Source organism: Microcaecilia unicolor, chromosome 14 (genome assembly GCF_901765095.1).
Source record: "Microcaecilia unicolor chromosome 14, aMicUni1.1, whole genome shotgun sequence".
NCBI lineage: Eukaryota > Metazoa > Chordata > Amphibia > Gymnophiona > Siphonopidae > Microcaecilia > Microcaecilia unicolor.
Genome location: NC_044044.1, coordinates 7,287,899 through 7,359,987, shown reverse-complemented (window position 1 = coordinate 7,359,987; position 72,089 = coordinate 7,287,899). Strand labels below are relative to the sequence as shown.

General features: G+C 43.6%; 2 protein-coding genes and 1 long non-coding RNA gene across 4 annotated transcripts; all 3 read right to left on the bottom strand.

The window, feature by feature from the left end:
- Nucleotides 1–19,029: 19,029 nt before the first annotated feature.
- Nucleotides 19,030–23,483, bottom strand: LOC115457883 (olfactory receptor 5V1-like). The gene is given in 3 exon segments (XM_030187555.1): nt 19,030–20,217; nt 20,220–20,539; nt 23,073–23,483. Coding segments are annotated over 2 exon segments (966 nt in total). The 5' UTR covers nt 20,494–20,539; nt 23,073–23,483; the 3' UTR covers nt 19,030–19,525.
- A 3,318-nt stretch (nt 23,484–26,801) lies between these two features.
- Nucleotides 26,802–31,155, bottom strand: LOC115457562 (killer cell lectin-like receptor subfamily B member 1B allele C). 2 transcript variants are annotated; one of them, XM_030187017.1, is made up of 6 exons: nt 30,809–31,155; nt 29,773–29,898; nt 29,411–29,479; nt 28,463–28,656; nt 27,586–27,695; nt 26,802–27,236 (listed from the first exon to the last, which is right to left on the bottom strand). In XM_030187017.1, exons 1-6 carry the CDS (start codon nt 30,852–30,854, stop codon nt 27,113–27,115), a joined length of 669 nt encoding a protein of 222 aa, XP_030042877.1. In that variant the 5' UTR covers nt 30,855–31,155; the 3' UTR covers nt 26,802–27,112. The 2 variants fall into 2 exon arrangements, with proteins under 2 accessions (XP_030042877.1, XP_030042878.1); XM_030187018.1 differs by having other exon boundaries at nt 28,463–28,614.
- A 2,030-nt stretch (nt 31,156–33,185) lies between these two features.
- On the bottom strand, nt 33,186–46,954 carry LOC115457572. The gene is made up of 4 exons (XR_003939975.1): nt 46,943–46,954; nt 45,093–45,095; nt 44,643–44,651; nt 33,186–33,746 (listed from the first exon to the last, which is right to left on the bottom strand). It is a non-coding gene; the product is annotated as an uncharacterized LOC115457572 (long non-coding RNA).
- Between the last annotated feature and the right edge of the window lie 25,135 nt (nt 46,955–72,089).

The window sequence follows — 72,089 nt, the reverse complement described above, 5'->3', positions numbered from 1 at the left end:
TGTTGTCCCCCTTCTCACCCACTGCTAACTCCCGGCTCCGTTCCTTCTATCTCGCTGCTCCCTATGCCTGGAAAAGACTCCCTGAGCCAGTACGTCAGGCTCAGTCTCTGGCTGTCTTCAAGTCTAGGCTTAAAGCCCACCTCTTTGCTACTGCTTTCGACTCCTAACCATGACTCTCTTACTCAACACCCTCACTTATCACCCCTACCGCTGCAATTTCCCCACCCCTAGCTGTCTGTTCGCCTGTCCAATTTAGATTGTAAGCTCTGTTGAGCAGGGACTGTCTTTTCGTGTTAATTTGTACAGCGCTGCGTAAGTCTAGTAGCGCTATAGAAATGTTTAATAGTAGTAGTAGTAGTATATAATTTTGCCTTATCTTTGTTTAGAATTGTAATATTTTTGCTTTTAGCGGAAAGTTATTGTAAAAAAAAAATGCCACACCAAATCCTCACCTTCAAGATAATCAGCACTTCACCTCTCTCATTCCAGTAGCAAAGAGCGATGATTCTTCGTGGGCATCAGCCCTCGCCCAGTCAGATCTGCAAAAGTTCCAACCTCAGCAGGAATAAGTAGTTATACTCATCGTTTGTGCCTTTGGGACAGGATCCCTCGGGCTTGAAAATGTCCAATCTTAGAGTGCATGATGAAAAGTCTGATGAAAATATGCAATCTCACTCAGCTCGCCTCATTTTCTCCTTCCCTTCCCCTGGCCTGGAGAACTTGCATCAGAAAATATCAAATGCGGACTTAACTCCAGCTTGGATAAATATTGGTCACACACTTTTTATTATTTTAATTAATTAATTTTAAAAATTTTGTACCCAGCCTAAAATGTTAAGCGACTTACAAAAAGAACACACATAAACTTTTAAACACTTAACAACAAACCAACATAAAAAAAACAAATGACTGTCAAACCCCACAGAATCATAAAATAAAAAAAAAACGCATCAGTTAAATCCCTGAGAAAGTTTTCAAAAATGTGAGGTTTTTTTTTTAATTATTATTTATTTATCAAATTTTCACATTTTGATCAAGCAGAACACTTGTACAGAAAAGTAAGACCGGCTTAACAATATAATTTTAACAAAAGAAAAAAACTCTTAAAAGAATCAGCATTTCTGCCAGTTATTACTCAAGTCCACTATTGTAGATCCAAGATCTTAAACAATGGAGATACAATATTAAGATACAATAAAGGGTTTTGCTACGTCTGAGAGACCTAAAGAGATATCAGAAAAATAATAATGAAGAGAGGTATTTATTGGATCACTTTAGTAATCCTTTTAGATGTTAAAAAAGCTGTAAATTTGGGAGGATAAAAAAAAACATATTTAGTTGATTGGTATTTAATGACACATTTATACGGGAATCTAAGAAAAAAAAGTGGCACCCAATTGAAGAACAGCTGGCCTCATCAATAAAAATTGTTGACGTCTCTTTTGGGATTCCTTAGAGACATCTGGGAAGATTTGAATTCGGTGTCCCAAAAAAGTTTTATCTTTATTTTTAAATAAAAATTTCATTATCCAATCTTTGTCGGGCTTCAAAGCAATAGTGGCAATCAAAGTTGAAGCCACCACCATGTCGTTATCTGAAAGTTCCAATAATGGAGAAACATCCAATTCTTGATTATTTTGATCTTGTTGGTTCATCGTTGATTTAGTAGGCCAATAGTAAACTTGTGAAAATGCTGGAATAATTCCTTCATCTACTCCCAGTATTTCTTTAATATATTTTCTCAGCGTTTCTCGTGGGTCAATTGTGGGTTGTTTAGGAAAATTGAGAAATTGTAAGTTATTACTCCTTGTAAAGTTCTCAAGAGATTCAGTTTTTCTGCTCAAATAAGTCAAGTCTTTAATAAAGTTATCTTGATAAGACCTTATCTGCTGAATTTCTTTTTCATGTACATTGCTTTGTTAAGTTAGTTCCTGGAGGAAAAGTGCATAGTCTGCTATTGAAATAGACATGGGGAAGCCACTGCTTGGGAGCATGGAATGTTGTTACTCTTTAGGATTCTGCATGGAATCTTGCTACTCTTTGGGATTCCAGAATTTTGTTACTCTTTGGGATTCCGGAAGCTTGCTACTATTTGGATTCCACATGGAATCTTGTTACTCTTTGATACTCTGGAATCTTGTTACTCTTTGGGATTCCACAATCTTGCTACTATTTGGGATTCTGGAGTCTGTTACTCTTTGGTATTCCGGAATCTTGCTACTATTTGGCCTCCCACTTAGTCACCTCTCCCCTCTCCAGTCGGTTCAAAACCCTGCTGCCCGTCTCATCTTCCGCCAGGGTCGCTTTACTCATACTACCCCTCTCCTCAAGACCCTTCACTGGCTCCCTATCCGTTTTCGCATCCTGTTCAAACTTCTTCTACTAACCTTTAAATGTACTCACTCTGCTGCTCCCCAGTATCTCTCCACACTCGTCCTTCCCTACACCCCTTCCCGTGCACTCCGCTCCATGGATAAATCCTTCTTATCTGTTCCCTTCTCCACTACTGCCAACTCCAAACTTCGCGCCTTCTGTCTCGCTGCACCCTAAGCCTAGAATAAACTTCCTGAGCCCCTACGTCTTGCCCCATCCTTGGCCACCTTTAAATCTAGACTGAAAGCCCACCTCTTTGACATTGCTTTTGACTCGTAACCACTTGTAACCACTCGCCTCCACCTACCCTCCTCTCCTCCTTCCTATACACATTAATTGATTTGATTTGCTTACTTTATTTATTTTTTGTCTATTAGATTGTAAGCTCTTTGAGCAGGGACTGTCTTTCTTCTATGTTTGTGCAGCGCTGCATACGCCTTGTAGCGCTATAGAAATGCTAAATAGTAGTAGTAGGAATCTTGTTACTCTTTGATACTCTGGAATCTTGCTACTCTGTGGGATTCTGGAATCTTGTTACCCTTTGGGATTCCACAATCTTGCTACTATTTGGGATTCTGGAGTCTGTTACTCTTTGGTATTCTGGAATCTTGCTACTATTTGGGTTCCACATAGAATCTTGTTACTCTTTGATACTCTGGAATCTTGCTACTCTGTGGGATTTTCAAATCTTGTTACTATTTGGGATTCTGGAATCTTGTTACTCTTTGAGATTCTGGAATTGTGTTACTCTTTGGGATCCCAGAATCTTGTTATTCTTTGGGATTCTGGAATCTTGTTACTTTGGGATTCTGGAATCTTGTTACTATTTGGGTTTCTGCCAGGTACTTGTGACCTGGATTGGCCACTGTTGGAAACAGGATACTGGGTTAAACAGATTATTGGTCTGACCCAGTATGGCTATTCTTATGTTTAAATATGTGATTAAATATGCTTGTCTGCTGACTCGATGATGCCAACTTGCATGCACAATGTGCATTGACCTTTGCAGTGGTGCAATCTGGGTAAAGTGGTGCAGAGTGAAGACGGAGACCTTATTATAAAATAGGCAGGTACATGCAGAGAATACATGCGACATGTGCACCCACTTTGGAGCAGATGTAAAGCTTTGTGTCTGCATTTCTATGCTTTGGGGGCTGTTTCTGGATGTCTGTTTCCTTTTCATCCACATTTCTGTGCAAGAAGTTGCTCAAAGTGAAATAGAACAATGAATGACCCAATTTACCCATGAGAAAAGCAAGGATTCCCCTCGCCCCCCACCTACCAGACAGGTCCAATATCATGGACAGATACTCGGTGGCAATGAGATATTTGCTTAGTCTTCCCTGCACACTGTCCAATGATTTACCCCTTTCCCACTGTTTCCTGACTTTTATCTTTTTATTGGGAATCATAAAAACACCAAGGAACAGACACTGACACAATTAGACAATTTCTGCTCGGAGAAAGAATAGTACAACACAATCTTTGCATGTTACAGAGTGGATTACATACAGTGATGTGAAAAAGATTTTCTCCCCCTCCTGACTTCCCCTATCAATGCAAATATGTCACACTGAAATGATTTCTGATCTTTAAACAAAAAGCTATATTAGAGAAAGGAAAGAGAACCTGAGTAAATACATTAAACAGTTTTTAAATAATAACTTCATTTATTTAAGGAATTTATGCAACATCCATATGACCCATGTGAAAAGGTAACTGCTCCTTACACTTAATAACGAGTCGACAATCAAAGCGATTTATCCAGGCAGGAGAGACTCCTGGCCAGTTACATTTCTTGTATGGGACTGTCCACAGTGGCACTTAACCAGCTGGATATCGGCACTAAGCCCTGAAGCGATAGTCGGCCATTTTGTGGGCGGTCTGGGGGCGGAGTCAGCACAACCACCTAAGTTAATTAGACAAATTAAATTGTATAAAACTCAGTCCTATCCTTATCTGGTTTCACTTAGGCGATTAAGTGCTGAATTTCACACTTACCATCCCAGCTGCACAAACCCGGAAATTCAATGCCATGGACCACACTGAATATCGGGACATAAAGCCAGATGAATGGCTTCAATCACTATTATGCTACTTTCTGTCCTGGTTGATTCACCTTAATAAAAATAAAACGCGTATCACAGTGCACATGGGGACATGAGCATTACAAGTCATTAGGGTCTTGAGCTTTAAATGTTCTTAGTAACTACCCTATAATATATTGTTGGCAACAGCAATCTCTCACTTAGCAAAGTGATGTCCTGTTAATGCCAGTCTATGTTATTTATTTATTTATTACATTTGTACCCCGCGCTTTCCCACACAATGCAGGCTCAATGCGGCTTACATAGTAATTTGCTATACAAAGTTATAGAATAGAAATTTCAAAAACAGTAGTGAAACAATGTAAAGTTGGGCTTGGTAGTGTATGATAAGTTGAGCTTGATAATATATGACTAGGAAAAGAGAGGTTAGACAAGATAGGATAGTATGATTTGGGAGAAAAGGGGTAAGGAGGGATAAAAGTAAGGAGAGATGGAGAAGAGAAGGATGGGGAGGTTGGTATTTAAGTCAGAACAGAATGGGGAGTGGAGGTTGGCGAGATTAGGTTGGGGCATTAGGGTAGGCTTGCTTAAAGAGATGAGCTTTCAGCATTTTTCTAAAGGGTAAGTAGTCGTTTATTAATCGGATTGGTCTGGGTAGAGCGTTCCAAAGCTGGCTACCCAAAAAGGAGAAACTGGATGCGTAGTAGGTCTTGTATTTAATTCCTCTACAATTGGGAAGGTGTAGGTTAAGATAAGTTCGTGAAGAAATAGATCTGTTTCTGGCAGGGAGGTCGATCAAATCATTCATGTAACCAGGGGATTCATCGTGGATGATTTTGTGGGTCATTGTGTTGATCTTGAAATGTATTCTTTCTTTGATGGGGAGCCAGTGAAGCTTTGCTCGAAGAGGTGAAGCATTTTCAAACTTTGATTTGCCAAAAATAAGTCTGGCTGCCGTGTTTTGGGAAGTTTGGAGTCTCTTCAGTATTTGGGTTTTGCATCCTAAAAAGACACTGTTGCAGTAGTCAGCGTGGGTAATAAGAGTAGACTGTATTAGGTTCCGGAAAGTGTTCCTCTTAGCCCTCAGTCAATCATGAGGTTTTACAGTCTCAGAGACAGAAAACATTCTTCTGAATTCTAGAAAGTAATTTTTGTGGTAACTACTTTTCTTAGGGCCTTTTTGACCTCTTGATTTTTTAAGCTATAAATCATAGAGTTGAGCATAGGGATTAAGCCATTGAAAAACACTGCGGAGACTTTGTTTTCACTGAGTGACTGTGTGGATGTTGGTCTCTTATATGTACAGAGTCCCATAGAAGAGAATAACGACTGTGAGGTGAGAGGACAGGTAGAGAAGGCTTTGCATCTCCCCTCTGCAGATCGGATCCTTAGGATGGCAGAGATGATGTTGACATAAGACAGAAGGGTTGAGACGAGACACGTCAGCATTACAAAAACTCCAGCAACGTATGTAAAACTTTCAACAGTGGACGTGCTGCTGCAGGAGATCTTTAGCAGAGCTGAGAGATCACAAAAGAAATGGTTAATCTCATTAGATTCACAATAAAATAAACCTAATACAAAGTTAGTGTGTGTCATTGGTATCGGAAACCCAATGATGAAAGTCCCCGCTTCCATCAATACACAGTCTTGGATTCATGATCACAGAATAGCACAAAGGGTGGCATATTACAACATAGTGATCATAAGCCAGCAGTTTGGGGAGGGTGACTGAAGTGTAAGAGACAGAAAGGAACTTGGGAAGATGTTTACATGATCAAAGAAGGGACAGGAGAAAGATCATTACAGTGAACCAGCAGTGCAAGTTTGAAGGCGCCAGTCTTGAAAACCTTTGACCAGCAAAAGATTTATTTATTTATTGCATTTGTACCCCACATTTCCCACATATTTGCAGGCTCAATGTGGCTTACTTAGTACCGTCAAAGGCGTTTGCCCAGTCGGTGGATAACAAATACAAAGTTGTATAGTGATCATATGAGGTATAGGTGGAGGTTCGAAATTGATGAAGATTGCGTGTTGTCCTGTGCGATCATAGTCATGCTGTGTTGGTAGGTGAAGAGGGTTACATGGAGTCATTGGGGTAGGCTTTTTTGAAGAGGTTGGTTTTTAGTGATTTCCTGAAGTTCAAGTGGTCGTGGATTGTTTTCACAGCTTTTGGGAGCCCATTCCAATTAATATTCTTGGATTCGAAGATTGAGATCTGAGGGTTGGAATAATGGATGGAAGATGTATGTTTGTTACTAAGGGGCCCTTTAACTAAACTTATCACGAGCTAAATGCTAAGAAGCCCTTCTCAGATGAGTAGGTTGACAACAGAATATATCATATACCACAATGATCATACACCACTGCTCAGAACTCAAACACATCATAAACCACAGAGCAATCTAAATAGGTGAGGGCTCAACTTTCTGTGAAACTCCAGAATATCTGTCATGGTCCGAAGATCATCGGCAAGGTATTCCGTAATTGTGATGTCCCAAATGGAAAAACTCTCCAGCGAGTGTTGCAGTAGGTCCAGCTGAGAAACGATTAATCTCACACCACAGTCCTAAATAAATTTTGTTCTAGGAAAAGTCACAATCCCTGAACCAATCATAGTTTAACAACATGGACAAAACACAATGCAAGCTTTAAATCTGAAAAACATTTGATTCTTTCTACATGAACTAAACATTGGGGGGAGTCCTTTTACAAAGGTACGGTAGCATTTTTAGCCCATGCTAAAAATTAGCATTTGCTAACCATGTAGATAACGCATAGGAATATTATGGTCATCTACATGGTTAGAGTACACTAATTTTTGGCACACCTTTTGTAAAACACACCCTAAATGACTCACCCATATCATAAAATGTTCCGCTTTATTAAGGGGAACCTCTCAGAAGTGGATCTCCTATTCCACAGGTCGATTCACTTGGATAATGTCTCCAAACAGATTTGTTTTGCACTGTACTATATGCTGTACCTATGCATGATGTATTCTGCAATATGTCTATACGGAGGTGGTGGAGATGAAAACGGTAACAGAATTCAAAAATGCATGGGATAAACATAAAGGAATCCCGTTCAGAAGGAAGGGATCCTCAGAAGTTTAGCGGAGATTGGGTGGCGGGGCTGGTGGTTGGGAGGCAGGGCTAGTGCTGGGCAGACTTCTACGGTCTGTGCCGTGAGGATGGCAGATACTAATCAAGGTCAGGTATACGTATAAAGCAGCACATATGAGCTTATCTTGTTGGGCAGACTGGATGGACCGTGCAAGGTCTTTCTCTGTCGTCATTACTATGATTCAGCATGGATTGTTCATGCTCTCAATCTCTCAGATTGATTACTAATGCTGTCTATCATTCTGAACCAACAGGTTTGTCAGCAAATGAAGCATATAACTCATAGCCTGTCCACTAAACTATCTTTCCTACTTCTGTGTTCCACCGTCCTACCCTGAGACTTCACACCTGTCTGACCTTCTTTCATTTTGCCTCCTCTCTGCTCCCCACTTTTGCATCTCCCTCTGCTTCATTCTTCATGAGACCCCTCACTCTCTATCTCCAGTATATACCCTCATGTCCATCTTCTTTGAATCTATCACACAGTTGCCCAACATGGCACTGTCTTATCCTTCTTATATGCTGCCTCTGTCACTAGTACCTTCCATTATACTGTGAAATATTTGGGGAATGGACTGGCAACCTTCACCTATTTCTTCATTTTTGTACAGTCCTAATATATGTTGTTAATATATGGCCTGGCTTTAAGGCTACCACTGGAATAGTGATGGCCAAAGCTATGCAGCCTACAACAACTGAAAAAGTACTGACTAGGCCAAACAACAAGTAAATGATTTAATATTTGACAATCTGCAAAAAGCAGGTCTGAACAATGAGTCCTGACACAAACTGGTACAACTTTTAATTTAAATCAGCATCTGTAATGAAAGAATGATGGATCAGATGAATAAAATGGAGCTTAGTAGTTTTGTATAAAATGATACAGAGGTCATACAGAGTTCATAAGATGGTGTGAAAAGTATTGCAATAGGGAGATGTGAAACTGTTATCTCAACGCTTCCCAAAACATGCTGATAAGACCGCGTGGGAAAGTATGATCTCAGAAAGTGAGAAAGATTAGGAGCAAGGTTTCTCACCATTTACTTCTATGGAGAGGTTTGTGTATAAAAGAGGGGAGATTTTGCCTTAGTTTTGGTCTCCTCCCCAACGCTTCTCTCAGACGGCAGGGCGCTGTGCAGATTAACCCAGAATCTGTCTGATGTCTGTATTTGTATCAACTTGAAGACTTGTGTTTGGGTAAGAAATAAAATGTAACTATCTATCTAAACCTATCTCTGTCTCTATTTGTATTGATTCTATCTTCTCATTACCTAACATTTAGCCTACAAGGTAGATCACATACAAGTGACACTCAGTGTTGGACAGAAAGCAGTAGTTATGGGAATTAGTTTTCAATTACAGCTCCTAATGCCACCCCCTTATGATTGGGTGACAATGGAGGTTAGAGAAACTATACAGAACCCGATATATGAAATAAGTACCTTTAGTCCCCCGTGGGAAAGAGTCAGAAAGAGGTCTATAAGAGGGGGGAAATAAAAACAATGTCCACTTCTTTTCTCTGGTAGAACAGGAACTGAAGAATCTTTAATAGGAAAACAAACCTTTCAGGTGCTAACAACAAACATCCCACACACAGTCTTTAACTTCTGGGTTTTCAGAACCTCATTTCCATCATTCCAATTACCCTTCAAATACTAATAACAAGCATCCCACACTCAGTCCTCACCATCTGGGTCATCAGAACCTCATCTCCATCATTCCAACTACCCTTCAATTACTAATATCAAACATCTCACATACAGTCCTTACCTTCATCTCATCCGGGATGAGCAATAGCTTCTCCAGTGGCAACCTGGACACCATTTGGATCTCATCAGACCCACAGATGTCATCTCCATCATTCCAAACTTAGATCAACAATGACCCTTTGTATGTAGGAGCCCTCGCATGGTTAGTAAGCAAGAGATGTGCAACAGCCCTTACCCTCAGCAGCTAGAAATAGTTACTCTCATGGTACCTCCCTTTCGGAAAGGTCCCTCAGGCTGAAAATGTAAAATTATTAACACCTGTGGGAGAGATGCAGCAGAGGAGCCCTGCTCTGTGTACTAGGCTTTAATATACAAAACAAAGAAAAGAAAAGAAGATGATACCTTTTTCATGAGCTTTGAAGGTAACCCTTCTTCTTCCGATCAGAAATGAGAACATAATGACATATATCAGAATATATCTGTGAAACATAAGAGCATTCCAATGACAGTCTCATGGGGAAGGTAGGAGTGGGTGGGGAAGGGGATGAGAAACAGGAAGAGATGGATGGGTGATCAGAGGTTGAGAAAGCAGTATAATTTTATGGCTCATAATGTGATAGGAAACCCAGATCTTTGTTAAGTCCTGTCTGGTGGGTGCCAAAATATTTTATTATTTTAACTTCAAATGTTTTAAGTTCTTGGATGTTTTTTTGGAATTTCCTTTTAGTATTCTCACTATAAAGTCATTAGTGTAGTGCTCTGGTCTGGCAAAATGCTGTCATACACCCTGGTTAGCACTATAGTTTCTGATATGTTGTCTGTGTAGATTAAATCTCGGCTCAAGCATTTGGCCCATCTCTCCAACATAGCATCCTTCTCCATATTTTTGTATTGAATAATATACACTACGTTTGAAGAACAGCATGAATAGGATCCCCGTATTCTGAACATTTTTCCCATGTGAATGACTGTGGGGTCCTATGATCTATGTTTCAGATTTGGTGGTTTCACTCAGAAGAGCTGCTTCAGGGAACAGTAAATAATATATACCGTAAAAGCATCATATTCTGTAAATATGAATAGATCTAAAATAACCAGGCAAAATAATGTGCTACAAAATTCATCACAAGAATAAATCAAAGAAGAGATCAATGTTTTGCCACATAGAGCATCAGAAACTAGGTTAGTGCTGGGTGAGAGTGTTGTCATCTGTCAGGTTGAACTGCTTTCTCTATATGCCTTGGGAGTCAGGTGTTCTATAATTTAGAACTAGGAGCTAGTGTGTGTTTTCCTTGCCCTGCCTTGACAAATAAGTACATAAGTAATGCCACACTGGGAAAAGACCAAGGGTCCATTGAGCCCAGCATCCTGTCCATGACAGTGGCCAATCCAGGCCAAAGGCACCTGGCAAACTTCCCAAACGTACAAACATTCTATACATGTTATTCCCGGAATTGTGGATTTTCCCCAAGTCCATTTAGTAGCGGTTTATGGACTTGTCCTTTAGGAAACTGTCCAACCCTTTTTAAACTCTGCCAAGCTAACCGCCTTCACCACGTTCTCCGGCAACTAATTCCAGAGTTTAATTATGCGTTGGGTGAAGAAACATTTTCTCCGATTTGTTTTAAATTTACTACACTGTAGTTTCATCGCATGCCCCCTAGTCCTAGTATTTTTGGAAAGCGTGAACAGATGCTTCACATCCACCTGTTCCACTCCACTCATGATGTTCTACCATCATTTTGGGTCATTCCGCATAAGTGCAGTTTCTCTGATTTGCATTGTTATTATTGCTGCCAGTACAATTAATAAACAGCTTTTCTATTTTTATAATAACATCTGAACCTTGTGTCCTTTCATGTCAGTATTTCTTTGGGCTAGGGTGAGCTTGGTTATCACTGTCTAGAGGGACGTATAATTTCACTTATCATTCCAGAGTGCTATTGTTTATAATTTGTTACTTGTGTCTACATTCTCCTCTTTACCTGTCTCTACGAGAGGCATGGTAATACATGTTTTAGCCCCACATATTTGGAGGTTCCACCGAGATCCCATTCCAGGCAGTCTGGAATGGGAGGAGGGGGGGAGTACTCCAAATAAATATTTGGCTTGTTCTTCCAAATTTGTGTCTGTGTTAAACTCTATATCATTTTGTTCCATGTGAACTAATACCATCCCAATACAATTGGCTGGTTCATCTAGGGGTCCTTTTACTAAGGTGCGCTGAAAAATGGCCTGCGGTAATGTAGGCATGTGTTTTAGGCGAGCGCAGAATCACTTTTCAGCGCACCTGCAAAAAAATGCCTTCTTAAAATTTTTGCCAAAAATGGATGTGCGGCAAAATAGGTCCGATAGGTTTCTGAGGGATTCTCTTCCAATATTAAGTACACTAAAGCGGATTAGCCACGTACCAGTGTCATTTTTTGTTTTGTTTAGTAAAAAGGCCCCCTTAGTCTTGTTTTTATTAGGGAATGCAACGGGGAAATCGGAACTAAAAATCCCTACATGCAATGGGGTAAACCCAGGACTGGATCCAACCCTGTCCTGCGAATCTGGATCCGGTTGGCAGCCTTAGGCATAAGCAACGTATAAAACAAGTCTGGAAAAGAGCCCCCTCCCCCGGCTTCTTCGCATGACTCCACTTATCCATTTAGGGGTAAAAGTTCAGCCGGCGGCAGTCAGTAATCTTTTCAGTGCCACCGGCTTTTTACGTGAACATTCAACGCCGGACCATGTCTGGGCACTGGTATTGAGTACCCAGGTATGTGCAGTCAGCTGGCACTGTTCTAGATAAGAGCTGATATTCAGCCCCTTGTCCAGATATGTTCAACTGGACAAAAATGGGATTCTGTTTTATGCAGTCCTAGCTGACTGGTTAACTTATTATTACTACTACTAATCATTTCTGTAGCACTACTAGATGTACGCTGCACTGTCCACATTATATGCAGGTACTTTCTCTGTCCCTAGAGGGCTCAAAATCTAAGCTTTTGTACCTGGGCCAATGGAACAGTGGCGTAGCCACAGATGGGCCTGGGTGGGCCAGGGCCCACCCACTTTGGACTCAGGCCCACCCAAAATTGTGACATTCTTGCTGTGGCTGGTGGGGGATGCCCAAACCTTGCCAGCTGAAGATTTTTTTCTCCTTGGGCAGCCCTCGCTCTTCCAAATGTCAGCTAACGGCACTTGCCTTGAGCTGAGGCTGAGACCGGCCCCTCTGCACATGCTCAGTTTTTGCACATACAAAAGCACTGAGCATGCACGGCCTGCTGGAAGCAGCATCAGTTTGAGGCACGTGCTGCTGGCTGCCGTTTGGAAGAGTGCTGGCTCCTCAAGAAGAAGCAGGAAATCTTCAGCTGGCAGGGTTTGGGGATCCCCCACCAGTTCAAGTATTTAATATTTGGGGTTTGTGGGCAGGGAGGGGTAGAGAGCGGAGCAAACCAGAGGGGGATGGGGGGTGAATTCTATGTCCACCCACCTTGGGCTCAGGCTCACCCAAAATTGTCCATCTGGCTACGCCCCTGCAATGGAGGGTTAAGAGGCTTTGCCCAAGGTCACAAGGACCTGCAGTGGGAATGGAACCCAGGTTGCAAGGATTAAAGCCCGCTGCACTAACCCTTAGGCCACTCCTCCCTATCACACAATCACAATACAATTACATAAATATACACAATGGTATAAAAACCAGACAAAACATAGCTCCAGACAAACCACGCCAACAACAAAAAAAACAATCCTACACCCAAACAAATTGTATGTGTGGGTCACATCAAGAAGAAACTGAACAGCTGTTGCACCTACTTTTCATAAAATTTCCTTTAAAACTCTGCATAGGAAGTTTTATCTCCTGAAAAGCTGCTTGATTTACGACACATTTAAATCAAGGCCATCCTGAAACAAAAGTGTATCCAGTTTACATCTGAACTGCAGCTGTCTTCCAAAACACAACCTGTTTCAGAGTCTTGGAGAACATAATTACTGGAGACTCAAAGCCCGGAAAACTGATATAACTGTCTAGTTTCCCAAGTAATAAAGGAGAGAAAAATCACTCCACTGCAATCATGCCTCAGCGTCTCCACAGTAAAGATAAAATCAAGCTTATTTCCCATGAATTCCACACCAGCACTACCCACACTCCAATCCTCTCCCCATTCTTTCTACTTTCTTTAACTTGAACATTTCTTGATACTTTGTATCATACTTTGTGTATCTATGTGATACTTTGTACCATACCTTGGACCATACTTTGTGTTATCTCTGTGATACTTTGTACCATCGCTTGTCAGCTGCACTGAGCCTGCTATCAAGCGGGAAAGAGTGGGGTATAAATGCTATAAATAAATAAAATGAATACATCATAAATCCGATACCACTTTTTACTAACTGAATCCAGGTAAGAGTGGAATGTCAGCTCTTACCCAGGTAAATATGAATTCCACCCCCAAGCGGATTCAGCTGAGATAGAAGGGGGGGGGGGGAGATATTCAGTGTCAGTATCCAAGTAACTACCACTGAGCACCGGATTCAGTAAACAGCCCCAAAAGTTGGGCACTGAAAAAACAGCGTTTACACGCCAACCTCGCCACTTTGGGTTTTTCAGGATTTTCCCAATGAATATGCATGAGATCTATTTGCATGTTCATTGACTACTTCCAGTAACTTGTCCGAATAGTTTTAACTGTGTACCCATTTATTGTGCCAATGGTTGATGAGTGAAGCAGGGAGGATAAGGGAGATTTTATTGTTTCGTTAATTTAAGATGGCGCAATACATAAATAAATGGGTACACAGTTAAAACTATTTGGACAAGTTACTGGAAGGAGTCAAAATATACTGTAGCTTTTTTGAAGAAAATACTCACAAGGGTAGAACTAATGCATATTCATTGGGGAAATCCTGAAAACCCGACTGGATTGTTGCTCTCGAGGGCCGAGGTTGGACACCCCTGATTTACAGCAAAGGAAACCAGGTGTAAATTCCAGCGTGCAAGTTGGGCGTGAACCCTCGAATTCTATAACAGAGGATGCATCTCAAGAGAATGACTCTGCCCATGTCCCTCCCACCGTTACGCCCCCCCCCCCCCCTTTGCAGATATGCACAGGAACAGGATATATTTAATAAGAGGGCGTCTGTTCACGCTTCCCAAAAATACTAGGACTAGGGGGCATGCGATGAAGCTACAATGTAGTAAATTTAAAACGAATCGGAGAAAATGTTTCTTCACTCAACGTGTAATTAAACAGCTGACTGCCATTTAACTGTTTCCTACCTGCAGTGCATTTTTTCTAGCAAAAAAGGTGCCAGAACTCAAATGATAGGCCACCCTTCAGGGGTGGGGCGATCACTGAGGGACCCACCCCACAATAGCCAGGCCCCCTGCAACCAGTCACAGAATCCATAGCAAGGCAGAACTGGTGTGTAGGGCCTGAGCTCTTTCATTAAAACTTGGAGTCCATGGGTCAATTTTAGCAGACTATGGAAAAGGTCCGGGTACTCAGGGCCAGATGCACTAAACTTAATGAGCCATTAACGAGCAAGTAGTAAACCCTGGCATGCACTAAATGCTTCTCCGAGCCATTTTCCGATCACGGTAGCAGCTAACAAAAAACGGAATGCAGATGAGCAAATTAGTACCCCAATGTGTATAAATCATATTGTAATGAGATGCACTACCATTTTCCGATTGCCTAACTGTGGCAATCTGTGGCAATCTGTACCTCTCGTTGGGGCTGCGCAGCCTCTAAAAACCTCTATAAATATAACAAAAAAAAATCGGGAAAAAAACCGTCCAAGTGCTTGTCAGGGCCATCCTTCTAAAGCGCCTAACATGGACGTCCTTCACTGAAACAAAAAAAAAAAAAAGGACGGCCCTGACGAGGAATTGGACGTTTTTCCCCAGATTTTTTTTGTGATGGGTGTTCTTCTGCGAGGACGTCCAAATAAAAAAACTAATTGGACGTCCCTTTCGATTATGCCCCCTCCAGGTCTCTCTCAGCCAATCACAGCGCGTTTAGCTGTTACCGGTGTCAGCTAAACGCGCTGTGATTGGCGGAGAGAGACCTGGAGGGGGGCATAATCGAAAGGGATGTCCAAATAGTTTTTTATTTGGACGTCCTCGCACATCCCGATGCCGGCGGTGGTAATTTGGTGCAACTCTCAGCCCCCATCGCCCCAGGAGCCGTGCGTTCCTGGGGAGGAGGGTGTGCACAGTCAGCCGCAATCCACACCCTTCTTCCAAGAGTGGGGCGGCAGGGATCGCCGGCTGTAACGGCGGCTGCAGCTTGCGCTGTGGCCCGCGGCTCTGACAAGTGCTCATCAGAGACGTCCTTTTTGGACGTCTTTGGCAAGCGCAGAGCAGCCAGCATAACGCTTGGCTGCTCTGCGCATGCTCGACCGGCCAACTGGCCAACTGGTTTCCGAGGGAATGGAGAACGCAAGTGAGCTACAATGAGCATTCCCTTTCCTTGATGCATTCCCATTGCTTACCGATTCACTAAGGAATCGGTAAGCAACGGACATTAACGATTGTTTTAATACCCTCTCAAAAAATGCCCTGCCTACCTGTATATTGCTGCCAGCTATTGAACTGGTGTGCATTCAAGTACACGTATTCTATCCCTAAAAGGTTTACAGACTCACTTTGTATATAAGGCAGTGGCGTACCAATGGGGGGGGGGGCGGTCCGCCCTGGGTGCACGCCGCTGGGGGGGGGGGTGCCGCAGCGCGCGCCTGCTGTGAGAGTTCGCTAACTTCTCTCATTCGCTGCAGCTCCCTCTGCCCCGGCATGCACCTGGGGGGGGGCTGTTTCACGGGGGGGGTCCGCGCTGCACCCGGGGGGGCGGGGCGCCGCCCCGGGTGTCCGCCCCCCTAGGAACGCCACTGACCTTAGGCAATGGATGGTTAAGTGACTTGCTCAAGGTCAGAAGGGGCTGCAGTGGATTTAAACTGGGCTGTTTCTCAACCATTAGGGCTACTCCTCCGCCCTGCCCCCTTTTCTGCATTTCTGACAAATTTTGAGGAGAAGAAGACATCCAAGGGAAAGAGTTAATTGTGCAATGTATGACCTTAGTGCACTTAGGCTTTAGAGTGCTGAGTGGTGTGGGGGCCACCCCTACAGTTGTGGAGATGACTGGGGAGACAGGATGGGTTGATCGATCTTTTCCTGTAGCCAGCTACCTTGTTACTATCCTTCTATGTTCCAGGAAGTGCACAGACTTATTTATTTATTTATTTGTAACATTTGTATCCCGCATGTTCCCCACTTATTAGCAGGCTCAATGTGGCTTCCAAAATACCGTAATGGTGAACGCCAAATACGGTAGGTATTAAACAAATACAATTAGTAGAAGGGTCAGGTAAGGTAGGGGTAAATTGTTTCAATGAGGGACAAGGAAATGAGTAATAAAATGTCCATTGCGCAATATATGTATACATGCGTTTTAGAGTTGAGGCTTTAAGTAGAATCAATAGGGTTGGCCTTGCAAAACAGATAGGTCTTTAAAGTTCGCTTGAAGTTTTGATGGTCGTGCGTTGTTTTCACACTCTTTGGTAACGGTTTCCACATTTGCGCACTGAAGTATGAAAAATTGGATCCATAGGTTGATTTGTATCCGACTCCAATACAGCTTGGATAGTGAAGGTTCAGATAAGTACGTGATGAACTGATTCTGTTTCTGGCTGGAAGATCTATTAAGTCAATCATATATCCTGGGACCTCACCGTAGATTACCTTGTGGACCAGGGAGCAAATTTTGAAAGTAATGCGGTCCTTGATAGGGAGCCAGTGTAGTTTGAATCAAAGAGGTTTTGCGCTATCAAATCTTTATTTTGTTGAATATCAGTCTGGCAGCTGTGTTTTGGGCTGTCTGGAGTTTTTTCATAAGCTCAATATCATTGATTGTGTCAAGTTACGGAATAGATCCCTCGGAAAGTACGGTCTTATGCGTTTCAGTTTCCACATAGAATAGAACATCTTCTTTATACTGGCGTTAACTTGGCTCTCTAGTGTAAGATGCCTATGAATAATAACTCCTAATATTTTAAGGCTATCAGAAATAGGGAGGGAATAAGCTGGAGTGTTTAGGGTTATAGGCTTGTAACTATTGTATGGAGATGAGAGGATAAGACAATGTATTTTTTTCAGTGTTTAATTTTAGTTGAAATGAGTTAGCCCATAAATCTATGATGTTCAAGCAACGAGCGATGTCATTGGAGATATCAGAGAGATCATGTCTGAAGGGGGATGTAGATGGTGACATCATCAGCACAAATGAACGATTTAATGGTCAACATTAGAGGGACAAGATTCAGTGTATTGGTGAGAGAAATAACGTATCCAAAACTTTTTTTTTTCTGAGCCTCTCCGAGGAGGCTGTCCGTGTATTCAGCAGCTGAACAGCTTTTTTCCCCTGACACATTTTAAGTTTTGCAGTTGGCTTCAGGAACAGTAAATGTGCTGGTAATGACATTTAATTTGCAGGCACTGCTTTGGACTTCATTATTCTACCAGTGTTTGCTTTCAGACTTTGGTAATTAGCTCTCGCACACAAGGGGCCTATTAAAAAGAGTTTTTGAGGGAAGCAGTGCCAGCATCCACTTATGTTAACCCTTTCTGTTTATCTGAGCTTCTTTTATGATTCAAAAATAATAATTTATCTTTGAAATCACCAGGCTGAGAACAGCATAGCAAAAAAAAAAACCAACACGGAGAACCAGCATCTCCCTCCTCCAGTAAAACCAGTCAGCAGACAAAGTCCTGCTTGGACCAACCTGCTTTTCCCTTTGCCTGCTAATGTACCTCAACGATATGTGGAAGGGGACAGAGGGGTGTAGAAGACCTCTAAGTGGGAGATTAATTTCAGTAGCTGTTACCCTTTCACTCTGTAAAGTATGCTGACTGAGGGGACCTTTTACAAAGGAACACTGAAAAATGGCGCGGGCCTTTTTTCACATTTTTGCCGAAAATGGACGTGCGGCAAAATGAAAATTGCCACGCGTCCATTTTGGGTCTAAGACCTTACCGCCAGCCGTTGACCTGGCGGTAAAGACTCGCGCGGTAACTGGGCAGTAATGACCTTCGTGCACCAAATGCCACTTGGCGCGCGCCCGAAAATACTAAGTTTTCGGACACGTGCCAAAAATGAAATTACCGCAAGAGCCACATGGTAGTTGGGTAACACGTAGACGCCCACGTGGCTTAGTAAAAGGACCCCTGAATGTTTGGGGCCCTCTGAATGCAATGCAATGTATAGTGTGATGGCGAGATGGCTTTGGCGCCACCCAGTGGCTTTGAAGACAAGGTTACCTGTGCTTTCTTGCTGCACTTAAGGTTATCAATAGAAATCAAACAAAATAAAACATGGAAAAGAAAATAAGATGATACCTTTTTTATTGGACATAACTTAATACATTTCTTGATTGCTCCACTTAAGAAACCACTTAGACGTAATTTGTATATTGATTTGTAGTATATCCACTGTGTCTTTTCTAGCAAAAAAGGTGCCGGTACTCAAATGCTAGGCCACCCTTCAAGGGTGGGGTGATCACTGAGGGACCCACCCCACAATAGCCAGACCCCCTGCAACCAGTCACAGAACCTATGACAAGGCAGAATTGGTGTGTAGAGCCTGAGCTCTATCATTAAAACTTGGGGACCATGGGTCAGTTTTAGCAGACAATGGAAAAAGGTGCTGGTACTCAGTACCCCCAAGTACCCCCTCAAAAAAAGCCCTGGGTATATCAAAATAAACTGAACCTTTCACCTCACTCTCTCTACAGCAAGACCTCACAAACTAAGGCCAACACACTGAGTTTCTACATAACAGCTTTATTTAATATAAACTCATTAAAAAAAAACCCTTTCCTTCACAACTTGGGGTTTCCACAACCAAGCAAACTAGTTAAGCATAAACATGATAGAAAAAAATCTCTCTTCTACACAGCTTTAAACCTAAGTATCCTAATTCTCAAGAGCTTTTAATGGCTCTTCCGTTCAGCTGCAGTGATTGCGTAACCCCTCTTTTCGCCATTAACACCATCAAATTTGACATTGTCCCCCCTTTTTTTAAATTAAGAAAACCCCTAATTATCTGCAAAATAAACATTTACATTTATAATTTATAAACACCTTAGAATATAAGGCCTACCTATATGCAAAAGTGTGAATCTATTCATGCGAAAATGCAGGAAAAATTCAAGGTTGGACAAGTGCAATGCATAGCATTTGAAATATTTTAATAACATAGCAATAAATTCAGTTTCTAATGTATCACTCCTTTGCCATCACAGATGAAAATATCTTTCCATATATCACTCTCTTTAAGGCATCCTTGACCTGCTTATTCTTCAAACTGTAGATAACGGGATTTAAAGTTGGGATGACAGCCATGTACAACAGAGCAAAGAGTTTATCTCGACTGAGGGAATACATTGAGGCTGGCCTCAGGTATGTGCACATGACAGTCCCGTAAAAGAGAATAACAGCCATGAGGTGGGCGGAGCAGGTGGAGAAGGCCTTGCGTCTCCCCTCCGTGGAACGGATCCTCAGGATGGTGGAGATGATGTAGACGTAGGAAGTCAGGGTTAAGAGAAAAGGGCTCATCCCAAAAACCCCGCTTTCTATTAAAACCGTGAGCTCCACGGGGAGGGTCTCGCTGCACGAAAGCTTCAACAGTGCCGTGAGGTCACAGAAGAAATGATTGATTTCATTGGACTTGCAGAAAGATAACTGAGACACCATCAGGGGATACGGCACGGACCCTGAGAAACTAATCGCCCAGGACACAGCGGCTAACAGCACGCAGACCCGCCTGTTCATGATGACTGAGTAGCGCAAGGGATTGCAGATGGCGATGTAACGGTCGTAGGCCATGACCGAGAGAAGGTAGAACTCGGAGCAGGCAAAAGTTGTGAAAAAGTACATCTGCACCAAGCATGCAATGAAGGGAATAAACTTTCTACGGTGAAGAAGCTGTCCAGAACCTTGTGGAGCGTGTCTGTTGCATAGCACATGTCCAAGATGGACAAGTTGCCGAGAAAAAAGTACATCGGGGTATGTAGACGAGGGTCTAAGTGGATGACAACCAGGATGGTGAGGTTTCCCAGCAGGTTCAACACATAGACCACTAAGACCAGAAAGCTAATGAGAAGCTCCAACTCACGGACATCGGAAAATCCTAGAATGATGAATCCCATGATAGCCGTGTGGTTTTGGCTTGTCCATTTGTTTACCGTCATTTCCTGTTCAGAAGAGGACTTTAGGATTCTTCCGAGGTCATCACACCTAGCAAAACCAAAAATAGAGACTGTGTCTGCCACTGCTTTCCTCTAGGAATCATTCTTCATATCGTATTTGACTGAGTAAAGATTTGCATCCATAGAATTAGACCTTCTAGTTAGATTTGGAGTTTGGATTTTAGGTTTCATATTTTACTTTCCAAATCCAAACTCAAGGTGAGTTACATTTAAGGTACACAAGTTATTTGCAAAACAGGCTTTTCTCAGTGAGGCATTAAAGAATCAGCTAAAATCATATATGCCCACTAAAATATGCAAATATCCTCTCAACAGGCAGACCATTCCATCACATGATTACTTTATAGCGTTAAAATATGGTCCTGACAGGCAAATTTCCCTTTCTGTTTTGTCTACAAATTTTGCCTTCCATAAACATGAAAATACCTTCCAGATGTGAGATCATCGGAATTTCTTTCACTTCTAAAATGTATCCCTCGCTGTTCCCTCCATATCCTGCCTTGTAAGCAACATTCCTCCTCTTTATCATTTTCAGACCTAACTTTTGATAGACTAGGGGTAACCGTTTCCTCTGGCTCCTTCCCATCCTCCAGTCCCAGGTCCTGAGACATTTACCACTCAGGAAAATAACCTGCATTTTCATTGGTCAGCTCTTCCAACTTTGAACAAACTGTACAGCGCTGCGTAACCCTAGTAGCGCTTTAGAAATGTTAAGTAGTAGTAGTAGTGAACAGAGCAGCAGAATGGTGGGCAAGGTTTTTCTACCCTTTTCTTTTAATTTACACCATGAAGTGGTGGGTTAATCTTACCCAGCTTTCCTTCTCTTACCACCTCAACCTCGGGTCTAGAAATTCTAGGATCGTACCTGATTCTCTCCCCCTCCCCCATCACCACCACCATTATAGTTTGCAAATATCTTGATTCAAGTGGGAACCTCAGTTTTATGGTTTTTAATATTTCCTTTGCCTATATATTTTATGTGCCTTAATTTCCTAAATTTATGCTCCTAGGTTAGGCTTCTCAATTTGCGCCCTATTTTCAGCTTAACTCTCCACGGTGGCTATTAACTTGCTATACAATCACTCTCCAATCAATGCGAGTAATACTTAAACAACGCTAAGCTCTTATTTATACGAAGAGACTTGCAAAAAGGAGGAAAAAAGGACTTCAGAAGCTCAGAATCTGTCCTGCTCATTCGCTGGACGAGCAGCCGAACAGCTTCCTCACAAGTCCTTTAAAAAAAAACTCCTTATATATTTAATTTTATCTTCATGTCTTCAAATCAATTCATTATTCTTCTCCACAAATTAATTTTTGTCATTTTCTTTTTTAATAAAATCTCTGTCTCTTTTCAGTTGAAACTTTCCTGAAAACTGTATACAGCGGGTACTTATCTTAATTTTCTTGCCAATGCGCTCTACAGCGCGCTACTGTTTCACTTCAGGTTTCCTCAGGAGCGACATGGTACCCTCACTGCTGGTTCCTCTCTCGCTCATGTTTCCAGCGCACCCCCTAGCTCCGTTGCTCTGCTTCTGAAGTCCTTTCCCCCCTTTCTGGACGTGTCTTCATGTGAATAAGGACTTAACATTGTTTAAAAAATTACTCGCATTGACTGGACAGTGATTGCCATATCAGCCAAACTTAGGAGTCTAAATTTTCAGCTGAAAATTCATCTTCTCATGTCCATCAAGCCCAGCACTCTGTCTCCGACAGCGGCCAATCCAGGCCCCAAGAACCTGGCAACAACCCAAAATTTAATAACGATCAATGGACTTTTCCTTCAGAAATCTGTCCAGACCCCCTTTAAACTCAGCAAGAAGGGGACCCATTTGCAGTCTCCACAGCTACATCCACATGGCCCCGGGGATAATTCTTACAAAAGTTAACACAGCCGGCAGAGTCTTAAAACAAGCACCCTGTTCTCGCTAGGTCCTCATGTCTTTTTGTGTTTTTGAATGAAGACTTTCCCCTCCTGTTTACTAAGCTGCCCTAGCGGCTGGCAGTGTGGTAACACGACACAGTCCGTTCACTTTGAATGGGCTGTGTTTGGCTTTGCCACATGGCTTAGTAAACAGGGAGGGTTATTTTTTTAATGAACTGTACAAATAGTGAACATAATATTTAATATCACCACATTATACATTTGTTTTCTCTTGATAGAGCAAAAACCCACTGCCCACTGTAGCAGCTTCATCTCTATTCATCAATTATAGCATATCCCACCAAATAATGTAGATATTTCTAGGCAGGAACTTTCCTTCCAGTCAATAAAGATGAGACTTTTTTTTTTTTAAGGATATGAAGAGAAAAACAAATCTATCAATTTCTTATTACAGGAAGAAACATCTTCCTGAATTGCTAACAATGTCCAAATAGCAATTAGACAGGCATTAGATATTCGGCATATCCTCGACTCTTCACAATTACCCCATTCAAAATGTCATACGTGAGAATTTCCCTACATCTCTCTGTGGCAAAAATCAACATTTCTTATCTTCCTGCAAGATAAGTTTAGAGATTATAACCATGATCTCAACTGCCTTATCAGCAGTAAAACACACTTTGGCTCAGAGTGTGGAACTGGAAACCTGCAGCGACTTTCTCCGAAGAGTCTCCCGTTGCACTGGGTCTCTTTGTCCTCTTCCTACACTTTTCCCTCGACTTGGTAACCTTGAGGAAGTTCATTCTGCAAAACACTTTTATACAATCTCCAAGCCAGGTTGGAGGATAGGGTTGCCTCAGATGAAACCATGAACATCGTCAAGAACGTAAGGGTCCTTTTACTAAGGTGAGCGAATGGATCTCGTGCACGGATGAATTAGTGTACCTTAGTAAAAGGATTCCTTACCAAGTTACATTTTGTTCTTCACAATTGGAAGGTATACATTCTATTTCACCAACTTAACTCAGAATTGACAAACTGATGCACACTAACCATCCCAAGTAACTTACATACAGTCAAGACGGTTGTATTAAGGATGTTTCAATGATAAGTCCAATGTAAAGATAAAAAGAAGGACAATGAGAAATACAAGTCTCCTCTCAAATGACAGTCCATATGGCATGACTTACCTTACTAGCGAAGACGGTGTTTACCAATAGAAGAGACAGATGGTTTAAATGTCTTCTATGGGCATCTGAGGCTCAGTCTCTGGAGAACTGGAAGGTTTGTTATAATAATTTAATTTCATAGAAGCAAAGGAATTCATGGTTCTCCACACTCCTGGGACAACACATCCTTGAGGGACAATTGTCCATGCTAATAATTAAACTCAACCCTCCACCAATCCCTTCCTGACAAAATCCAGCATGAGTGCTCTGAGAGTTAAAAGATTTTTCCTTGACCTATATTGCTTTCTATTGTTATTTAGGGTGTGGTTCACTTTTCTTCCATTCTGCATCTCTGGGAAAAGGTCTCAATGGATCAGACCCTTGGTTTGGCATTTCTAGTGTATTTTCCACCATAGCATAGAAACAACAGATCGATATTCAGATGGCAGTGGTCAGTGTTTTTTTTTTTTTCAAATGGTGACCACCACTGCTGAAATTAGAATTAAATATTCAATATCGGGCTGTGTACGGTCACTGGTGTTGAATAAGTCAGTACTCTGCACTTGCTAGAGGTTATTAGGGTCAGGGCCAATTTTTGGTGGGTCTGGGCCCAAGATGGGTGGGCAGAAGAACTCCGCCTTGTCCCAAAAGTGATTTGGTCTCGCCCTCTCTCGCCTGCATGCCATATGATCTCTCAAACATCCCCCCCCCCCCCCCGCATACCTTTTAAATAGGTTTTCACCAGCAGTGAGCAGTAACTAATACACCTGCTCATGTTGGTCCCACAGCCTTCCCTCTGATGCAACTTCCTGTTTCCGCATAAGTGGAATACATCAGAGGGCTGTGGGGCCGGTGCAAGCAGTATGTATCAGTCGCAGGCAAAGATCTGCTATTTACAAGGTATGCAGGAGGGGCAGTTGTTGGGAGTTCTTGGCTGGTGGGGCTTGGGGATCCCTGCCAGCCACATCATAGGTGTGCTGCCACTGGGTGTGCCTGAGCCCAAAGTGGATGGGCCTGGGCCCACCCTTGGCTACGCCACTGATTAGGGTACAGCCAATATTCAATGACGAACCTGGACAGCTTAACTGGGCTAAGATACGACTGCATTTTATGTGTTCCCATCTGCCTGGTTAAAGTATCCTGGTACAGCACTGAAAATCGGCTGTACTCAGATAACTACCAGTTCTGCCCTGACTCCACCCCATCTGCTTCTCCATTACCTGGGCAGCCCAATCGCTGCGAGTTAGCCAGAGACTAGATAAAGACCAAATGGCTTGCCAAGAATTAAAGACAAAGAAAAAGTACTAGGAGCCTTCAAAAACGGGACAAGTCCTTTTATTTCACAGCGTAGATCAACTGTTACGCTACGATATTTCAATCTTGTACGTCGATGACCCGACATGGGCCGTGTTTCAGCATGGCTTAGTAACTAGGGCCCTAAGAGTATGATCATCTCCTTGACCATCTCTGTCAGCAAGTCACTGTAACAAATATTTTAATCCTCTTTCTTAATATATCTTTCAATATGTTTTTACTTTCTTGTGATAATATATTCTGTTGCAGTCCAGTTTTGTTTATTTACATTCTTTTTATGTTTTATATTGTATTTATTCTCTTTGAGTTATTAATGCATCTTTTGTACTTGATTATGGATGTTGATGTATAATTTTCTTTTCGCATTCAGTTGTGTATAGTGACCCCTGAGGCACATGGCCTTTGGCGAGACTTCCTGTTTTGCTGCTCTAATAAAGCTGCTTTGAACTGTGCCTTCCTGGTGGATGGTCATTGTGTCATCCCCTACTCCTGCTTAAAACTTTTCCACATGAGCATTTACCAACACCCAATTCGTGGGTTTACTAAACTGATTCGTGAAGGAACGTCCAACTCTCCACTAAGTTGCATTAGGCACCAGGGGCGTAGCCAGACCTCGGCGGGAGGGGGGGGGCCAGAGCCCAAGGTTGGGGGCACTGTTTAGCTGCCTCCCCCCCACTGACCCGCCGCAACCGCAACCTCCCCCTGCCGCCGCCAACGCCCGCCAGCCCCCTGCCCCGCCGCCACATCAGGTACCTTGTTTGCTGGCAGGGGTCCCCAATCCCCGCCAGCTGAAGAGCCTTCTTCAGCAATGGTCGACTCCGGCGCCTTCGTTTTGTGATCATCTGTTTCTGATGCCTTACGTCCTGCATGGGACTACATGCACGGTGCAGGACGTAAGGCATCAGAAACAGATGATCACATAACGAAGGCGCTGGAGTTGACCGGCGCTGAAGAAGACTCTTCGGCTGGCAGGGATTGGGGACCCCCGCCAGCAAACAAGGTACCTGATAATGATTGGGGGGGGGGGTCAAATGTAGAGGGGGCCAGGGCGTAATCTGTGGGGGCCCAAGCCCCCGTGGCCCACGTAGCTACGCCCCTGTTAGGCACGCATTGTGCAGCGCTGCGTATGCCTTGTAGCGCTATAGAAATGCTAAATAGTAGTAGTAGTAGTAGTAGCATTAATGCTCGACACAGCTTAAAAAGGGCCCCTTTATCTTTTTGTATTAATTTAACATTTTATTTACACAGCTATCAATTCTGCTGCCTCTCTTTCGTTGGAAACCGCAAACTCCTGTCAGTGAAGGCAGTTCCTCAGCCCTAGCTACATTTGAATCACTTCTGGGTTGTAGGGGAGCCAGCCTCTGTTTCGTGCTTAACCATGCAAGGTGGTCACTAAATCATTTGGCTTCATTCCCAAGGCAGACATCGCTGTTACAGCATGAATGTCTACCGTCCCAGGAATGGTGGTTTGAATCAAGGGGATGAGACGACTTCCCTGTGAGGAAAGGCTGAAGCGGCTAGGGCTCTTCATCTTGGAGAAAAGACGGCTGAGGGGAGATAGAGGTCTATAAAATAATGAGTGGAACGGAGCTGGTAGACATGAATCGCTTGTTTACTCTTTCCAAAAATACTAGGGCTATGGGACACACAATGACAGAGGATCCTTTAATAGGACAGAGGATAAGAGAAGCCGGAGATCCACTGGGGTCTGTGGTGTGAAACAGGAATGATAGGATGTGTTTTACAGCCTTTACCTGCCATTCTGTTCTCTGATTTTGTGTCATTAGATCTTTCTTTGCTTCTCTGTTGCTATTCATCCTGTTTGTGAAGCGGAGACGGTCTCTTACATGTTTGTGTACAGCTATAGTGCTATAGAAATGGTAAGAAGCAGTAATTTATGGGGTAAAATCTGTGTAAGAATTCAAGGGGGCCTGGAGCGGGCACAGGGGATCTCTAGGTACAATCCTGGCTTTGCCAGCAATACATTAGGACTAGATTATGTTTCTTTCTTTCAGGTTTCAAAAGATCAGGCTACAACTCAAAATGTGAAATGTCAGGTAAGGGGTGATTTTGTCTTCTATTTGAAAATGTTCCTTTGCATGTAAGGGGTCTGTTTACTAATGTCCAGGTCGCACAGTCTCTGTGATGTAAATGATCTGTGACTGAATGTAGAAGTTGACTTCTTGTCTTTTATCCTATCACTTCCTTTCAGAAGCCACAGCAGCACTGGGGCTCTTTACGCCTTCCCAGCTTCTTTCTGGCAAATCCAGCGAGCAGCATTGGTGCAGGAGTCAGAATCATAGTGATGATTATTTACTGACACACACCGGTCTTCTTCTGTGGACCCCGATACAGAGAACCTGCAACAGAAAACAAGAAGGTAGAAGAGCTTGGATTTATTATGGACTCAGAGCACTGAAAGCAGCAGGAGGTCAAAGAGGGGTGACTCCTGAGGGGAGTCAAAATTAGGCAGGAATTGGAAGGAACCACACTGATGAGAGGAAGAAACAGAGAAGAGGAGGAAGCAGGAGCAGGGGGAAGGCAGAATTTGTGTCCCATCTTATGATGCAATATGAAATTTGCAGATTAGGGATGTGTTGGTCAGTTGCTTGATCTGAGTGGCTAATCAGCCCTTTGGGGTTTTATAAAGTATAAACAGAAATCAGAAGAAAAGTGATGGGAGAGAAAAACATCCCAGGGAGACCTTACAGTTTTCCATTGAATGGGGAGCCATCCACCCAAGTCCAGTTGTTCCCCGGTGATGGGATGTGAAGTCCAATCCAATGAGGTATGTCACGTGTCTTACTCTGTATGAAATCCTGTACAAAAAGGGAGAAGACACTGTACATCTCAGTACAAGAAAAAGGCAGAATAGAGGCAGTTTAATGCCCACCAGCACCCAAGAAACGTTATATTCTGTACCCAGCTTAATGTTAACCAGTATTTGGTAAACTCAAAATATCCTTGGCATCTTCCGTCCCTTGGATGTATAACCTCATGTGAACTGTAGTATTTATTTTTTTATTAGGATCTATTAACCACCTTTTGAAGAAATTCAGCCACGACAGTGTGTAGCAAGTACAGCTCAGACATAGTAGGCTATAAACAGTCACAGCATTAAAATATTCAAATAACAGTACACATCAAAACATTTTAATAGACAGCAGAGGGATATAAGTGGAGGTGGAGAATAGAGACATATAAGAATCACAGGAATTAGATAGAAATAAGAGACACTAATTTAAGGAAACGTTGCACATGCAGTCAAATGTTAAATAAAGAAAAAAATACATGTATTTAATGCATATCCAGTTCCATGTTTCAACTCCCATGGGACCCTTCCTCAGACTTGTCCATTTCTTATTTAGGAGGTTCCAGTGGTAAGAGATCACATTAGATATGCATTAGATAAATCCTTTAATCTATGTACCATCTTCAGTGCCTGGCTCTGTCCATTGCTAATCAACGTTTCCCTAAACCTGACCACTCTTTCCTTTTTCATGTTTATCCTTTACTTCCTGAGGACTCTGTGAGATTCAGTGAAACACTATGTGACACTGTTAATGTGATAGATATGAGAACTCACCCTCTCCTCCTGGTCCTGTATCACTAGGAGCTCAGATCCCCTCCGTTTACAGTCCTCAAGGCTGCTGCTCCAGCTCCTTTCCTCTTTAGAGAAGTAATAACACTTTCCCCTGTGCAAGAACCAGTCTGAGGGGCAACGCTCAGCCACAGATCCTTCTCCAGGGGGAACAGAAAGTGGAGGGGTGATAGAAGGGTCTAGGAGTTAATAAATAGTTTACATAAGAAATACAATCTGTTAGAAAATTTCACAAATTATATTTACATGGAATTGCAGTTCCATATAACAACCACACAGTGGCACTAAAACGCCACTATTAATGGGTTTAGTGGGATTAGGGCAGCACTTCTCAAACCTTTACAAATAAAACTTAATCAATAAAAGAAGCCGACCCCTGGCTTGAGAAATGGGGTTTTAGGTCTCAGTATCAGCTTATAGTCCTTTTCTTGTTTTATTTTCATTTGTTAAACTTTATTTCTGTATAGTCAAGTGGTCTAACACAACAGCTGCACTCAAATCGTGGTATTTTTTAATCTTCTCTTCTACTTATCTTATGCCTTTGGGACTCTTTTACTAAGCTGTGCTACAAAGTGGCCTGTGGTATCAGTAGCACAGGTCTTTCCTGTGCGCTGAGGACACTTTTATGGCAGCTGGAGTCCCAGGAGGAAGTGGGGGACCGGGACCTTGAGTCACTTCATGGGGAAAGGGAATCATATAGTCGAAGTTTCACCCAGGGCATTACATACAACTGTACAAGAATCACAGAGACAGTGTCGCTTCCAGTGTCAGCTCCATGTTTCAGGGATGTTATAAGTTTAGCTAAGAGACAGAAGATGTGGCACATGGACACTCCCAGTGATGAGTGACACAAATGTCTCCCAAAAGATTCGGTGAGTCTTTCAACTCAGTGTTAGCTGCTTCCCTAGGTATAACCCCCCTGAGCAGAAGTACCTGCTGTGTCCTTCACACTAATGGGTGGGGTTAATTGGACCTGACCTTCTTGCTGGGAACACTGGGAACCTGTGAGAAGAGAAAAGGACACAGGAGAGTCACAGAGCAGAATATGAAACCTATAGAGAAAACCTCTCACTCTCTCCTTCTTATGTTTTCTGTTTCTCTCTATCCTTTTATCTACTCATTCTCTTTCTTTCTCAGGATGTCTCTTTCCTCTCTGTACATATTTCTATATTTTTGTTCTTCATATATTATATTTTTCCCTTCTTTCTTTCCCTCTGTTCCAGAGTCTGTCTTTCTGTCCCTTTACTCAAACTCTGGGCTGCTCCAACCAGACCCGTTCTTGGGCTGATACTTACAGAGATGGAGGATCAGAACCATCATCAGCACCAGAACAGCTTGTGATAAGCCCAGAACCTTAGCCAGGGTTCTCCAGACCAGGAGCTCTGGGTAGATTGAGGAGAAATACTGGTCCCGCTGCATTCCTTCAGAGAAAGGGAGGTTGAGGGTTAGAGTTTTACAGGAAGAAAACAATCAATCTGGTAGCAAAAGTCCCAGTAGGACTCTGAGATCTTTCTGTCCTTTTCTGTGGCTTCCACTCATGTCTGCATAGTTTACCAACTAACAAACTTTGTATTCAGTCACTTACTGCTAAGTGGAAATGGATTGCAAAGCTCAGGATGCAATTTATTTTGGACCTGACAGTTTTTTTCCTCTCCGTTGGGCTTCCGGCTCAATCAGAACTTGCCTCTTTTGGGTTAAGATACCAGGATCCTTTATTCTCCAGTAACTGGGATGTTTCCTTTGTTGTACCCTCTACCCAGCTCAGTCCACAGTGGCAGTGCGTGGCCAGTGCATACAAACTGTAGCTCCCTCCAGAACCCAATGATCCTGCACCCTGATTTTGGCCATGAGGTATTGCTGTTGAGAGATGTCTGAGACTCTCTCTCTCTCTGATGGGACCGTGACTGCTGCCTCCACAGCTACCCCAGCCAGCCCATAGAGCAGAAGCCAGGTTCAGGAATGAAACTCTGATCCCTTTGCATGGCAATGGAGAACATGAACAAAATCACATCACACATAAACATATATATGTAAAGGAAAGGTAACATATACATGCAGTGCATGCCAAGAATCACTGACCCTAGGATGTTAGGGCAACTTTTCTATTGGCTGAACTGCTGGGCTGTAAAAACTGTTTCCCTTGAATAGAAAATAAAGTTGTTTCAATCACTAATGTCACCACCCATCTCTGTATTTCAGATATATTCCCACTGTATGCGGGGAAGTAATTCTAATTTCCAGGATTGTGTTAACCTCTTAAAAAGACCATAGTGATCATCCATGGCCCAAATTCCCTGAAGCATCCTAGTTCTGACCCATGGAGTAACGTACCTTCCTCCTGCATCTCTTCCTTCTCCGATGCTACGGTGGCCTCCATCTGAGATGTGGCTCAAAGGATCCCTCACAGTGCAGAACAGAATGATCAGGACACTGATAGTTTCTGTAGCTTCTGAGTATCACATTCAATACCTCAGGGACAAAAGAAGTCTCAACATCACCCACACAGGCAGCTAAACAGACCCTTCCTTGTGGTCAGAGAGGAAAGAATAGCTGAAGCAGGTGATACACAGACCCTCCTCTCCAGCAGTGTCCCGACAGAGATAACACCCACTGCCAGAGTCAGGAAGTAGCATGGGAGGTGTGTAGTGGACAAACTCAGGTTCTGATATCCTCTCAGGCAGAATATCTGTTATTGCAGAATTTAACCTATAGAAATTCATGCCTTCTGAGAACTTCTCTCCATTTCTTCCCCCGCCTCCCCATTTGGAGGTCCATTGTTTCTGCGGCAATCAATTAACTGATTACTTGAATAACTGCTGCATCATGCATAGCTCGCAATCGGGCTTCTGTCCACAGTACAGTACCGAAACTGTTTTAGTTACCCTCCCGACGAACTTTAAACAATTAATATCTCCTGGGAATAAAGTGTTCATAATCTCCTCATTCACCTTTTGGATACTTTTGGAGTAGGCGGTAATGTACTTACCTGGATTATCGGCTTTCTGTCTCTGAGATCGTACCATGTCAAAGCCAAATCTATTATTTCAGCACCGTGGAAAGCTTATTGTGGAGTACCTCAGGGCTCACCCCTTTCCCCTACTCTATTCAACATCATGCTGATTTCACTTGCGAAAAGCTTATCAAAACTGGGCCTAAATCCATTCATCTATGCGGATGATGTGACCATCTATATCTCTTTCAAATCCTCACTAGCTGAAATCACAGACACAATAGCTACTAGTTTTTCCATCATGGATTCTTGGGCTGCTGCATTTCAGTTGAAACTCAATAAAGACAAAACGCAGTGTCTAATCCTTTCGTACCAGCATAATAAGGTTATCCCGACTTCTCTCAACACTAAGGATTATACTCTCCCGATCTCAAAAACTCTAAAAATCCTTGGAGTAATGTCGAATAACCACTCGCTGCTAGACAGCCAAGCTAAACTCATCAGTAAAAGAATGTTCCACTCCATGTGGAGATTGAGGCGTCTCAGGCAATTCCTCAACAGGGAGCTCTTCCGAACCCTTACTCACTGGTTGGTCCTATCGCATATTGACTACTGCAGTGGAATTTATGCTGGTTGCCGCAATTCCATTCTGAAAAAACTCCAAACTGCACAAAACACGGCTGCAAGGCTAATACTAGGCAAATCACGCTTTGATCATGCTCAACCTCTTCGTTTTAACCTACACTGGCTCCCCATTGCAGACCGTATTACCTTCAAAATCTGCTCATTGACTCACAAGATACTATATGGGGAAGCCTCAGTCTACATGTCAGATCTGATAGACTACCTTCAAGAAATGCATCGGTGACTGCTCAATCCTACCTTATTCTACATTATCCAAGCTGCAAGTCTGTCAATTATAAACTGCTCTTTTCATCTTCTTTCTCCTACGTCAGCCCCAAATCTTGGAATGCTCTATCTAGGCATCTAAAAGTGATTGACGACCACCAGCTATTCAAGAAATCCTTAAAAAAACATTTTTACCCACTTAATGCTAAGCCTTCACCTTCCTCATGTTGACTATACCCGTTTAGCCACCGACTACTTCCACCTAGTAAAGCATCCTTGTATTATCCTCTTGTTCTTTCCAGATTTTCTCACTTTTGTGTCACTACCCTCTATGCATTGTAATCCTTTGTAATTTTGTAAGCCACATTGTGCTCGTTATAGTGGGAAAATGTGGGGTATAAATTTACCAAAAATAAATAAATAATCAAATTAACTTTTTTTAAACTTTTGGAATTAAAATTATTAAATGTTAACTTTTCTGATAGAAGTTTAAGGGTCCCTTTTACTAAATTGCACTAGTGATTCCCGGCACAACAAATGTGATGAAGCCCTTTCAATTCGAATGGGCTTCATCATATTTGCCTTATGGGAATTGCTAGTGCGGTTTTAGTAAAAGGGGCCTTAAATCTTCGTTTACCTCATCAGTTTTAGATATGGGGTTGTCTTGTAGGAGTATTTACCAGAGGTCTCACCTTTGCTGGACTTGGAAAGTAGCGCTAGAGGTAGAAAAGTCTACTATGATCAAGGCACTACCTCCAAAGAATACCAAATTGGCGAGAAGGTATACTATTTCAATTTTGCCAGAAATAAGGCTAAAGAAAAGAAATTTCTGCCCAGTTGGCATGGTCCATTCCCTATAGTAGAAAAAGCTTCACCTGTGGCTTACCAAATTCGCCTCAAGAAAAATTCTCAAGGTGAAGATGTCCTTAAATGGATCCACATCAATCAGTTGAGACTGTGTCATCCCAGTCATTTTGCACCAGATGTGAGCATTGCTGATATGAACTGTACTAACCCCAAAACAGCATAGTCTGTTTCCTTTTTCCATGCAGAAAAGAATGTTGATGACTGTGTCCTGATCTCTTTGCTGATGGGATCCCTGGCCAAGCTGATTGAACCTGGTCCCATGTCTGGAGTCGTCCTACAAGATACCCCTGGCTTCTTGATCACCCAATCTCAGATTGTTACTCAGAAAGTTGTTGTTTCCCTTGACCCCATGCACGTTTTTTTGAGACACTTTAATATGTGTATGTTTGATAAGTCCCCTTCTACTCAAACCTGGGTTTTCAACTATATGCAGTATGCCAAGGCCCAAGTGAAGAACATTTTAAGTCAGCTAGAGAAAGTGATGGTTCAACATGTACAACCCCAGAATTCTAGATCTAAACGTTTTATAAGCATTGTTGGTGGTCTTATCTTTTCTGCCCTTGGGTCACTTTTTGGATCATCCATGTCTGTTGCTAACGCAGTCTCTGTGCAACGGCAGCAGGCTACTATAAAAGCTTTTGAAGCAGACTTGAAAAATATTGAGACAAAATTACTTTCCCAACAGAACCATCTTATTGCCCAAAGATAAAGCCATTGCAGATACCGTTACCCTTGTTAACTTGCACACACTCAAAATTGACGTCAATACTGCAGATTTGTTTATAGTTAAAGGTGCCCTGAATGAAGACCATACCTTTATACAACCTGTGAAAGACCTTATTCAGGATTTATTTAGGGAATTGGATACCAGTGTCAGTAATTTTATGCAAGGTCGCATACCTACTTATTTGGTCCCCTCTGATGTTATTCGAGATGCTTTTGCTAAAATTACCTGTTTGCCAATTGAACCCTTTCAGATTCAGACTGCCGGTGGCGTACCAAGGGGGGGGGGGCGGTCCGCCCCGGGTGCACGCCGCTGGGGGGTACCGCGGGGCGCGCCTGTGGGCTCCGACTTCGCTAACTTCGCTCCTTTGCTGCAGCTCCCTCTGCCCCGGAACAGGTTACTTCCTGTTCCGGGGCAGAGGGAGCTGCAGCGAAGTTAGCGAAGTCGGAGCCCACAGGCGTGCGCCGCGGTACCCCCCCTAGTGGCGTGCACCCGGGGGGGGGGTCATTTCGCCGGGGGGGGGGGGCGCATCGGCGATCCGCCCCGGGTGCCATCCAGGCTAGGAACGCCACTGCAGACTGCTCTTCATTTAGGTACTGCCATTCCATTATTTCTGAATTTGGAGTGCATGGAAATTGCCTTTGTCCTAAATTTGCCTTTTATTGTGACCGAGAATGTGTACCAGCTTAAACAAGTTTTAAATGTGGGTACTTGGCATGATGATTTGTACCTACATGTTGAGACTCCCGAGTACGTTGCTTACCAACAGGGTGATCCTCAACATTATCTGGTCCCCAATTTAGATCTTTGTCAAAAAAACCAAAGATATTCATTGGTTATGCCCCGGAAAACCCTTTTTGAAAGACATTACAGAAGCTCTTTGGTGGGTTGTCCACAGAGAATGTTCAAGACAAATGTAAGGTTACCGTGTCTAAGTATGATGATTTTTCAGAAACCATGGTAGCTTTTGTAAATACTGTATAGATGATTAGTACACCCTGTACTGAACTCACTATCACTTTCCATAAACATGATGTTATTAATAGTTTCTCCCTTGCAATGTCTGTTTGATAGCTGTACCCAAGCACTCTGTTGTTAATGTGGGAGGAGTTTCCTTGTTTTATCTCGACACAGATCCTGTTGTTTCTGAGCTTGAAGTTCTAGATGTGTTCCGTGGTCACCCTATTGACTTTGCTGTGGACATTATGCCCTTGTTATAGTTAAGGACTCTCATACAATTGAACTGGCTGTCAACCATGAGTCACTCCAAGTTGCTGACTACAAACATCGTTCATCAACTGATGTTCCCATTGTCAACACTACCACCCATGTTGTCATCCCACTTTTGACCATCTCGTGGATCATCATGTTCCTGATTGTCGCTCTTTTGGCGTGAGTTTTCACCCTGCGTCGCGTCATTCGCAAGAGTTCATCTCCTTTGGCCATGAGATTGCAAGATTTTGTGTAGTCCTATCATGAGTATCTCTCCACTATGCAACATATTTGTTTCATTACAAAGTTCTGTACTAAAATATTTGCTGATGGTTTTGCCATGTATTATGTAGTATCATGATTTGATGTTGATCATAGTTTCATGTGTTAAGACATAATTACTAACACCATATTATTTGTTCTAGTAGTCAGTAATTTGCTGTATTAGCATTTTTAGATTTACTTCAAACCTTGTTCTATGATTTAATGAAGTATTTGCTTCTAGTTTTCATATTTACAGAGTGTTAGTTTTGAGATATTTACTGTTTATGCTTCTCTCTAGTCTTGACCATGAGTCCTGGTTCTAACCTGTCTAGTTATATTGTTAGTTAGGTTGGAGAAGGCATTTATTCCTTTGTAGTAATTTCCATCTCCAAGGGGGGGAGGGGATACTGTAGCAGTATTTACCTGAGGTCTCAGCTTTGCTGGTCTTGGCCTATTCAAGCCTGAACCATTTTTTTCTACAAAATGGATTCTACAGCCTGTGACCTGAATACATCTGTAACCAGCATTTCAGAGAGGAAAATTTATGCTGGATATTTCAGCATGACTACATCCAAGGACTTATGGAGGAGAGAGACATACATGGCTCCCGGAGTATGAAATCAGACGGGGAGGTTTGCATGCCACTGATAAGTTTTGTGGCTATAACAAAGGAATTCTTCACGTCCATGAAGCTAGCTGGACATTATGACACCGTATATGATTGGTCCACAGGTATCATCTGACTCGGAGATACCAAGAAAGTTTGGACTGAAGTTGGAGACTGGCAAGAGATCTTGAAGGGTCGACAAGGGGAAGAGAATACTGAAAGAATTAAGAAGACTTGCAAGAAGTGCAGCAATCTAATGAGACTGATTTCCTAAACACCAGTTAACTGCATACCTTGTTAACAATATCACAAGGTTAGCTAAGCTTCAGTACACTGCCTTACCTCTAAAGACTGACATCTGCATCCAGAATCCAGACCTCGGACTTCTTCCTTGACTGAGAGAGACTCGCTGATTCCTTCAGCTTCAGTTCCAGCATGGGAATCCTTTCTTCACCATTACAAGTCTATGCTACGGAAGGGTGAGATACCAGGATTTACTACCTATACCCATGGGGATAATTAGTCCGTGGTTTTTGCCTGTGACAGATGGGTTTTATGTCATGACTTATGGTCAGTGATTTTAGCTGCTAACTGTGGATTTTGCATAAGACTTTGATCATTAGGATATCAGCATTATGATTGGTTGTGTAATCACTCAGTAGTCCAATAGGATAATCAGATTTCATTATCTATATTTTGGTGATAATCTATTTTTTATAGCAAGTTATTTGTATTTTGCTTAACACCTGACTTCAGAACTATTCAAATATATTTTACTTTATCTAATAAATAATATATTCCATCTGTGGCTTTGTTCCTTTTTCCAGCACAGCTAGTTTGGCACAGGGCCAAGGGGTACGATACCCTTAGAAACGAGTTCAGAATAATTGTTATATAGCAGTGTTCTGTCCATAAGTACCTCAGCAAATATATCTGTTAGGAGTCAGTTTTCCTAGAATTTATATTGTTCCAACCTACAGTCTAACACCATGTAAGATCGATCTATCTATTTAAATTCTGATGTCATCTGAATAACAGCAACAAAATCTTTCCACTAGATGGGACTAGTGCGTTACTCAGTACCTAAAGATTTTCTCCAGTTTTATAGCTATGCTTTTCTATTAAACACAAAATCTTTCCACTGCTAGGTACTTTGTGAAATAATACAAAACCTTGTAGATAAGGTACTCAGAAACTACGATGCTAACGGAACCTATGTACCACAACAGCAAGAACCAGTGTCGTAGCGAGGGCGGCTGACACCCAGGGCGGTTCGCCGCTGCGCACCCCCCCCCCCCCGAGCGCATTCTTACCACTGGCGTAGGAAACGGGGCAGAGAGAGCAAGGAACCAGCGGAGCGCCCCACCCCTTCCTACGCCACTGGCAAGAACTCACAGGGCACAAATAGCAAGAATTACATCTTTGGAAAGCTAGCACTTAAGCTAAAGACCACCAAAACGCAGGTGCCTGCGGTAGTTCCAGCCCTAGGGAATATAGGCTCCTCCTCCATTGGGCTTCTTACTACATGTTGCCCTGTGACAGGACTGGAGGAAGGATCGATGCAAGGATTAACATAGACTTTGTGCACATTTTGCCATTTAAAAAAAAATCTCATTGGATTAAGCCTCCAAGTTTGTATTTTTGCAAATTACTGTAAGATACTAGATGGGACTAGTGCGTTACTCAGTACCTAAAGATTTTCTCCAGTTTTATAGCTGTGCTTTTCTATTAAACTTGATATTCTGCGCTCCATAAAATTAAATCAGAACGGTGGTCCCGATTCGTTTGGAGCTAAAATCCTTGTAATGAAGATACTAGTGTGCAGTTGGACTACATGCCAGTGTTTCCTCATACGCTGTACTATCTTCTGGCTAATCTCCGTGAATGGGAGGAAACATGTAAGACTTGAAAACACGGGTACAGTTGGACTACATGCCATCTAAGAGTGGCTTAGTGGTTAGCGTGGTGGACTTTGGTCCTGGGGAACTGGGTTCGATTCCCACTGCAGCTCCTTGTGACTCTGGGCAAGTCACTTAACTCTTCATTGCCACAGGTACAAATAAGTACCTGTATATAATATGTAAGCCGCATTGAACCTGCTATGAGTGGGAAAGTGCGGGGTACAAATGTAACAATAAAAAAATAAAATCTATAGGCAGTTAAATATGATGCAATCTTGGGACAATATATGTTACAGATATTTTTAACAATACTTTTTTACTATTTCAACCTTAAGATGTTTTCTTCTCCCCCTTGAGATGCACAACACTCACCTGTAACATATAATGGTAAAGTGATATATAAAGTATGCAGACTTAATTTTCATCTGTGGGATACGCACCATATTTATTTTATTTATTAGGATTTATTCACCACCTTTTTGAAGGAATTCACTCAAGGCGGTGTACAGCAAGAACAACTCAAACATAATCTATAGACAATTACAGCAGTAAAAGTATTCAAACAATAATACAAAGTGTGGCATAGCATACAATGTCAATACAATACACAATAAAATATTTTAATACTACTACTACTACTACTATTTATCATTTCTATAGCGCTACAAGGCATATGCAGCGCTGTACACCATACACAAAAAGAGACAGTCCCTGCTCAAAGAGCTTACAATCTAGATAAGACAGGAAAACAGACAGAACAATTAAGGGTAAGGTGAGGATAAAGGACAGGGCAAGTGAGTAATGGTTAGGAGTCAAGCAGTGGTAATAGACATCATATAGTATAAGCAAAGATGGAACGTATAGATAGAGTAACAGGAGTAAGAAAATAAGGGACTAATTTAAAGGAAGCTGCACATGAGGTCAGAAAGGTGCTTGAACATTATCTTAGCTAGGGTAGAAGTGGATAAACATATCCTGCTGTAGTATATGCAGCTGGTGTCATTCCTTGTGTGTGACTAGCAAGTTAGCTATTTCTTCAATTAAAGGCCTGGTTGAAGAGCCAAGCTTTCTCCTGCTTCCTGAAGTAGAGATAGTCTTGTGTTAAGCGCAGCCTTTCAGGGAGTGCATTCCAGAGTGTGGGGGCTACTTGGGAGAAGGCTCGCTTGCTGGTATCACATTGTGACAGTGGCATACCAAGGGGGGGGGGGGCTGTGGGGGCGGTCCGCCCCGGGTGCACACCGCTGGGGGGTGCCGCGGCATGCGCCTGATCTAAGTTCGCTGACTTCGCGCGTTTGCTGCAGCTCCCTGCCCTGGAGGTTACTTCCTGTTCCAGGTCAAAGGGAGCTGAAGCGAACGCGCAAAGTCAGGGAACTCTGAGCAACCGCGTGCTGCGGCACCCCCCCCCCCAGAGGCGTGCACCCGGGGGGGGGGGCGCCGCCCCGGGTGTCCGCCCCCCTAGGAACGCCACTGAACTCTTGTTTAAAGAAAGAGAGGTTGTTAAAGGCAGCCACACTTTGTCAACATAGAAGGAATTTCTAACTTTGAGGGCTAAGGATAGCTCAAATTTGTGGATCTGTAAGACAAAATGGCACCAAAAGTGAGTTATCCTTGCAAAAGCCTCTTTCTGGTTCGGTCACAGCAACCTTGTTGGAGAGAGGAAGGTGCCCGTACGTCCCATGATCTCTATCTGCTTCCACGAGAGACAGCAGTAGCCCTAGCAACAGCCCAGCGCGAGAAAGTCAGATCCCGATGTTGTCATCACGCCCACTGTGACGTAACGTCAGCTTCGCAGGGGAGGGGTGGGGGCTCGCCACTAAGGAGGACGTGATTGGCAGGCTGCTGCGCCCGAGACTCCTAACGGAAGTCTCGCGAGGCCGCGCGCCGCTGGAAGGCTCGGTCCTAGCAGGAAGTGGGAGGGAGCGCCCCGCCCCTGCCTAAGGCCGGCTCCGCGAGGCACCTTCGGCCGTCTCTCTCTCTCTCTCTCTCTTTCCCACAGTGTCTCTCGTTTGTTACTGGGTTTAGCTCAACGGTAACATTTTCGGGGGGGGGGGAGAGGAGTTAATCGGTTAAACTTTGAGCCAGCGCTGCTTGGCCTTTTCCCGCCTTCTCTGCTGAAGAGCCCAGACTCATGCCGCCATTCACCAGAAAGGACGGTGACACCCACGGGTGAGTCTCCACGTCGTTGGCTTTTGTAAATGTTATTTATCATTTCTATGATAGAAGCTTTGTTATCTCACGTGGAACTCGGTTATGTGTGATGCTCAGTTATGTGATGGTGGTGCGCATGCGCGGTAAGCCCATATACGCCTACCGACGCTGCGGCTTCAGCCGTCTCTCACATGACATCCTTACGTTCGATTCACTGCGCCGCACGCTTTATTACTGCGCAAGCGCGCACACGCTGTCAATCCAAAGATGTTGGTTTTTCTCCAAAGACAAGCAGGCCAATATTCTCACTGATGGGTGACGTCACGTCGGCCCGGAGGACTTTCCAGCAAAGTCCATGACAAAGTCTAAAATGTCCCCCGTCGCGCGGGCGGATGCAGTGCGCATGCGCGCGTCCACTTTCCCGCCTGCCGCGCGGGCACATTCCTCAGTTTTTTCTTCTCCGCGTCTGAGGTGACACGGAGCTCGACGGTTCGTCTTCGTGTTCCTCCTGTGCCCGGAGGTGAAGAAAGAAGAAAAAAGCGAAGTATCCTTTTTTTATTATCTTAGATTGTTTTCGTTTATTAAGTTTCCTTTATTTTAGTCTGCGATTTTATTTAAATCGCTCGGTCGGGTATTTTTCCCGTCTTTTTCTTTTCTTTTTCTGTGTCATTTTTTTTTCTAGACACAATCGCGTCTTTTGATTTGGCAGGGACAATTTTTCCCGAGATGTCAACGAAGACGCCCAGCGGCTTCAAGCCTTGTGCCCGCTGCCATCGGGCCATCTCTGGCACTGATACACACTCGTGGTGTATTCAGTGCCTTGGGCCGGACCACCGCTCGGAGAGTTGTAAATTGTGTCTCGCCATGAAGAAGCGGACACTGCTCTCTCGAGACGCCCAGAGAGAAAAGATTTTTGGGCCCGGTGCTTCGGCGTCGGCGCCGTCGACGTCGTCTAAGTCGGCGCCCTCCAAACCGGCGCCGGGCAAGTCGGTGCCGGTGAAGTCGGTGCCGTCGAGGATGATGTCTTCGAGGCCGGCGTCGTCGGCACCGGGAGACAGGGGACAGGCTGCCATTAGACCCATGCACGCTGGGAGCAGTGATGCATCGAGTGGGTCTCCACCCGCCTCGGCGCCTCCTGCTGTGCAGGCCCCCCGGGACCGTCCTGCGTCGGACCCGGCCCCGAGGAGACGTGTGGATTCCACGTCCTCCTCTCCGGTGCCGAGGAGTCTCGATGACATGCGTCGGGCGAAGGCCAAGAAGCATCGTCGTCGATCTCCTTCGAGACACGGCACCGGGAGCTCCGGGTCATCGATACACTCGATACCCGAGAAGCGTCGGTGCCGAGAGGATCGCTCTCCCTCTATTACTGAGGTTCCGACGCGTGGGGTCGCTGGCAGCCGAGTCCCCACTCCCCAACCTCAGCAGACTTTGCCTCTGGCACCTCAACCGACCCCGCAGCCTTTTCCGACACCAGCTCTGGATGAGAGTATGCAGGCCATGTTCCCATTTTTCATGAACATGATGCAGCAGTGGCAGTCGGCATCGAGGTTGTCGGTGCCGACGGCGTCGACGGGGCCGGTGTCGATGCTTTCAGAGGCACCGGTGCCGACGGCGTCGAAGGTGTCGACATTGCCGATGCCGGATGTTTCTGCATCAGGCCTTCAGCCTGTGGTGAGGTCTGTCTCACCGGTGCCGCCTCCGGCGCCGGTGTCTTTGACTTCCCAAGTTGACTCTCCCGAGGCATCGGAGCAGGAAGCTTCCCCGGAGCCTCAGGGACCATCAACTTCTCGGCACCATCATAGAGGCCATCAAGCCTCTTCGTCGAGACGGGCTCAGATTCGGGCGGCTCTGTCTGAGCTTTTAGCCCCATCTGATGTTACCTCATCCGAGGATGATGAAGGAATACATGGGGAGTTCTCTGGCGAGGATTCTCAAGGTATCCCATCTGACTCCACTCCCTCGCCACAAAGGCAGCTGTCTCCTCCCGAGAGCTTGTCTTTTACATCTTTTGTTCGGGAGATGTCTGAGGCCATCCCCTTCCCCGTGGAAATTGTGGACGAGCCCAGAGCCAAAATGCTTGAGGTTCTGGACTATCCATCTCCACCTTCATCTTCTGCCACAGTTCCTTTTCATGAGACTCTTAAGGAACTTATGCTGAGGAACTGGGAGAAGCCTTTTTCTAGTCCAACCGTCCCTAAAAAAGTTGAGTCCCAATATCGGATCCACGGGGAACCCAGTCTCATGCAGACCCAATTGCCTCATGATTCAGCGGTGGTGGATTCTGCCCTCAGGAGAGCCAAGAGTTCCAGGAATTTCTCCTAGGCGCCCCCGGGGCGAGAATTTGCAACTCTGGACTCTTTTGGGAGGAAGGCGTATCAGGCTGGTCTGCTCGCTTCCAAAATCCAGTCTTACCAACTCTTCACGAGTGTGCATTTACGGAACTCTGTGAGGCAACTTGAGAGTTTAGTAGATACACTCCCTGAGGAGAAAGCTGAACCCTTTCGCCAAGTGATCAGGCAGCAGAAGGCGTGTCGCAAGTTCCTGTCCAGGGGCATTTTTGACACTTGCGATGTGACATCTCGCTTTTCCGCTCAAGGTATAGCGATGCGCAGGCTCTCATGGCTGCGTGCCTCTAACCTGGAGGAAAGAACTCAGCGGAAGATAGCAGATATCCCATGCCGGGGGGATCACCTTTTTGGAGAGAAGGTTGAAGAGATGATTGATCATCTCTACCAGCGTGATAACGCTATGGACTCTCTCTCCCGCCGGGCGCCTTCTGCAACCACTTCCACTGCTAGGAAGTTTTTTAAGGGGAAAAGAAGTGCCCCCTACGCTTCTAGAAATCGTAGGTACACTCCTTATTCCCGTCAGCCTGTTCAGGCTCGACCCCAGCCCGCTCGCTCTCGTCAGCAGCGGGCACCGAAGCAGCCCCCTGCAGCTCCCCAGCAAAAACCAGGGACGGGTTTTTGACTGGCTCCAGCAGAGCATAGCCGAAGTCAAAATGCTTGTACCGGACGATCTGCCGGTCGGAGGGAGGTTAAAATTTTTTCACCAAAGGTGGCCTCTCATAACCTCCGATCGGTGGGTTCTTCAAATAGTCCGGTGCGGGTACACCCTCAATTTGATTTCCAAACCTCCAAATTGCCCACCAAGAGCTCATTCTTTCAGCTCCTACCACAGGCAGGTACTTGCAGAGGAACTCTCCGCCCTTCTCAGCGCCAATGCGGTCGAGCCCGTACCACCAGGGCAAGAAGGGCTAGGATTCTATTCCAAGTACTTCCTTGTGGAAAAGAAAACAGGGGGGATGCGTCCCATCCTAGACCTAAGGGCCCTGAACAAGTATCTGGTCAAAGAAAAGTTCAGGATGCTTTCCCTGGGCACTCTTCTTCCCATGATTCAGAAAAACGATTGGCTATGCTCTCTGGACTTGAAGGATGCTTACACTCACATACTGATACTTCCAGCCCACAGGAAGTATCTTCGGTTTCGGCTGGGATCACAGCACTTTCAGTACTGTGTTTTGCCTTTTGGCTTGGCGTCTGCACCCAGGGTTTTTACAAAGTGCCTGGCAGTTGTGGCAGCGTCGCTACGCAGACTGGGAGTGCATGTGTTCCCTTATCTAGACGATTGGCTGATGAAGAACACCTCCCCGCAAGAAACTTTGCAGTCCATGCGGATGACTATTCAGGTGCTAGAGATGCTGGGCTTTGTCATCAATTACCCCAAGTCCCATCTCGTCCCAGTTCAACAATTGGAATTTATAGGAGCTCTGTTGTGCACACAGACAGCTTGTGCTTATCTCCCAGGGCCCAGAGCAGACAGACTTCTGTCTCTGGTTTCCAAAGTACAAGCATCTCAGCAGATCACAGCTCGGCAGATGTTGAGATTGCTTGGCCACATGGCCTCCACAGTTCATGTGACACCCATGGCACGTCTACACATGAGATCGGCGCAATGGACCCTAGCTTCTCAGTGGTTTCAAGCCACAGGGAATCTAGAGGATGTTGTCCGACTGTCCACCAATTTTCGCAATTCCCTCACTTGGTGGACCATTCGATCCAATTTGGTCTTGGGGCGCCCATTTCAAATTCCTCAGCCTCAAAAAGTGCTGACGACGGATGCATCCCTCCTCGGGTGGGGAGCGCATGTAGATGGGCTTCACACTCAAGGAGCTTGGTCTCTTCAGGAGAAGCATCTCCAGATCAATCTCCTGGAATTGCGAGCGATCTGGAACGCTCTGAGGGCCTTCAGAGATCGGCTAGCCAACAAAATTGTTCTCATTCAGACAGACAATCAAGTGGCAATGTATTATACCAACAAGCAAGGCGGGACCGGATCTCGTCCTCTGTGCCAGGAGGCCGTGCAGATGTGGCTATGGGCCTATCAAAACGGAATGTTTCTCCAAGCCACTTATCTAGCCGGTGTACACAACGGTCTGGCCGACAGGCTGAGCAGAGTTATGCGGCCTCACGAGTGGTCCTTGAACATGACTATTGCCAAAAAGATCTTTCGAGTTTGGGGAACTCCATCGATAGATCTTTTTGCTTCCCAGGACACTCACAAGGTCCCTCAATTCTGTTCCAGACTTCAGGCCCACGGCAGACTAGCGTCGGATGCCTTCCTCCTTTTTTGGGGGACAGGACTCCTGTACGCTTATCCTCCCATCCCTTTAGTGGGGAAGACTCTCCTGAAACTCAAGCAGGACCAGGGGACCATGATTCTGATAGCGCCCTTTTGGCCCCGTCAGATATGGTTTCCCCTTCTCCTGGAACTTTCGTCAGAAAAGCCATGGAGATTGGACTGTTTTCCGACCCTCATTACTCAGAACGAGGGGGCGCTTCTACATCCCAACCTCCGGTCTCTAGCTCTCACGGCCTGGATGTTGCGAGCATAGAGGTTGCCTCCTTTGGTCTCTCTGAGGGTGTCTCCAGAGTTCTGTTTGCTTCCAGGAAAGATTCCACACATAAGTGTTACTCTTTTAAATGGAGGAGGTTTGCCGTCTGGTGTGACAGCAACGGTCTAGATCCTTTCTCTTGTCCTGCACAGACCTTGCTTGAGTACCTTCTGCATTTATCCGAGTCTGGTCTTAAGACTAACTCGGTCAAGGTTCATCTTAGCGCAATCAGTGCTTATCATTCACATGTTGATGGCTTGCCGATTTCTGGACAGCCTTTAGTCATGCGTTTCATGAGAGGTTTGTTTTTGTCAAAGCCCCCTATCAAACCTCCTCCAGTGCCATGGGATCTCAATGTCGTTCTCACCCAGCTGATGACAACTCCTTTCGAGCCACTGGATTCCTGCCATCTGAAGTACTTGACCTTGAAGGTCATTTTCTTGGTGGCTGTTACTTCAGCTCGTAGGGTCAGTGAGCTTCAAGCCCTGGTAGTTCATGCACCATTCCTTGTCTTTCATCATGACAGAGTAGTCCTCCGCACCCACCCAAAGTTTCTACCGAAGGTGGTGTCGGAGTTCCATCTGAACCAGTCAATTGTCTTGCCAACATTCTTTCCCCCTCCTCACATGAGCCCGGGCGAAAGCAAGTTGCACACTTTGGACTGTAAAAGAGCACTGGCCTGTTACGTGGAGCGGACGCACCCCTTCAGAAAGTCCGCCCATCTGTTTGTTTCTTTTAATCCCAACAAGAGGGGAGTTGCTGTCGGAAAACGCACCATCTCTAATTGGCTAGCAGATTGCATTTCCTTCTCTTACGCCCAAGCCGGGCTGACTTTGGACGGTCATGTCACGGCTCATAATGTTAGAGCCATGGCGACGTCACTGGCTCATCTAAAGTCAGCCACCATAGAAGAGATTTGCAAAGCTGCGACGTGGGCTTCGATCCACACATTCACATCACATTACTGCCTTCAGCAGCATAGCCGACGCGACAGTCGGTTCGGGCAGTCGGTGCTGCAGAGTCTGTTTGGGGTTTAGAATCCAACTCCACCCCCCTAGGCCCATGTTTATTCTGTTCCAGGCTGCACTCTCAGTTAGTTGAATTTGGTTTCAGGTCAATTTTGTTTTTTGTCCTCGCCGTTGCGGGACCCAATTGACCATTCTTTGTTGTGTTGAGTGAGCCTGGGGGCTAGGGATACCCCATCAGTGAGAATATTGGCCTGCTTGTCTTTGGAGAAAGAGTAGTTACTCACCTGTAACAGGTGTTCTCCGAAGACAGCAGGCAATATATTCTCACAACCCTCCCACCTCCCCTTTGGAGTTGTATTCCTCTGATTCTTGTAATTAACTGAGGAATGTGCCCGCGCGGCGGGCGGGAAAGTGGACGCGCGCATGCGCACTGCATCCGCCCGCGCGACAGGGGACATTTTAGACTTTGTCATGGACTTTGCTGGAAAGTCCTCCGGGCCGACGTGACGTCACCCATCAGTGAGAATATATTGCCTGCTGTCTTCGGAGAACACCTGTTACAGGTGAGTAACTACTCTTTACCTAACTTCCTTGCGTTGATCGAACCCCAAGGGGCGTTAGGTAAAACCTCCAATCTCCTTGGCCCGAGCCCTCGCGCTTGGAATGAGGTGCGTGCGCACGCATTGCACGCGTTATTACTGCTCTCGTCCGTCTTGAACAAGGAGGTTTAATAGACGGGAGTGGGAGTGACCCTATGTAGCCCACTGTATGCAAGGAAGCTAGTTAGGACAGTCTATGTTTCCCCTTTACAGCGCAGCCGTCATCCCCGTTCACTCAAAACAAATCAAGCAAACCCATGAGCTGCTGAATCCACATTGTCGTTTTGTTTTTCTCTTTCTTTTTTTTTTTAATTGTTGGTCTATCTGTAAGAAGTCTAAAGCTGTTTTACTTGGATGGGCAGTGGCTTAAAAGGTGGAGAGGAGTAGAAATAACAATTGACTATCACTAAGAGAGCTTCAAAAATTGTTGTACTGGTAGAAACAGAAATTTGAAACTCTGTATTTTGTGCTCAGTTTCCTACACTAAAAGCTAAATACACACAGAATATCCTCACTGAAATGTAGCCATCTGTATTGTACACAATTTCCTGATGGGTTCATCTTAAATGTTGTTCCAATCTTGGGAAGCCTGGTGTTATAAAGATAATGGAATATATTGAAATTAAATGGAAGTAGAATTGAACTCTCCTTTCATTGGAGCACATCTTCATCTGTTTTGTAGAAGTTTGCTTTTTAGATACACAAATGGATTATTCTGTTTGAGCATGTTTCAAAATAATACAAATGTTTTCTGTCCAACAGATCTCTCATTTGTTGAAACATAACTAAAAAGCCCCTAATGCAGTCCATTGGTTTTGTTCTTGTGATGGCTTATACTGTGCCAAACTGAAAATACAGTGAGAATAATAGTTCAGTAAAATCCAAACCTTATTTTTAATGTTTTAATCATCTTTATTAAAAGCAAAACATGGTGGTTGGGTAAGCTTCATACAGAGCAAGAAAAAAACAGTAAACCATCCTGATTCTCATAACATGTCTGTTTTAGTGGCCTCATTACCAGGAGAAAAAAAATCTCTGCACTAATATAACACATGCTAAGGTGTCCCTGTAACCAGCCCATCCCAATCACACACAAATTAAGATTTATAACAAATTACTAGATTCTACCTATGAAAAGGTATTCTGTTATATTTCCTCTGCGTACATCTGTTTACTACACAAGCTGGCATGTTTGAAAATATAAGCGAGGTTAAATAAAAATGCTAACCAACAATAAAGAATGACAAAAGTGGATGCAGTAGCTCATAGGTTTGCTTGATTTGTTTTGAGTGAACGGGGATGACATCTGTGTTGGGAAGGGGAAATTTAGACTGATGTAATTGATGTTTTCTGCTGTCATTTACTATGTTTCAGCGTTCTGATGTCACTTCATCTCCTGTCTATTAAACCTCCTTGTTTTTGAACAGCTTGTCAGCTTTGCTGTTTGTGTACAGTGACATCTAGTGGTAGTCTGCTGATTTGGTAGCTCTTGTTAGTCCCATGCTCTTCAAACCCTTTCCAGTGGTGTTCTTAGGATCACATAATTAATATGCATTACAGATATGCCTAGAATCTGTCCAATGTATGCAAATTTTTCTTATACATGGGTAGGTACCCCTCCAGGTTAGTAAATAGTTTCCTATGCCTTTAAGGATCCTAACTTTGTACGTGAGGGAGTGGAGGATTAATTGTTTTGTCCCAACATCATAAGGAACATTTGTGTGATTTAAATGCTTTTTCCCTGGTTCTTAGCCTGCTGTTCTAATCATTAGGCTCCTGTAAAGATAGTGATGTTTCATGAACTCTGATCCATGTGATTGTCAGGCTTACAAAAGAAAAACTACTGGTGAGACTGCAGACTCAAAACGCTGAATTTAATTTTCTCCTCTCAACACCAGATCTCCTGCACTTATGTTTTCCAGAACTGCCAAGTTTCCCAGTTCCAGGAGGCAGACTTTTTGGCCAGTCCAGGTTTTGAATCAGGCCAACTAAATTTTGGGTTTTGGCCAAAAATGCCTTGTGTATTTTCAGCTGAAACCCATAACTTATATCCCAAAAGCAGTGTGGTGGTTGTAGACCTGGACCTTACCAATTGAAACTGCTGCTGCAGATCCCTAATACATCAAACAAGGATTGCCAGCACTGACTCAAAATCTCACATGCTCTGACAATGTCTGAATTTGCTTTGTTGTTGTGTCAATGCTACACATACTCTGACAATGTCTGAATTTGCTTTGCTGTTGTGTCAATGCTACACATACTCTGACAATGTCTGAATTGCCTTGTGTTTTGCTGTTGTGTCAATGCTACTCTGACATTGTCTGAATTTGCTTTGCTGTTGTGTCAATGCTACACATACTCTGACAATGTCTGAATTTGCTTTGCTGTTGTGTCAATGCTACACATACTTTGACACAATAGCAAAGCAAAACGCAATTCAAAAATTGTCAATGCGACACAAACTCTGACAACATCTGAATTGCCTTTTGCTTTGCTGTTGTGTCAATGCTACACGTACTCTGACAATGTCTGAATTTGCTTTGCTGTTGTGTCAATGCTACAGTTACTGTACTCTAACAATGTTTGAATTGCCGTGCTCAGTCAGGGCACAAGGGCTCACTTCCCCAAGTCATAACACCCACACAGATTGATGGTACATGCATTAATTCATTGGTATCTGTGCAAACAAATGATATTTGTGAACTTAAAAGTTTTAGGTGACTATTCCTCATTTTCAAAGCACTTAAACTTGCAAAATTCCATAGATTTCTATGTAACTCTGTAAGTTTAAATGCTTTGAAAATAGGCCTCAAAATGAACAAATTCCACTCGCAAATGGCAGCCCAATATTTATTTTTGTTGCATTTGTACCCCACGCTTTCCCACTCATGGCAGGCTCAATGTGGCTTACATGGGGCAATGGAGGGTTAAGTGACTTGCCCAGAGTCACAAGGAGCTGCCTGTGCCTGAAGTGGGAATCAAACTCAGTTCCTCAGTTCCCCAGGACCAAAGTCCACCACCCTAACCACTAGGCCACTCCTTCACTCCAATATCACATTTACCAGGGGATAAAGGCAACATGTCAATTTCTGACCGATTTTTGAGGGGGTCCCATTTTAGGTGTGAGCAGGATTATTTCTTATGACAGGTCTCTGTTTCTATTACATTCTGAACAGAGGTTAGCATGGTTAAATATTGTAGGACGATAGTAAGAGATGTGGGGAAAGGATTGGAGTGTGGGTAGTACTAGTGGTGTGGACAGTGGTGTGCTGGAGCGGGCTCTCACGGGCAGGGCCGGTCTTAGCAAGTGTGGGGCCCTATGCAGACCAATTTGGTGGGGCCCCACCCTAGCCACGCCTACCCTAGCCCCGCCCCCACCCTAGCTCCATCCCATTGATAAGATTATTCCATTTTTAGAACATTTTTTTATTTACGAAATTTCAAATAAAGACAAATGAAGTTAAACTTGTACAAAAAAAACACGGATTGAAATAATAAGCACAATGCTATCATGAAACCTCCCCTCCCCAGGAATTATTCAGTTCAAGTCCACTACAATTAGTAGCGGGCCCAAGCCGGAGGTGGATGCCGCGCCGGTGGTGGCGGGAGCAGAGTGGCCGCGCTGCGGGAATGGGGATCATCTCAGGTGACTAAGGCGAGCAGCGGCGGAGGTCGGAGCGGAGGCACGAGCGAGGCAGAGTTGAGGCGCTGCGCGGGGCCCCCTTAGGTGCGCCGTGCGGGGCCCCCTTAGGCGCGGGGCCCTATGCGGTCGCCTTGGTCGCCTCTGCCTAAGACCGGCCCTGCTCACGGGCTCGCGAGAGCTGTTTGTTAAGTTTTTAAGAATTTTGGGAGCCGGTTGTTAAAGTAGGCCTCCCCATGGCTATTCTAACAACTGACTCCCAAAATGTAGGCTTGGGCCCCCTCCTGAATTCTCTTTTACTTTGCTGGCAGTGATGCTGGCCCCACTAGCCAAGTAAATAGACTGCTGCTGCTCCCTGCTCCTTGTTTCTGACTCTGAGCATCAGGCTGAGACTTTTCATGCAAGCGCAAGAAGGTTCCATCATGCTGCTCAGAGCCAGAAACAAGCAGCAGAGAATGGTGGCAGTCCATTTATTGGCTGGTGGGGCTCGGCAAGGGAAAAGCCTAGCGTGCCCGCACAGGGAAGGGGAGAGAGAGACATGTATTCCCTTCCCCCCCCCCCCCCCCCCCCCACACACACACACACACAGCTATGCCCAGAGAGAGAGAGCCCGTTGTTAAAAATTTACCAGCACACCCCTGGGTGTGGATTAGATTCGAGATTTAAATTGGGGCGTTTGGGTAGGCTTGTTTGAAGAGGTAAGTCTTCAGCACCTTTCGGAAGGGAAGGTGTTCATTGGTTTTTCGAATGTGTCAAGGAATGGCATTCCAGATCTGTGACTGAATGTGGAAGTTGACTTCTTGTCTTTTTTCCTATCACCTCCTTTCAGAAGCCACAGCAACACTTGTGTTCTTTACGCCTTCCCAGCTTCTTTCTGGCAAATCCAGCAAGCAGCATTGGTGCAGGAATCATAGTGATGATTATTTACTGACACACACTGGTCGTCTTCTATGGGTCCTGATACAGAGAACCTGAAACAGGAAGGTAGAAGAGCTTGGATTTGTTATGGACTCAGAGCACTGAAAGCAGCAGGAGGTCAAAGAGGGGTGACTCTAGAGGGGAGTCAAAGTTAGGCAGGAATTGAGAGGAACCACACTGATGAGAGGAAGAAACAGAGAAGAGGAGGAAGCAAGAGCAGGGGGAAGGCAGCACCATCTCATCTTATAATGCGGCATGAGATTTGCAGATTAGGGATGTGTGGCTAATCAGACCTTTAGGGCTTTATAAACTATAAAGAGAAATCAGAAGAAAAGTGATGGGAGAGAAAAACATCCCAGGGAGACCTTACAGTTTTCCACTGAATGGGGAGCCATCCACCCAGGTCCAGGAGTTCCCCGGTGACGGGATGTGAAGTCCAATCCAATGAGGTGCATTGTGTCTTAATCTGTATGAAACCCTGTGCAAACAGGTAGAAGACACTGTACATCTCAGTACAAGAAAAAGGCAGAATAGAGGCAGTTTAATGCCCACCAGCACCCAAGAAACGTTATATTCTGTACCCAGCTTAATGTTAACCAGTATTTGGTAAACTCAAAATATCCTTGGCATCTTCCAACCCTTGTACGTACAACTTCATGTGAGCAAAAGTATTTATTTTTTTTTATTAGGATTTATTCACCACCTTTTGAAGAAATTCACCCACGACAGTGTGCAGCAAGTACAACTCAGACATATAAGCACACCATTTTATGTGTTTATATATTTATTCATTGTTTGACCCCCCCCTTTTTTTAATATATGAGAGGATTCATTTAATTTTGAATGTGTATAAATTCACCTTTGAATGCATTTGGTTATCCATGTTTAATGTATTCAATCCACACTGCTTTCTTACTTTGTGTAGACATGAGAATTCATTTACATATTGTTATTTATTTATATGTACATCATTTTGATACAAGCACACCATTTTTTGTCTTTACATAAATTTAAATATGGAAGGTTTTATTTTATTTTTTGATGAATTAAAATATGTTTTATTTTCTTAAAAATTTAATCATCCGTTTAAATTCATATTCATTCTTAAATGCATCTAATTTGTTATTATTATACATACTTTTTTATATAATATTTAAAATTATAAAATTAATTTTAAATATTTAAACGTATATATATGTTGTCTACTTTTATATTGTTTTTATAATTTATGTATTCAAAATTTGATTATAGACTCCTGATGCACGACGTTGTGTCGAGTCTTTATACCTCAATAAACATCTTTATTATTATATATCCTTTCAGTCTTTGGAATCCTTGGTCGCCCTCCCACTTTTATTTCATTTCTTCTTGTTGTCCGTGGGGTGTCTAGAGTTCTCCGCCTTCTAGCGGATATTTTTTCTCTCAACTCAGACATAGACCATAAACAGTCACAGCATTAAAATATTCAAGTAACTGAACATATTATAACATAGTCTGCTACTTATAAAGTCTATACAATACACATTAAAAACATTTTAATAGACAGCAGAGGGGTGTAAGTGGAGGTGGAGAATAGAGACAGATAAGAATCAGAGGAATTAGATAGAAATAAGACAGACTAATTTAAGGAAAATCCAGTTCCACATTTCAACTCCCATGGGACCCTTCTTCAGACTTGTTCATTTCTTACTTAAGAGATCACTTAGATATGCATTAGATAAATCCTTGAATCTATGTACCATCTTCAGTGCCTGACTCTGTCCATTGCTAACCAGCCCTTTCCTTTACTTTTCTCACATGTTTCCCTAAACCTGACCACTCTTTACTTTTTCATGTTTATCCTTTAGTTCCTGAGGACTCTGGATTTAGTGTGACCCTCAGTGACACTGATGATGTGGTAGATATGAGAACTCACCCTCTCCTCCTGGTCCTGTATCACTAGGAGCTCAGATCCCCTCCGTTCACAGTCCTCAAGGCTGCTGCTCCAGCTCCTTTCCTCTTTAGAGAAGTAATAACACTTTCCCCTGTGCAAGAACCAGTCTGAGGGGCAACGCTCAGCCACAGATCCTTCTCCAGGAGGAACAGAAAGTGTGTGTGTGTGTGGGGGGGGGGGGGGGGGTGATGGAAAGGTCTAGGAATTAATAAATACTTTACATAAGATATACAATCTGTTAGAAAATGTCACAATTTATTTTAACATAGAACTACAGTGCTACATAATAACCACACAGTGGCACTACAACTCCACTATTAATGGGTGTGGTGGAATTAGGGCAGCAATTCTCAAACCTTTACAAATAAAAGTTAATCAATAAAACAAGCTGGACCCCTGGCTTGAGAAATGGGTTTTTAGCTCTCAGTATATATTCTTTTTGTTGTTTTATTTTCATTTGTTAACCTTTATTTTTATTTAATCAAGTGGTCTAACAAAACAGTAGGATTGCGTGGCCAGTATTCTCAGTGGAGGAGGGTAGTTAGTGGGGTCCCGCAGGGGTCTGTGCTGGGTCCGTTGCTTTTTAATGTATTTATAAATGACCTAGAGATGGGAATAACTAGTGAGGTAATTAAATTCGCCGATGACACAAAATTATTCAGGGTCGTCAAGTCGCAGGAGGAATGTGAACGATTACAGGAGGACCTTGCGAGACTGGGAGAATGGGCGTGCAAGTGGCAGATGAAGTTCAATGTTGACAAGTGCAAAGTGATGCATGTGGGTAAGAGGAACCCGAATTATAGCTACGTCTTGCAAGGTTCCGCGTTAGGAGTTACGGATCAAGAAAGGGATCTGGGTGTCGTCGTCGATGATACGCTGAAACCTTCTGCTCAGTGTGCTGCTGCGGCTAGGAAAGCGAATAGAATGTTGGGTGTTATTAGGAAGGGTATGGAGTCCAGGTGTGCGGATGTTATAATGCCGTTGTATCGCTCCATGGTGCGACCGCACCTGGAGTATTGTGTTCAGTACTGGTCTCCGTATCTCAAAAAGATATAGTAGAATTGGAAAAGGTACAGCGAAGGGCGACGAAAATGATAGTGGGGATGGGACGACTTTCCTATGAAGAGAGGCTGAGAAGGCTAGGGCTTTTCAGCTTGGAGAAGAGACGGCTGAGGGGAGATATGATAGAAGTGTATAAAATAATGAGTGGAATGGATCGGGTGGATGTGAAGCGACTGTTCACGCTATCCAAAAATACTAGGACTAGAGGGCATGAGTTGAAGCTACAGTGTGGTAAATTTAAAACGAATCGGAGAAAATTATTCTTCACCCAACGTGTAATTAGACTCTGGAATTCGTTGCCGGAGAACGTGGTACGGGCGGTTAGCTTGACGGAGTTTAAAAAGGGGTTAGATAGATTCCTAAAGGACAAGTCCATAGACCGCTATTAAATGGACTTGGAAAAATTCCGCATTTTTAGGTATAACTTGTCTGGAATGTTTTTACGTTTAGGGAGCGTGCCAGGTGCCCTTGACCTGGATTGGCCACTGTCGGTGACAGGATGCTGGGCTAGATGGACCTTTGGTCTTTCCCAGTATGGCACTACTTATGTACTTATGTACTTTATCTCAAATCTTGGTATTTTTAAAAATCTTCTCTTCTCCTTATCTCATTCCTTTGAGGGCCTTTCACTAAGCTGCACTACAAAGTGGCTGTGGTGTCAGTATAGTGGGGCTTTCCCATGCCCTGAGGCCACTTTTAGAACAGCTGGAGGGGGAGGAGACCTTGAGTCACTTCATGGGAAAAGGGACATTACAGCATTAGATACCATTGGGCCAGCTCTGCAAATGTACAAGAATCACAGAGGCTGTGTGACAGGGTCACTTCCAGCGCCAGCTCTATGTTTGAAAGATGTTATAAGTTTAGCTAAGAGACAGAAGATGTGACGCATGGAGACGCCCAGTGATGAGTGACACAAATTCTCTCCCAGAAGAATCTTCCTGAGTCTCTCAGGTGAGTGTTAGCTGCTTCCCTGGGTATAACCCCCCCCCCCCCCCCCCCTGAATAGAAGTACCTGCTGTGTCGTTCACACTACTGGATGGAGTTAATTTGACCTGACCTTCTTGCTGGGAACACTGGGAACCTGTGACAAGAGAAAAGGACACAGGAAAGTCACTGAGCAGAATATGAGACCAATAGGAAAAACCTCTCACTCTCTCTTTCTAATGTTTTCTGTTTCTCTCTATCCTTTTCTCTACTCATTCTCGTTTTTTCTCAGGGTGTCTCTTTCCTCTCTGTAAATATTTCTATATTTTTTATTCTTTATATATTATATATTTTCCTTTCTTTCTTTCCCCCTGTTCTAGGGTGTCTTTCTGTCCCTTTACTCAGGGCTGCTCCAACCAGACCCATTCTTGGGCTGATACTTACAGAGATGGAGGACCAGAACCAGCACCAGAACAGCTTGTGATAAGTCCAGGACCTTAGCCAGGGTTCTCCAGACCAGGAGCTCTGGGTAGATTGAGGAGAAATACTGGTCCCGCTGCATTCCTTCACAGAAAGGGAGGTTGAGGGTTAGTGTTTTACAGGAAGAAAACAATCAATCTGGTAGCAAAAGTCCTTCCCTGTGGCTTCCACTCATGTCTGCATAGTTTACCAGCTAAAAAACCTTGTATTCAGTCATTTACTGCTAAGTGGAAATGGATTGTAAAGCTCAGGATGCAATCTATTTTGGACCTCACAGATTTTCTCCTCTCCTTTGGGCTTCTGACTCAATCAGAATTTGCTTCTATTGGGTTATGGCACCAGGATCCTTTATGTTCCACTAGCTGGGATGTTTCCCCTGTTATACCCCCCCCCCCCCCCCCCCAGCTTAGTCCACAGTGGCAGTGCCTGGCCAGTGCATACAAACTGTCTCTCCCTCCAGAAACCAATGATCCTGCACCCTGATTTTGTCCATGAGGTGTCGCTGTTGAGTGATTTCTGTGACTACCTCCCTGTGATGGGACCGTGAGTGCTGCCTCCACAGCTACCCCAGCCAGCCACAGAGCAGAAGCCAGGTTCAGAAATGTAGCTCTGATCCCTTTTCTATTTCCTGAACAAAGTCACCCACATGTCGTAGTTCCAAGGGACACTGTCCGGGGGTGTACCCGTTGAAAATATACTTCTAAACTTGTGGATGAGTTCGGACTATATTTAATTGCAAGGGTTAACAATCAAAAGACTACTATTTGTGGTTGAATTTTGTACCTTGGAACTACGACCACACAAGATTTAGAACCACTGGGTGTTTAAGATTCTGAATGTGGTGAAAATGTTTTGTGACAAAAATTGTTGATATTAATTTTAGTAAGATGTGAGTATTTAGCCTGTATGTGTGAGATAGATGAGTGTGTGTTTGTGTATGAAAGGTTTTAACCTGCAAATGAATAACGTGATTTTCTGAATAGTATTTTTGAATAAAGATAGTTAATCAATTGAAATAGTTGTTTAGGATGATGTGTGTATGTGTGTGTGTATATATATATATATATATATATATATATATATAAGTAATGAAGGCCCGTTTCTGGCACAAATGAAACGGGCGCTAGCAAGGTCCTCCGCTCCCCGACATAGGCCCCGCCCATCCCCGGTACGTGCACGTCGGCCCCCCCTCCCTCCAAAATCGGCAACCCCCCTCTACTACCCTCCCCTCCTCTTACCGGAGTCCCAGCCGCAGAAGTGAAGGGCAAGGTAGTTCGGAGATTCTGGTGCCTTAATCTGTTCTGTTCGCTATGAGCTCTGTGCCCTGATTGTCTGGTCCCGCCCTTGCAGAAACAGGAAATGAGGGCGGGACCAGACAATCAGGGCACAGAGCTCATAGCGAATAGAACGGAAGGCAGCAGAATCTTTGAACTACCTTGCCCTTCACTTCTGCGGCTGAGACTCAGGTAAGAGGAGGGGAGGGTAGTAGGGGGGGGCTGCTGATTTTGGAGGGGGGGCTGACGTGCACGTACTGGGGATGGGCGGGGCCTATGTCGGAGAGCGGAGGGGTGTTGCGCGGGTTGAGGCATGTGTGAGAGAGAGATGGGAGTGGTTTGGCGTTTTTGGAGGGGGGTGACATGCACAGGCATCTGTGAGAGAGGGGGGGTTTGGATTTTGGGGGGGGGGACACGTGCTTGGTTTACAGTGTATGGGAATGACGGCTGCGTTGGGGAGTGAAAAGAGAGATCAAGCAATGGGCTTCCTAGCTTAGTGTAGTTGTGGTCATTATGACCTGCCCTCGATGTCATAACGTTTTGATGTGAGGGCGGGGCAGAGTTAGATGGTTTGTAAAAGTGGTTACAGAGCTTCGAACTTACGAACCCTGAAGCCACAAAGCTTAGAACGTTGAGGTTGCTTTTTATGTGCAGATGGGGCGTGGCTGAGGGCGGGTCTATGAGTGAGGATGAGTGGTCCTCATAGCCTAGCCTACAAAGAGTACAAGAGTTCAGTGCTTCACTGCCACGGAGTGAGCTTCAGAACGTTTGAGGGGGGATTTTATTTATATATATATATATATATATACATACACACACATTTTTCACATTTGGAATAGTGTTTCTTGGGAAAGTACTAGCAGAAAATAAACTTGGTTTAGGTGCTGTTTTCATACTGTAGTGAATAACCCCTAGAGCCTGATGAGTCTATATAATTGCTATATCAGGTGAATGTGGTCACTGGGCTTGGTTTACTAATACAGTGATTAGCAGAGAGAATACCGCTCCAGGTCCTGGGGGATCCCTGTGCTCCTGGTGTGACTTTGGAGATAACGCTGTCTTCTTGAAGTAATGGAATTCAGTCTGGAGCAGAGGAAGGCTGCCAGGTGAGAGAAACGAGTTCAAAGTTTTGTCTGTAGTAGAGACTGGTTTCAGGATCTCAGCAGTGAAAGATGGGAGGAACCTCAGAGCGTTAAATGGAGCCTTCAGCTTCCAGTCAGAAGAAGAATCAAGCCCACGTTTGAAGGAATGAACCAGCACCTTTGTAATTAAAGATGACTTTATCAAATGCCAGTAAACCATGAACCATCTATATTAATTGCATTTAGATATCATTCTTCTAGTTTAAGCTCTGGACAGCTTACAACACCAATACAAAGAGCTGCTCCTACTAAACTGTGATAAAATTTGCAGTTACCTCGGCTTAACGCGGGATTGTACCAAGCGGTAGCTGCAAATTTAAAGCGGCAGCTGGTAGAAGCGTTACCACAATTTTTTTTATTGCAGGTTGTATGTTAACATTCAGATTAACACATGGTACCTCTCACGGATAACAAGGAAGCACTTAACATCTCCTATAAGAAGAGAGAGGAGATATGATAGAGACATTTCAATATCTCGGTGGCATAAACGTACAGGAGGCAGGTTTCTTTCAATGGAAAAGAAGCTGGAATGAGAGGGCATAAGCTAGTGGTCAAACATCTTCTGATCTATGTTGGTCTTACTCCGAAACAACTGGTTCACTTTCCCATAAGTTATATCAGTGTGGCAATTGGCTTTTTCTGGTCAGACATATGTTTATTTATTTGTAGCATTTGTATCCCACATTTTCCCACCAATTTGCAGGCTCAATGTGGCTTACATTTGCTGTAATGGCGGTTGCCATTTCCAGGTAACAGAATTACAAATGGTATTGCGTTAAGGTGCATACATACATGATAATATACATGGAACATAACATATATGGAACAGATCATGATATATATATACTAGCCATTAAGCCCGTTAAAACGGGCGAGTATTCGTATGGGGGTTTTCCAAGGCCCCCTCGCCGCTGCAAGGCCCCCTGCCCTCCCTCCCTCCTTCCCTGCCAGCTCCAAGGCCCCCCTCCGTCCCTCCCTCCCAGCTCCAAAGGCCCCCTCTCCCAGCTCCAAGGCCCCCTTCCTGCCCTCCCAGTTCCAAGGCCCCATTCCCTCCCAGCTCCAAGGGCCCCGTCCGTCCCTCCCAGCCAGCTCAAAGGCCCCCTTCTGTCCCTCCCTCCCAGCTCCAAGGCTCCTCTCCTTCTGACCTCCCATGTCCAGCATCCTCCCTCCTTCCCTGCCAGCTCCAAGGGCCCTCTGTCCCTCCCCCTCCCAGCTTCAAGGCCCCCCTCCATCCCTCCCTCCCAGCTCCAAGGCCCCCCTCCTTCTGATACCTCCCATGTCCAGCATTTCTCCTACCCTCCCCTCCCTCCCCACCCCAAGGTCGCCTCCCCCCCCCGAGGTCACCGCTACCGGGCCCTCTGTTCGCCACTGAACTTACAGCGCCGAAACTGCAGCAGGCAGATCAGCTGAGCTCCCGTCGGCCTTCCTTCTCTGCCTTTGTCCCACCCTCGTGTGATGTAACATCGGCGAGGGCGGGACACAGGTAGGGAAGGAAGGCCGACGGGAGCTCAGCTGATGTGCCTGCTGTGTTTTCGGCGCTGTAAGTTCAATAGTGAAGAGAGGGCCCAGGCGCCGGGTGGAGGGGGGGCGGTAGCGACCTCAGCGGTTCCCTCCCTCCCCTTCGTGCAGTTTTCCTCTCTGTCCCGCCCCCGTCATCACGTATTGACGTGGGGTAGGGACAGAGAGGGAAGTCTCTATTGCACATTTGCGGGTGAGTACGGTCACTCGCAATTTATATGTTTGATACCATGTGCATACATACATGGTAAAGAAGAATAAATTATGGTATTCCATGAAGGTTCCTGAGTGAGATTGGATTGTAACATACATTAGGTCATCCACTATATAGAGACCCTATTCAACATAAGGTTTAAAGTGGTATTGCTTGATCATTAATATTAAAGAGGTTAATCAATCATGTGATAAGAGTTCGGTTTTGTATAGATCATGTATAGTGTTATTATTTAGTATTTAAGATGGATGTTTATGGTATGCCTTATTGAAAAGATCTGTTTTCAGAAGTCTTCGGAAGATGGTTAGGTCTTACGTTGTTTTTATGGGCTTCGGTAGTGCTTTCCATAGCTGTGTGCAGATATATGAGAAACTGGTCGCGTATGTGGATTTATATTTTAGCCCTTTACAGTTCAGATAGTGGAGATTGAGGAATGTGCGTGATGATCTTTTTGCGTTCTTAGTAGGCAAGTCTATAAGGTCTGACATATAGGTCGGGGCTTTCCTGTAACTGGGATAAACTTTCAGAAATATTTCATTTATCTACTAATATTTCCCTCCAAATCGTCATTTGGAAGTTCTTCATCATGCCTGAAATATCTGACGAATCAGATAAACTTTTGACTTTCTAATCTCTATTGCCATTAAAATGATCGTAAATCACTGAAAGGATTGTTCATCTCTCTCTTACCAAATGTGGTGGAACTGGGTTATTTTATGTAAGAACTATGAATCCAACCTTCCATGTCATACATTCCCAAACTCTAGGAAATAATTAAAATGGAAAACGCTACATACATATATTTCTAACATAATTTGCAAGGTCAGCAGCAATCCACTTTTGAGTCAACTATACCTTTGTCCTTAGATTAATTCTTATTACTCATGCTTGTTTTTTGGGCTTTATTTGGTTATATTGTTCTCACAAATGTGACACTTATGTAATTCATATTTCATGAATGTTATTTATATTGTTAATATTTGAAACTACAATAAAATATATATATTTTAAAAATCGTAACCCTAGCATATGCTATATTCATTCAGAGATTTTTTTTTCTCCTGGTAAAGGCCCACTAAAACAGACATTATGTTACACTTAAACATTTATATCCCATGTTGTCATTCTTTACTGTTGGATACATTTCCACCCTTCCCTTCTGGTCAAACTCAAACTGAACTGTAAGCAAAGGAGAGAGTTCATCCTGCCCCTCTTCGACCCACCCACTCTCCCACCCTCCAGAGCCAGATTGAAGTGGATGAAGAATTGCTTGAGAAGAAAGTTGAGGCAACGACGGTGAACAGCACGTTCAAGTATCTTGGATAGGAAAGGGAGGAGGGAGATTGGGCGATAGTTGGAGAGCAGGTAGGGTCCAATGAGGGTTTCTTTAGGAGTGGTGTTACTATGGCATGTTTGAAGGCATCAGGAACAGTTGCAGTGGAAATTGAAAGATTGAGGATATGACAAATAAAATGGATGACAGTAGGTGAGATAGTGTTGAGGAGATGAGTGGGAATAGGGTCAGAGGAGCAGGTGGGTAGTTTTGAAGAGGAGAGAAAGAGTGTAGTTTCGTCTTCAGTGATTTCAGAAAAGGAGGCAGTGGTTGGGCGGTTGAGAGAATGGACTAGGGGAAGGAGAGGTGGGGGTGAACTGGTTGAGAATTCAAGTTTAATCTTGTGAACCTTATCGTGAAAGTACTCGGCTAGAGTCTGGGGAGAAAGTGAGGGGGTGTTGGAGGAGAAGGCACTTTGAGGAGAGAGTTCAGAGTGGCAAAGAGGCGTTGAGGGTTTGAGCCAAGAGAATTTGTCAATTGGTTGTAATAGTCCTGTTTGGCAAGGAAAAGAGCAGCCTGGAAGGAGGTCAGCAAGAATTTGAAATGTATGAAGTCGGCATGGGCACGAGATTTTAGCCAGAGACGTTCGGCAGAGCGGGCACAGGAACGTAAGTAGCGGATTGTAGAGGTCAGCCAAGGCTGGTGTTTGGTACATTTTATGGGACGGGGCATGGGAGGAGCGAGAGTGTCCAACGCAGAGGAGAGAATAGTGTTATAGGAAGAAACAGCCTCATTGACGGACTTGGATACCATAGCGGTAGAGAAGAGATTTGAGATATTGGAGGATAGGGTCGAAGGGTCAATAGCCTGAAGATTCCTAAATGTGTTGGTTAGGATTGGATGGGCCTGGGGAGCAGGGTGTTTAAGTGTGAAAGTTATCGGATGATGGTCAGAGAGGGGAAGAGGTGAGAGGCGCAGAAACGGGAGAGTGAGCAGTTTGAGGAGAGGATAAGAACGGGACAGTGGCCATTCTGGTGAGTCAGGGCAGGGGAGCACAGTTGGAGATTGAAGGAAGATGTTAATGCAATAAACTGGGAAGTATGAGAATCAGAGAGATCATTAGCATGAATATTAATATCCCCTAAAATGAGAGAAGGAGATGAGGGTTCAAGAAAGAAGGAAAGCCAGGCATCAAAGTCAGTGAGAAAGGAAGAAAGGGATTTATCAGGGGGTCGATAAATGACTGCTACTTGGAGAGGCAGAGAAGCGAATAAATGGATGGAATGGACTTCGAAGGAAGAAAAGCAGTGAGATTGAGGTGGGAGGACAGGTTGAAATCTACAAGAGGGCGAAAGTAGTAGCTCGACACTGCCTCCACAGCCAACTGGGCGAGGAGTATGGGAGAAAAGATAACCACCCTGGCATAGGGCCGCAACTTCAGCAGAGTCTTCAGGGTGAAGCCAGGTTTCAGTTAGGCCAAGTAGATGGAGGGTGCGAGAGATAAAGAGATCGTGGATATAGAGAAGTTTGTTGCAGATAGAGCCAGGCATGCCACAAAGCACAGGAGAAAGGCAGGGAAGAAGGGGGGAGGAGAGGAACAGAAAGTAGATTGAAGATATCATGGTGTGGCCTGCATAAATAGGGTGAGAGGTGATGTGGGGGACCAGGATTGGGATTGGTGTCTCCAGCTGAGAGCAGGAGAAGTAGCAAGAGAGTACGGAGAAGAGTAGGAGAGTTATGACGACGGCAACGAAGGCGAGATGTACTTAGGTGGAAAGGAGAGGGATGGACAGAAGGAAATGATGAAGGTTGAGAGCTGAGAAGAGGGAAGAGGAGAAAAGGGATGGTGAGATGACGAATGGTGAGGTAATGAATACAGAGATTGGACAATGTGTTCTGGCAGCGTACAGTGGTTTCAGGTGGGGAAACATATTAGGCAGGGACAGTACCAAGAAGAGGAAGTGTACATCTCTAGGAACCAGGCTGTGGTATAGAGAGGCAGCAAGACCGCTGCCAATAACACCAACAAACCAAAAAATTAAAAAGGAAAGGCTGCTGCTAAAACAGTCCCTGCACAGAAATTCATATATTTTGGGACACTAAAGACCGACTAGTTCTCATTCACACCACTCTTGCTATGGCTATTATCATAAGACCATAATAGTCATACTGGGTCAGATCAAAGGTCCATCTAGCCCAGTATCCTGCTTCCAGCAGTGACCAATTCAGGTCACAAGTACCTGACAGAAACTCAAATAGCAGCAACATTCCATGTAGAACCCCAAAGAGTAGCAAGATTCTACAATCTCAAAGATAGCAAGATTCCATGCAGAATTCCAAAGAGTAACAAGATTCCAGAATCCCAAATAGCAGCAAGATTCCAGAATCTCAAAGATAGCAAGATTCCATGGAGAATCTCAGAGACTAGCAAGATTCTATGCAGAATTCCAAAGAATAACAAGATTCCATGAGGAATCTCAGATAAGCAAGATTCCATGCAGAATTCCAAAGAATAACACGATTCCATGAAGAATCTCAGAGATAAGCAAGATTCCATGCAGAATCTCAGAGTAACAAGATTCCACGCAGAATCTCGGAGAGTAACAAGATTTCACGCAGAATCTCAGAGAGTAACAAGATTCCGGAATTCCAAAGAATAACAAGATTCCATGCAGAATCTCAGAGAGTAATAAGATTCCGGAATCCCAAAGAGTAAGAAGATTCCATGCAGAATTCCAAAGAGTAACAAGATTCCATGTAGAATCTCAGAAATTAGCAAGAGTCCATGCAGAATTCCAAAGAGTACCAAGATTCCGGAATCCCAAAGAATAACAAGATTCCATGCAGAATCTCAGAGAGTAACAAGATTCCAGAATCCCAAATAGCAGCAAGATTCCAGAATCTCAAAGATAGCAAGATTCCATGGAGAATCTCAGAGACTAGCAAGATTGTATGCAGAATTCCAAAGAATAACAAGATTCCATGAGGAATCTCAGAGATAAGCAAGATTCCGTGCAGAATTCCAAAGAGTAACAAGATTCCGGAATTCCAAAGAATAACAAGATTCCATGCAGAATCTCAGAGTAACAAGATTCCACGCAGAATCTCAGAGAGTAACAAGATTCCACGCAGAATTTCAGAGTAACAAGATTCCACGCAGAATCTCAGAGAGTAACAAGATTCCAGAATTCCAAAGAATAACAAGATTCCATGCAGAATCTCAGAGAGTAATAAGATTCCGGAATCCCAAAGAATAACAAGATTCCATGCAGAATCTCAGAGAGTAATAAGATTCCGGAATCCCAAAGAGTAATAAGAGTCCATGCAGAATTCCACAGAGTACCAAGATTCCGGAATCCCAAAGAATAACAAGATTCCATGCAGAATCTCAGAGAGTAACAAGATTTCATGCTACCGATCCTGGGTAAGCAGTGGCTTCCCCCATGTCTGTCTCAACAGCAGACTATGGACTTTTCCTCCACAAAGTGACTAAAGCTTTTTAAAACCCAGATACGTTAACCACCGTTACTGCGTTTTCTTGTGATGAGTTCCAGAGCTTAACTACTAGTTGAGTGAAAAAAATATTTCCTCCTATTGGTTTTAAAAGTATTTCCATGTAACTTCATTGAATCTCCATAATCTTTGTCCTTTTTGATAAGACAAATAAATTGATTCACGTTTACTCATTCTACCCAATTTAGGATTTTGTAGACCTCTCATCACATCCCCTCAGCCATCTCTTTTCCAAGTTGAACAGCCCTAACCTCTTAAGGTTTTTCCTCATTTTGGTCGTTTTTTTTTTTTAAACGTTTTCTAAGTCCCCTATATCTTTTTTGAGACATGGTGACCAGAATTGCACACAATATTCAAGGTGAGGTTGCACCATGGAACAATACAGAAACACAGTATTCTTTGTTTTATTTTCTATCCCTTTCCTAATAATTCATAGCATTCTGTTTGTTTTGGCTGCTGCTGCACACCGAGAAGATTTTAGCGTATTGTTCATGCCCAGATCATCCCTATAACCCTTTTCAAAAACTAGTGTTAAATTGGTCACCTTCCAATGTTCAGGTACTATGGATGATTTTATTACAGGTTACAGATCACTAACAGCAGATCAGCAATTTAATGTTTGAGTTCTTTCAATATTCTGGGGTGTATACCATATGGTCCAGGTGATTTACTCTTCTTTATTTGTCGATTTGGCTCTGTACATCTTCCAGTTTCACCAAACGTTTTCAGTTCCTCCAAATCTTTACTCTTGAAAAACATTTCTGGTACAGTTAGATGTTACATCTTCTTCAGTAAGGACCGAAGCAAAGAATTCATTCAGTCTCTCCACTATGGCCTTGTACTCCCTGAGCTCACCTTTTGCTCCTTCATGATCCAACAGTCCCATGCATGTAATCTTGCTATCTTTGAGATTGTAGAATCTTGCTACTCTTTGGGGTTCTACTATGTAATCCATAACCTGAATTGTAACAAATTGTATTTCTACCACTCATAACGTATTGTAAGCCACACTGAGCCCGCAAAAAGGTGGCAAAATGTGGGATACAAATGCAATAAAATAAATAAATAAATACATGGAATGTTGCTGCTATTTGGGTTTCTGTCAGGTACTTGCGACCTGAATTGGTCACTGCTGGAAGCAGGATACTGGGCTAGATGGACCATTGGTCTGACCCAGTATGGCTACCTTTACATAAGAAAAAGGTGTCAAGAAGCAATATAAAGGAGAAAGCATACTATTTCAGGAGCTGTGAGGGCCCTCTTCCCCCTTAATAACCACTCACACACAGTTACTGATGTGCAAGGTGACAGCTTTATTGACACATACAGCAACATCTGAACCTGAGCTAATTCCAATTCTCCTCAGCCATTCCCCTTACCAGACTTCAGTCTGCTGTTTAAGGCCATCCAGGCCAATGCTGTGCTTGGTGCAGCCGTCCAGGGCCTTGTCTCCACCCAGCACTTACCATTTCCTAGTTTACGTATCTCACTTTTTCCCTTTTTCCTGTGGATAACGCTTACCAGCTCAGGTGTTACTAACTTGAAGCTGCAATAAGTTTTTTGCTTCCCCTTCCTCACACCGAGGACCATCAGGCAGGGTTTGATGGGAGCAGGAAAGAGGCCAAGTAACCTGGATGGCCCACTTTTAACCTCCACTCACCTGGCCAGCCCTCTCATTAACGCAATCCCAGGTGTCTCAGTAGCCACAATTCACCCCCAGAAAAAGGGGGAAGTTCCTCCCCTTTCAGAGAGGGGCAATGGTGCCTCCAGAGCAGTTTGGTACAGGACCTTCCTTGAATTAGTCAGTCAGTTGGATGGGAAGCAGAGAAAAATGAAAAACAAAAGACAATTCAGGAAGATGAACTGGGATGGAAACATATTAACCCCCCCCCCCCCCCCCCCCCCCACACACACACACACACACACACACACACATGCATGTGGCAGGGATGGGGAAGAAATAGCATGAAGAAATCAATAGCAAAGTAAAAACAGCAAGTACTTCTTTATTGAAACCAGTTCTGTGGGTACTAGTGCGCATTGTGTCCAGAGAGTTAAATTTGCATTGTCCCAATGGTACATTTGATTTCAGGGAAGTTTGCTCACTTTAATTCAGATCCCCAACCTCTTTTTGAAGACAACTTTTATCTTTGCCTGTTCTCTGCACTCTCAAACGCGACCTTAAATTTCATTTCTCAGATTAGCTTTCTGGGAATACGAAACCTATCAGATCAAAACAGAACACATTTACAAGAAGCTGCATGCAAGCCTGTAACCTCAGGCTCTAGTATCCCCCGCTTCAATTTGGTTGGGGAAGGAAATGGTTTTAATAGTTAACCCATTACTAGCTATATTGAATTTTGTTTTAATTATTTTCTGCCTTAGCCTGCTTTTGAGTATGTGAAGCCAACGGGATGCTAGGAATTAGGAAAGGGATGCAAAATAAGACCAAGAGTATCATAATGCCTCTGTATTGCTCCATGGTGTGATCTGACCTTGAGTTGCCTTATCTGAAAAAAGATATAGAGGAATTAAAAATGGTTCACAGAAGAGCAACTGAAGTGATAAAGGGGATGGAACTCCACTCAGAGCTGTTCAGCTTGGAAAAGAGACGGCTGGGGGGGGGGGGGGGGGGGGGAATTTGATCAGGTAGAAGTGAATCGATTTTTCACTCTTTCAAAAAGTACAAAGACCATGAAATTACATGACAAATAGGTGTGTCCTGTTCCTTAGTATTTTTGTCATGTTTGTTTGTTGGAGAATTACTCGATTATCTTATCAGGTTATCTGGGATACATCACTTGAGGAGACCTTAGGGGCTCTGAAAACTCACCTCTTGAGGTACTGTTTACTCTTATGAAAAAGTTATCACTTCATGCCCACTGTTACACCTTAAAAAATTAACTAGGGTTAGTAGCGTTTTAAACAGATACCAGTCCATTTTGGTGTAGGATTGAATTTTTCACGGTGGTTAAAGCACTGCAACATTTTCAAAACTTGTGGGCCAGCAACTCTGATCTAATTCAACAGAAGACTAGTACGGAAAAAATGTGCCAGATTCAGGGCCAGCATAACTGGGGGGGGGGGGGGGTGGCAAGAGCAGGTTCATCAAGGCAAAAATAAGAGAGCCCCATCAGCTATAGAAACTGAAAGCAATCAGCACTTACGTTTACCTTTGGGAAAGTTAGACAGCTTGCAACTATTCTTTTTATTTATTTATTTATTTATTTATTTGTTGCATTTGTATCCCACATTTTCCCACCTATTTGCAGGCTTAATGTGGCTTACAATGTTCCGTTATGGCATTTGCCATTAAGTTACAGTTGGTGTTTCACAGAGAATAGGGTGACATGATCAAATTTGTTGGAATGTATTGTATTTTGCATGCATTGCCTGTCACCTATTATTTCTCTGTGATTACTCTGTGACCTCTGATGTGAATTACTTAGAGAGGTCACACAGCTATGTAACTTCCTGTGGGGGGCAGATGCAGCAGATGCAGCACATGGAGCACATGGAGCTCATGATCTCTCCTAACCTGAGAGGATCTATGGTGGTGTGAGCATCCATTACCATCTAAGCACATGGAAGGAGCTGATAAGACAAATGTATAGTAATATGTAAATATAAGCCTGTCTGATTATAATCTAACTACAAACTGTGAGTAAACAGATGTTTTGTTACTTCAACTTTAAAGTGACTCAGCAGTGAATTATTCAGGGGTGAATGAGAGAGAGATGAAGAAAGAAATTAACATTTCTAAAGCTGAAGCTGTGTGTACTAAAATCTGCTAATTATTTACTACAAATAATCCAACAAAAGGGTTATGGGCCCCAGGGTCCAGGAATTGAAAAAGAAGAGAAATATTACCAGGCAAAAAAAAAAAAGGCCACATTTTTCTCTTAAGTTTTAAAGGAAAGATTCAGTCTGTCTCTCTCTCCCCCCACACAGCAGACAGAAGGCTAAGAAAATGGCTGAGGGAAGAAATTCACCATTTTTCTATTCTCTCAAGGTGCCTAAATTAACTGAGTTTAATTATCAGCAATGGGAACTAAGATTCATATGTCTCCTTCGAGCAAAAAGATTAAATATATGCTTAGACCAAGACAGAACAGATGAAAATATGGCTGAATGGGACAATGCAAACTATTATGTGAAGTGCATGCTTTTGGAAGCTCTCTCAGAAACAAGCCATATTAGTGGAGGGAAAAGATACACCAAAGGACATTTTATATAAACTGAAAACTATGTATGCAACTACATATGCAAAGCAGCAACCAATTTGGTTGGCAGAGTTGAATGAAACCAAATTAAGGGATAAAAGTAAATGTAATGATCACATTATGCATCTTATGTCTTCATTTCAAAAGTTAGAACTTTCTGGAATTCCCATGTGTGATGCATTGAAAAGAGCATTTCTTTTTACCTCACTATCAAAGAAGTTTGATGTTTTTAGGTCTGTAAATGAGGCCATTGAAGGGCAATCTTTTGAACAGGCAACATCAAAACTAAGGCAGGAATGCATAGTAAATGATTCTGAGGAGATGTGTTCTCAAAGCAAGTCAGAGAGAAATGAAACAAATTTCTTGGCAAAGAACAGAGGAAGGCGGAGCTATGGGAAAACTCCACCCAAGGGCAAGCTGATTTGCTACTCATGTGGAAAGGAGGGACATGTATCTAAATGGTGTAAGGAAACACAAAACACTCCCTCTAGCTCACCTAAGCCAATGGAACTAAAGAATTTTCAAACCAGGAAATGTATGAAGGACAAAGATAAACACAAGGGCTTTCTAATGGCAGAAAAATCTTTGACTATGGTAAATAATAATTCAAATGAAAGTACTTGGATTTTGGATTCAGGGAGCACATGCCATTTAACCAATTGTAAGAATTTCTTTCAGGAAATGTGTCCAGAGGAAGGTATTCTTAAAACTGCAAACGCAGGGACTGCTAAGATCCAAGCAAAAGGTATTGGATTCTTAAAATGCAAAGTGTCTAATGAAGTTAAAGAAATTCCTGTAAGTGATGTCTTGTATATTCCCCAAGCAGTTTGTAATATGCTTAGTGTATCTACATTAGATAAGAAGGGATTTGCGATTCATTTTGAAAACAGTAAGTGCACAATCTCTAAAAATGATGAAGTGTATGCTGAAGCTTTTATGCATAATGATGTTTATAAACTGAGCATTTCAGGTGAAGCCTCACATATGGCGCAAGTAAGGAAGAATGATGGTAAATGTAGTCTGGAAATCTGGCACCGCCGCCTGGGACATCGTGATTCTAAGGTGATCCAGGATCTTTACAGTAAGCAACTGGCCACCGGCATTCAGATAAGTGCAGATGCTGGTAAAATTGAGAAATGCATAGACTGTGTTACTCAAAAAGGTGTGAGACCCTCATTTCCTGCATACACAGGAAATAGGAGTAATAAAGTACTGGACTTAATACACAGTGACTTATGTGGACCGTTTAATATCCCATCATTGGGAAATAACAGATTTGTGCTAATATTCTTGGATGATTTCTCTAGATACTGTGTGGCCTATTTGCTGAAAGAAAAAAGTCAAGTCACAGACATGCTGAAGAAATACGTAGCCATGGTGAGCAATAAATTTGAAAGAAAACCAAAGGTTCTTCAGACCGACAATGGTGGTGAGTTCACTTCACAAAGCATGCGCACATTTCTAGAACAAGAAGGCATTCAGCATATCACAACAGTAGCTTATACACCAGAGCAAAATTCTGTTGCAGAGAGAAAATTTAGGTCACTTGTGGAAATGACCAGATGTATGCTGTCAGATAGCAATCTCCCTAAAAGACTATGGGGGGAAGCCATTCTCACAGCAGTGTACCTACAAAACAGAATGCCAACTAAAGGCGCTGAGCGCACACCACATGAGACATGGCATGGTAGGAAGCCAAACCTGTCACACATAAGAACATTTGGAAGTACAGCATATGCTCATGTACCAAAGCAAAGAAGGCATAAGCTGGATTCCACAACAGAAAGGGGCATTTTAGTTGGCTATGCTCCAGGACACAAAGGATATAGAATTTTGAATCTGAAAACTGGCATTGTTGGCATAAGACATGTTACATATTTTGATGAAAACAAAAGGGTTGATAAAGGCTGGATTATCCCAGATGAGCCTTATCATCCAGAATATGAAACTAGAACCATAATAGACATGCCAGTGTATATAAATGCCATACCAAGGCAGATGTCTGAAAGCAACTCACCTGTATCTAACGAGGAACAGGCAGAGGAAACAGACACAGAAAGGATCATTGAAGAAGACAGTACAGTTGGAGAAGGGGAATCAATTGGAGAAGAACTCTCAGATTTAGAGGATGCGGAAAGGTCAGACCAACCTGTTGTCAGACGCTCATCCAGGGAAAACAAAGGTGTTCCACCCCCAAGACTGTCTTACCTAACAAAGTCAGCAGAAGCTCAAGAGCCCTTAACATGGGATGAGATTGAGAAAATGTCAGCAGAAGAAGCTGCTGAATGGCATAAAGCTGCACAAGAAGAAATTGATGCATTGGATAAAAATAATACTTGGATTCTTACAAAATTACCTCCTGGCAAGAAAGCTATAGGATGCAAATGGGTATTCAAGTTAAAAAGGAATGCACAAGGAAAAGTGGAAAGGTATAAAGCCAGATTAGTGGCAAAGGGATATCTTCAAAAATATGGAGAAGATTTTGATGAAGTGTTTGCACCTGTAGTGAAACACACGACAATCAGAACACTTCTGAGCATTGCAGTCTCAAAAGGCATGCAAGTCAAACACATTGATGTGAAAACAGCATTTCTTCACGGAGATATAACTGAAGACTTGTACATGGAACAACCAACAGGTTTCATAAATACAAAACAAAGACAGCTAGTGTGTAAATTAAACAAAGGTCTTTATGGATTAAAGCAAAGTGCGAAATGTTGGAATGATAAATTGCATGAAATATTGACAAATTTAGGATTTAAGCAAGGTGAAGCAGATAAATGCTTGTACACTAGGTGCACAAATGGACAATATGCATACATTTTAGCTTTTGTTGATGATCTGCTCATTGCAAGCGAAAGTGAGCAAGAGTACAAGGACATTGTAAAGTGTTTAAACCTCAATGTTGAGATAAAAGAACTGGGTAATGTGTCATACTATCTTGGTATAGAAATTGAGAAACAAAATGATGGTTCTTATCTTCTAAGCCAGAAGCAGAAAATAAATGAGCTTATTGAAAGTTTAGGTATGCAAGATGCCCAAGTTGTAAGCACTCCCATGATCACTGATTTTCTGAAGGATGAAACAGTAAGAGAACCTTTACCAGATAACATCCAATATAGATCAGCCATAGGTAAGCTTTTATATCTAACTACCACATACAGGGCTGATATAGCAAATGCAGTAGGAATTTTGAGCAGAAGGGTCAGCTCACCTACCAAATCAGATTGGACTGCAGTTAAAAGGATGGTAAGGTATTTAAAGGGTACCATTGATTGTAAATTAAAGATTTCAGCCAATAGTAATCCAAAACTAATATGTTACTGTGATTCAGATTGGGCAGGGGATCATTCTGATTATAAATCCACAAGTGGATATGTGTTTATGTATGGAAATGTACAAATTTCATGGGCCAGTCATAAACAAAGTATTGTGAGTTTGTCTTCTACAGAAGCTGAATATGTGGCTGTATCGGAAGCGTGCAGAGAACTGATGTGGATTGAAAAACTTTTGCT

What these genes read in the sequence shown, in the direction of transcription:
- LOC115457562 (XM_030187017.1), bottom strand. Translation starts at nt 30,854, where the DNA reads ATGGAGGCCACCGTAGCATCGGAGAAGGAAGAGATGCAGGAGGAAG. An exon ending in GGAAGAGATGCAGGAGGAAG is followed by an intron (nt 29,899 to 30,808) that starts GTACGTTACTCC and finishes CTTTCTCTGAAG; the next exon opens with GAATGCAGCGGGACCAGTAT. An exon ending in GGTTCTGATCCTCCATCTCT is followed by an intron (nt 29,480 to 29,772) that starts GTAAGTATCAGC and finishes CTCTTCTCACAG; the next exon opens with GTTCCCAGTGTTCCCAGCAA.